Here is a 72089-nt window from a genome sequence, read left to right as displayed (position 1 = left end):
ATTCTAAAAGAATATTGAAAAATATTTTTTTTACCTATTTGGTAAGTATATTCCATTTATACACATTAAATAAAAATATTATTCTTTTATTTATTACTATGAAACAATGTTTTAAAAACTATAACTTTGCATTGTGATTAATCCATAACTAAATTTATTAATCATGCATCTGACACTCTATATTTATTTGTTTATTCATTTATTTATTTAATATAATAATAATAATAATAATAATAATAATAATAATAACAACAACAACAACAATAATAATAGTTTGTTGTTGCAAAAAGAGACAAAGTCAATCGATTTACAAGACATTAATGGGGAGCTGAGATACAATCTAGGCCCCCATCTCTCTAGCTATAGCGAATCCGATCATGTTGAAGAAAGTAGCTGCATGAGCACCAATATCTTGTGTCCTAACGAGCACCTGAACCCGCTTCACCAATGCAACAACATCCTTTTTTAATTCCCCCAAAGAAGAAAAGGAGAAAGGAAGAAAACCATAGCTAATAGACCTGCAACGCGCCCCATACTTGTCTCGGTTTCGCTGATCCGCAACCAACACAACACGACCAGGAACAAAGTCAGACAACCCAAGTTGTGTTAAAGGAAAAGACCTCGTCAAGTCAACACATATATCAATTCCTTTTTCCTAGGATTAAAGCAACACATCTGGTGGTCGAAGAGCCCCGTTATTCCCTCCGGTCAACCCAATGTCAACCTCCTTTCTAGAAGAAATCCCGAACCGAAAACAAATAGCAACATGGGTATCACGTACAACATTATGCCGCTATTTGATACCCACCAGCATAAGACACTGCATAATCCCCATAATAAATATCCCCATCAAAAACCCTTGAGCAAGTAGAATACTGTGTCAAAACGGATAACAAAGGAACACCCAATCGGTAGCAAAGGACACAATGGTAAGTCATACCATTCGTAATCTGACCCAAACCTGATATTGGGACCGCTTGCAACCAGGAAAAAGTGTGATCATCTTGCTGGGACTTCCATAAGGAAACCTAACGTGAAGATAAAGAAAAAGTGGATTCCTCTAATGTAGTAACCTTTGTGAAATATTTATATCTACCAATTTCTTCATGAGTTTAGGGGCAGCAGTCTCACCAAGGTTACTCAAAAGGTGAGTCTCCACAGTCTTGTTAAAAAGACTAAGAACACTATCGAAGGTGGTCCTAGATCTACAATACTAGAATTGTAAAGAAGCGTAGCTTGAAGACTATTAAACTGCAAACGCGACGCAAGGAAAGCATAGTATCGAACATCACCCGCTAAACAAACACACAGTTCACCATAGGCAAAAGGTAATGTGGCAAGTCGCCATTTTCAATCACCAAAATCAGTCCGTGTCAAAGAAGAAGACGCTATCAAATCAACACATACATCCAGTCCTCGATCACCGGAGTAAAGTAACACATCTGCAAGTCTAAGGGCCCTATTGTTCCCTCCAGGCAACCCAATGTCCATCTCCTTTCTAGCTGAAATCCCAGATCTATAGCAAACATCAATAAGGATATCTCGAACAACATTATGTCGATGTTTAATACCCACAATACCACCACACAACACCACGTGATCATAAAAAATATCCCTAGGAAAACCCATGAAGAAGCAGAACATGACGTCGAGACAGAGAACAATGGAACACCCAATCGGTAGCACAACACACATCGGTATGTCTTAGCATTCATCGTCTGACCTAACCATGAAATATGGACCGCCTGAAGCTAATTAGAGGTGTGATCTCCCTGCTATAATTTCCATAATGCAGATTGCCGAGAAGATAAAAAATAAGTAGATTCTGCAGAAGCTGTAAACTTTGTGAAATATTTATCTGCCAATTTCTTCATTGAGTGTAGGGGTAGCGACCTCACTAGGATTACTCAAAATGTCAGACTCCACCGTTCCATTAAACAGACTCAACGCATCTTCAAAGGCTCGTCTAAGACCAACAATGCCAGCATGCCATAAATGTTTTGTCTGCAACAGACTGTCACCAAGAAGCAAGAAAAGTATAATGACGAACATCACCTACGGAATAAACACTAAGCCCTCAAAATGCAAATAGTAAGGTGGCAAGTCGCCGTTGTCAATCGCCAAACCTAGGCTCTGAAGAAGTAACAATACTTTCCAAGGAAGATTGAAAAGCCTCATTGAATGTGCGCTGAGTAGCCTCAAATGTCCTAGAAAGACAAATACGCAGCCACAAAAGTCCTACAAAGACAAGTACGCAATGCAAAGTAGAGTTTAGAAACTCTGGTGCATGCCTTAAGTAATAACAGCACACACTAAGGATCACCAAGCATAGCAAACTTATCCATAAGCGCAATGATCTTGGTCACCCTCCGCATCACAAGCTCACCACTAAAACCGTAATCAGAAATAGCAGGACCACTAAGCTACTTAACACCACGGAAAGGTCGAGCAATATTAGGTGGATAGACACCCAGAATCCTGCTTCGAGAGTTTTCTGTACGCAGAAAACTTCATTTTTCCAGGTTAAGATTTAACCCAAAATGAGGCCTTCCTCCATTATCAACGGCAGAACCTTCCCCACCACCGACGTGTCACCAATAACAATGTCGTCATCCAAATACCAGCCTGAAGACATAAATCAAAAGTGTCTGATTTTATACAATAGGGGTTGTCTGACCAAAACAAAAAGCAGAGCACCAAGAGGAATACCCTGCTGCACCCCCTGAGATGATCATAGGGTGTGGTCCTCATAATATAATCTAACTAGATTAGAATATCAGAATTTAACCCATCGCGAAATTCCAGGACAATGACGATGAATTTTACATAACATAACCGCACGATTAACTAGATTGAAGGCATTTTGAAAATCGACCAACAACATAGAATGACAAGCATCAGAATAACGATCCTCAAACAACCGATTCACATCATGAAGAATTGCCTCACCACCTGAATATACCTCAACACTAAATTGAAGACCATTAAAGTAACTTCTTAAAGACTGGCCAACCATAACAACACCCACCTTTAAAACCAGACGCCGCCAAATAATACCACCACCGGGCTTAACAAATGGTGTTAGGGGAAATTAGCAATATATTCTCCTGGTTCCATAGGACATTTTCCAGCTAGAAAGACATTAACCTCCCTGGAAATAGAGTAAACTAACTCATCTGAGACAACCACAATAGCGTCACTCAAGCAATCCACAAGGTGCCGAGCATGTAAACCATCCCTACCACATGATGTTCCATGTGGAAAACTCTTAATCTGATCCAAAACAATAGAGAAGCAGTAACGAGATGAAAGTGATCAACAGGTATGTCAGGCAAGGATGGTGCTAGAGAAGTAGGGTATTTTGACCGTAAATTCGCGGAGTGGCCTCATTATAAGGAGCAACGCCTAAAGAAGAAAGAACCCGTACTGTAGCGATGTAATGACCATCACAAATCTTCCTACGACACTGCTTGATATTACACTCCTCCAAATAAAGGTCATCATCATCAACCACTGACAAAGTAGGTGAATCTTCTACCAAAGTATCCCTCATAAGATACAAACTACCACTTGGTGCACTCGAAGAACAAATAGCACAAGAAATACTCTCTTCTTGATGTCGACGTTTTACTGAATACCTAAACTCAGATCATAGTTGCTTCAAGGCGAAAGGTTTTAAGGGTGCAAAGAGGTAAATTATTATTATTATTATTATTATTATTATTATTATTATTATTATTATTACTATCATCATCATCATCATCACCATCGAATAATGCAATAAGTTATGTCTTAATCACGTAAATTTTGTGTTATTAAGTGTTAAACATAAACTACGAAAGAAGGAAGAAAATTAATATGCATCTATTAATTTAACAAAGTGAATAAAGTTGATAAAATCTTACCTTCCAACTTTGTTGCAAGATGCAATATATTCTGGCCATTGTAAGGATCCTTTAGATATTTCGTCCAGCTTTTCGTATCTAGCCTTGACAATATATGTTCGGCTACCCGAGATCAATTATATTGTATAGCTAGAAACAAAATACTGTGTTCCGGTGCATGATAATCTAGTACCTCATTAATATTACCTTTCTTATGTAATGATGATAATATATATAAGGCAAGTTCTTCACGTTGATTGCGTATTGCCAAGTGCAAAGGGCTTTCATCTCGTTTATTTTTCTGATACCATGGAAGGTTATCAATTTTTAACTCTCTAAACATAAGTCTATTATTTTCTTTGAAACCTTCTACAAGGAGCCGTACAATTTGGATTGTTGCTGCATGGTTGGTAGTTGTAGCAACATGAAAAAGGTTGTTTTCGTCATTGTACGTAATCCTTAGTTGCATATAGTTTGACAAATGACACTTTCCACTTTCTCTCCAGTATGAACTTAAACAACCATTCTTTGTCACTTTTTATCCAACTATGAATTATTGAGGATCCTTCTTTATCAACTCCTTTGATTAAATTGGGATGTCCTTCAATCAACTGAGCGCAAAATTTTTCTGCTTATAAGAAAACATTGTTAGTTTATTATAAATTGGCCGATAATTTTGTAATAGCAACGGTAAAAATGTAGGCATGATCAGATCATTTGCAAATAATCTGATACATATATTTGAAGGAATTATGTCTTCGATAAGTGCAATTACTAGATATATCAAGGATCACTATTATGGAGATAATAAGTTCATTCTATAGGGTCATCAATATCTAGTGCTAGATATGATAATTGATCTTTGGGTTAGTTAAATAGCCCAAAGCCTTATAGAATGGATCCTATGAGGTCACACAACAAGGGTATTGGGTTAAACAAGTAAGAGGCACATTAATGGGCCTTATGAGATTATGACATACCATGTAGAGTGTTGGGCTAGAGTAGTGTGTTTAGGATAAGGGTTTTGGGCTTTTGACATGGGCTCTTATTTAGAGATATGATCTATAAATAAGATCCATGCCTAGGGTTGCAAAAAAACAGTAACAATCAACATACAGTAGATTGTGAAAGAAGAAACCAAGCCCCAAAACCCTAAACACTCTCCTCTCTCACGGCCCTCCCCTCTCCCCTTCACGTCCGTACGTGCGGTGCCCCTCATGGTGGCTCGTGGTGTTCATCGTGGTGGTTCATGGTTAGCTCGTGTCTCTCTTCTCCGTTGAAGGTTGATTGAAGCGTTCAGTCACGACTAACTAGCATTAGTGGAGGTTTAACTTGTGCCTGTGGACCAAGTAGAGGAATCACGCTTGGGATTCTTTATCTCCCTTTGTTCTTGCTCGATCGCACGTGGAATCACGCTTCAAAGGTATGATTATGTGTTCTTTATGTGTTATGCAATGATCCTTGGATTTGGTACTGTATGAATATGATTCATGTTTATTTCCGCTGCGTAATACCTATAAACTCCTACAGTGGTATCAGTTAGCCTATTGCATTTACGTATATTGCCAATAATTCTTTGATAATCCACAATTTTAATTCAATTAGGAGGGAGAATATTTAATTATGGTTCAATTGTTATATTTAATGGGATTAAACTTTTGGAATAGATTAAATGCGATTTAATTATGCTCAAAATAGCCATGAAGAGGACCGAAAGTTAGCCCTAAAGTGTTCGAAATTTTCGAACCCCCTATCCCTATTTTTCGAATAATTTCGAATTTCTAACCTTAAAATATGATTTTTGTGCTTGATTTTGATTTAATTCGATTTGTTTTATGTTTCATAATTTTAATTGGATTGATTAATGCATAAAAATGTTTTATGTATGATCAAATATTTAATTTTAAAGTTAGAATTAAATTGGGATTAATTTTATTATAAACCCTAATTTTAAAGTTGAATGTGATTTAATTTTAATTTTATGGACTGATTTAATTTAATTACGATAAGTGTTATTTTAATTAAATTAAAAAAAAAAATTAATTTGTGGCCGGCAACCGCGGCTGGGTGGCGCAACCACGGCGGCTGCCGACCAAGTGGTCAGTCCAGAGGGAGGGAGGGAGGGCAGGTGGTCCGAAAGGTGGCTGGACAGCAACGTGCAAGAGTTGCACGGCTGCTGTCACAGCCACGCTAGGCTGCTGCTGCTGCCTCCTTTGCGCGGCAGTGGCTGCTAACCGCAGCCAGCCACCGTGGCTAGCTTTGGCTGGCCATGCACGGTGGCCTGCAGCCCCAGCAGAGGCAGCTGCCACGCTGCTGCCCTTGCGGCAGTGGCTGCTGTCATGGAAGCCAGCCACCGTGGCTAGCTTCGGCTAGCCAATCACGGTGGCCGGCGTTGGTGGCTCACGGTTTTCAAAAAAAAAATGTTTTTTGAAAAATTATTTCAAGATAATTACAAATTATTTTGGGATAAAATCAGTTTTATTTTGGATAAATATTGTTTATTAAAGGATAAAATCAATCTTTCAAAAGTTGTTAAGCTTGATATTATCCATATTTAAAATTGTTATCCATAATTAAAGTGGTTAATTATGGATAAGAATGATTAGGATATTCTGAGCATATTCCAAAAGGATAATAATTGATTTAAATAATGTGATTATCCCATAATTAATTTTGGATATAATTGATTTAAAATTTTGTGATTGGCTAGTAATTAGGATAGAATTTCCTAACTTTGTTAGGATAATCTTTAAGGATAAATATGATTTATCTTTTAAGATTAAAATAAGATTTGATTCTATCTCATGACAAATTTAGAATATATGATATTTTATTGATGATCATGAATAATATATGATATTATCTAATTACGTTAATTAAAATATGAGATATTTAGATGCCATGTTTCCTTAATTATGATCATTCGATGTTATAGTTTAGGAAAGCATGATGAGTGATTTATTATGTGGCAATTTTATAATATATGATGTTGTTTATTGCTATATAATGACTAGTATGGCCCAGTAGATTGCTAAATACGATCTGCGCATCGTGATGTATATTTGTAATCTTAGTACGGTCTACGAACCGATAAAGTATTTTGTAATTTTATTTTATTTTATTTAAGTAGTAGATAGAATAGAGTAGAAATACAGGTTGCAGTTAATCCAAGAATCCCATGAAGTGAAGGCCCAAAGGAGCAAGGTGGATGAGATCCATGAAGATTCAAGTGGGAGCATTTACTTTATTAGTTTTCTTAGGATTAGGGGCCATGCTATGTCTTATTTATGCATTCAGTATTTTATGCATGTTAGATTTTATTGATGTTTTGTGATGATGCGCTAGAGTTCACTATTTAATCACAACATAATAAATCTAGATCCCAGTAATATTGAGGCAGCTTTTCCAATTAAAAACCCGACGAAACCTTCGATCGTTTATGATGGGTCGGCCTCAGCAGAGCGTCATAATATATCTTGGGGAAGTGGGGGTAGATCACTTTCTACACTTTTAATTGGTTATACTCAACAAGGTTACCTAAAGATCAGTTTAGAACCTTGAAGCTAAGGGTAATAATTAAACATGTGATGGTTAATTATTCAACCAAGAGTTACAAGAGTTGTAATCAGTTAGAGTTTACTCACCTTGAAAATGTAATGGTTGATGGCAGGGCCTCAGTCCGGTCAATTATTGCACAAATAAAGGATCTTGGAATCACTTAATTGAAGTTGGGATCACTTAAATTGAATAGAGTGCTTTAAAGTTACAAATTTAATTCACTTTTGGTACTTTAAATTTAATAAACATAATTGAATTTTGCGTTTACTTATAAGTAACATATCGTTCTAATTTTATTATTATATATAATCTCCTAGATTGAAAATAAAGTTGAGAAAAGTTCTCAAAAGGTTAAAAGATAATCCATAAACCTATATTCCAATTTTGCTTAGATGGTTCTAAAAGGCAAGTTTTAGAAATTCATGTCACATGTCTAAGGTTGGTTTTATTCAAAATGTTTGAGTAAAATAACAACACATCTTCATTTTGAAAAATGTTTCAAGGGATATAATGAGATGAGAGGTACAATCCCTCAAAAGACAAGTGTACAAGTCCTATAAAATCTCTTATCTTCAATATGATTGAATATAAGAAAGTGATTGGAAATCTCTATGATCAAAAGTTGATCAAATAACAGTATTCTTCATCTACTTTATATAGAGTTTAATACTTGATTAAACTCAAATATAAATAATGATACAATAGACTTAGCAGAATCATGAAAAGTGCTTAAACAAGTTAAGCAAAGTATCATTTTGAACCTAAGAGAAATGTTCTAAGTGGCTCAAACGGGAAAGGTTTAGGAATATATGAGGATTGCATTAAGAAGTTATAGGCCAAGAAATGCAAACAAGTTGCTACTTCTCAAACCTAGAACTACTTACATGCTAAAAGTTGTTATGAACAACAAATGTTTCAAATTAAATGGACCAATTCCAATTGATTAGATACTACCTCATATAGTTGGAAGGTAAAAGAATGGAAATGTTCCAATTTAAGAATTATATTATAGAAATTGATTTAGCATATTGCTACTTCTTGGACATATGATGTCTTGTTTAGTTCACTCATTGCACATTCTGGTTGAACTAAAGGAAGAATTTAGCTAAAGGAGGAATAAATCTACAAGTTTAGAAGCAAATGTTGCTACTTCACAAGTAGAATCTACAAGTTTGGAAGCAAAAGTTGCAACTTTACAAGTAGAACCAATATTTCACCTTACCTAGTAATTGGCTAGAATTAAATAAATGTTATTCATTCTTGCCATTATCAAAACACCATTCAATGTTAGTAATGACTAAACATCGAAGATTCAAAACGTGGAATAAATGTTATTCTATGCTTCTTTGAGTCATAATGTGTTTTGAATTTCTAAATAGGTTTAAAGTTCTATATGATAGAAATAGTTAAACCATTTCTATGTATATAAGTTGTCTCTAACATGTCAATTAATTCGAATGAAAATGAAAATTGCATGCGAAAGATCCAAAGGGGTGGACTTTCAATATCATTAGATTATGAATCTATTGATATATGTAATTATCATTCTAATTTGAAATTATGACTAAGTCACCATTTAGAGAAATGATGATGTGAACTCGAGGTCGAATACATATTGATGTAAGAAAACCAAAGGTTCAAAGGCTAGAGACGGACAACGAAACTTCATTTGTGATACGATCACTACTTATGCTTAGTTGAAGCATGGAAGTGAAAATTTTGAAAAGTTCAAAATGTTCAGTATGAAGTTCATTATCAACTTGACAAGAAAATGATTACATTACAATATGATTGTATTTGTGAAAATTTAAGTCAAGACATGTACTTGGCAACACATTCAAAGTATTGCGATATGATCGTAATAATGAGAATTTAAACCAAGACATTGATAAACATCCAAGAGTTATAAAATCGTTTTATAACAAACTCCGAAAGAAAACCTTGTGAAGTGTTTATGAAGGAAGCTATCAAATTACCTATCTTCCAACCATTGTTCAAAGGATATACTTTTAAGATAAGCTATAAAACTAAACAAAAATTACATAGGTCAAATCAGAATGTAGCAAAGGCTTCATATGTGATATGGATAAGAATAGTTCTTATTAAGTCTTTCTACAAAGCAAGGAATAAAACATGTATTGAAACGTTTAATGCACATTCGATTCCTACATAGAGCACGGGGTACTACTACAAAAACCATACTTAGCACAAAATGTTTGTTGCTCAAGTAGATGCCCTTATGGAAATTGTTCCAAAAGGTCAAGTGGGAGTAGTATAAATCTCGAAAGAGTTCGGGAAAAGCAACAAACAAACGTGGTTCAAACCATGATTGGTTCACCCTATGCTAAATATGCCTCCTCAAAAGGCAAGTGGAAGTATAAGAATCTTGAAAAGTTCGAGAGCCTTGAAAGAGTTCAAGAAAAGTGATTTCGAAAATCTTGAAAAAAATTCGAGAAGTAATCGAATAAAAGCAACAATATGAGCATGATTCACCTCATGTTACAAATGACAACGCGTGGTCTCATTAAGTGTAATGGGATTAATAACCATGTGTCGAAGGTAGTACATTCCAAGTGCACATCCTCAATTGTCGTTTCTCGTTGAAAACTAAACAAAGTTGTTGTATGAGTTTCAATTGTTGCATAACACCCACAATGATAACTAGCATATGTAAACTTAGCCAAAGAAATATGATTTCATATTGACTAAGAGTTCTAAAACATTTATTTTGGAACATGATGATTATGCAAGTAATAAAGATGATTTGACAAGTTATGACTCCAAGTGGTTTTAAAACCATGAAATCTGAAATAGATTCTAAGTCTGTAAGCAACTGTATGACACTTAAGTAATTTGCCTAAATTGGGTGAAACCCAATATAAGCAAAGCAGACAAGAAAGAAAAATGTTTTCTAACTAAAGCAAAGACTTGTTAAAGGATTTAACAAATTCATAGTATGACTATGACTACGATGAAACCTTTACATTAGTCATGTTGCAAAGATCTATTAAAGATACTTTAGTGATTTCTACCTTATAAGATTTGGTAGATGGATTTCAAAACACTTTCTTGAAATTGTTCATGAAATAAGATTTGTATATGATACAGTCAAAAGTTTGGAGATCCAATAATCCCAGGATGCATAAAAGATCCATAATGGATTGAAGTTAGCATCAGGGAGTTAATGTTCTTAATTTTGTGAGATAATCAAATCGTTTGGTGTTCTTGTAAAATGAAGAAAAGGTCTTGTATGTACAAGATGTTTAGTGGGAGCTATGAAGTCTTCTTGGTCTAGTATAAAGAGCAATTATTCATTGATTGAAGAGTCAAGTGGTGGGTAATGCATTTTGTATGAAAATCTTGAAGAGGATGATGAGCACATTTGGGATTCAAGATCTATAGAGATAGGTCTCGAAGGATGTTTGAGTATTGGTTAAGAAGCTTATATTGATAAGATTCTTATAAGGTTCAACATTATATTGAAAAGAGTTTCAATCCCATGTGACATGGCACGTTGCTTAATGATTCAATACCTTGAGAAAGGTTGATGAAATTAAGACTTTGAGTGATGATCCTTATGCAATTCGCAAAGGATGCATCATGCATGCTATGGACTATACTCGTCTATTTGATTCACGTGTTTTAAAGAACAAGTGATGATAGATTTCAATCGAAATCCAATGTAACGTTGGAATACAAATAAGAAATTCCTAAATTCCTTGCGAAAGGGCGAAGGAAAATTCTTAGTGTATGGAGATGAAAATTATTATAAGATTTAGAAATTGCAAACTTCATGTTTATGAGAATGTCTCATTAACTCTACTTACTGAACCCCTTCCATGACCAAGGTATGAGAGTCATACTAAGGTTTTTGGATTGAAGCAAGTTATGTAATTTTAGTTGTGGATGTTTTGAGAAAGCATATTACAAAAGTAAATACATTATCTTGCAGAATTATGTTTATCAATTGAAACAAAGTTTCAATCTTATTTAATCGTGGTTTCAAGATTAAATAAAATGTCCGAAATAATTATGAATTGATGGGCTCACTAGGTTAATGACCATTTGAATGAAATCCCACAGGTGAACTAAATTCATATATTATTTAAGTTCCTAGTTCGGAATCATTAAACTGGACATAAATGATTTCATTTAATGGACTAGCATGTAAGATTGATTGGATAGCGCAGTTTCATGGGCTATAGGAGCGTAGTGATGCTCGGTCAATCACATGGATATGCATGAATGATGCATGATCGAACTATAGACCTACTTTGAAGTTCAAGTATAAAGCTTCCGGATATATTAGTGGATTCCTTTGACATGAGTGGAACACTGATTCCATTCAATGATTGATTTGACTGTGGTACATTCAAACGTCTTACCGTAACTGGAGATTATAAAGGATGTTTCCCGGTTACTTCATGAGTTGAGTGGGAGCTTTGGTTGCCACAAGATTGGATAAAGTCTACCTATTTAATTAGGAATGTGTCTTGGCCCCTTGAAGAGGGAGAATTCAGAAAATGCATGGCCGTGCTCAAATGGATTACATTGTAACAATTTGTTTTGTAATTCTAACTCAGATTTCAAGAAAGATTTGTAGATTAATATGATCACGACATGAGATGCAATCATATTATCAAATCGACACACATTGACTTAAGGAATTTGAATATTGCGCACTTGTCTCAGCAAGTGGGAGATTGAAGGAATTATGTCTTCAATAAGTGCAATTACTAGATATATCAAGGATCACTATTATGGAGATAATAAGTTCATTCTATAGGGTCGTCAATATCTGGTGCTAGATATGATAATTGATCTTTGGGTTAGTTAAATAGCCCAAAGCCTTATAGAATGGATCCTATGAGGTCACACAACAAGGGTATTGGGTTAAACAAGTAAGAGGCACATTAATGGGCCTTATGAGATTATGACATACCATGTAGAGTGTTGGGCTAGAGTAGTGTGTTTAGGATAAGGGTTTTGGGCTTTTGACATGGGCTCTTATTTAGAGATATGATCTATAAATAAGATCCATGCCTAGGGTTGAAAAAAAGCAGTAACAATCAACATACAGTAGATTGTGAAAGAAGCAACCAAGCCCCAAAACCCTAAACACTCTCCTCTCTCACGGCCCTCCCCTCTCCCCTTCACGTCCGTACGTACGGTGCCCCTCATGGTGGCTCGTGGTGTCCATCGTGGTGGTTCATGGTTAGCTCGTGTCTCTCTTCTCCGTTGAAGGTTGATTGAAGCGTTCAGTCACGACTAACTAGCATTAGTGGAGGTTTAACTTGTGCCCGTGGACCAAGTAGAGGAATCACGCTTGGGGTTCTTTATCTCCCTTTGTTCTTGCTCGATCGCACGTGGAATCACGCTTCAAAGGTATGATTATGTGTTCTTTATGTGTTATGCAATGATCCTTGGATTTGGTACTGTATGAATATGATTCATGTTTATTTCCGCTGCGTAGTACCTATAAACTCCTACAATGTTTCCAAATAATCTGCCCATAAGTCATAACTTATAAAGTAGGTTTTTTTTTTTGTAATAACTTTTTAAGTGGATTTGGTGTAGATTTGTTGGCCATATTTGCAAATAATCAAATACAAATAGGCATACGTACAATTTGATACATTAAATTTTTTTTTTTTGGGCAAATTTTGGATGAAAAAGTTATGATAAAAAAAACCCTATTCACTTCACCTTATTTTTGTTAAACTGAAATTACTTTTACTGAAGTGAAATTATTTATACTGAATATTATTTTTTTAAGATAAAGTGAACAAGGCCTTATCCTAAATTTCGGCCCAACACCCAATTAATATTCATGGATGGTGATCTATTCATGGCCAGCGCGAGTTCTCTATGTATGTTATTCAATTTCATTTTTACTGAGGCTTGCAACTCGAATTCCTATAGTTACTAGATGAAACTCGTGCGATGCACGATTTGTTTGTATTTTTTCAAATTAAAATATTTAACTGAATATATATTTATCTAATAAACTTTGTGATATTCGCTTGCTTACTACTTGAATTTTTTTTATTATAAAATGTTGAACTATTAACTTTGTTTCTCATATTTAGATAAAATTCGTAATATTATAAAAAGATAATGTTTAATTTAACAAAATTTCATATGTGGCTGATCACACCGTATGGTCGAGATTATTTGGTCAGGAGTTACTTGGTTTCTCAAGGATTACTTAATCGATCAGAGGTTACTCGGACGGTTAGGGGTTACTCGGTCAATGTTTGGGTGTGTCTTAGCCAGCCACACGATATGGCCTTTCATTATTGGAGTTGTTGGTAGATCATTGGAGATCTATTTATGGGTTTGTGGGAATGTAGGACAAACACAGAGCCATCTTAACCATTTTAAGGGCCTTGTTCTAAACTTCTAATCTTAAAAACGGTGCCCTAAGAAAAAAATATATTTTTTTTCGTCGACATAATAATTTTAAAAAAATCACATCAATTATCTTTGTATACAATATACATCAAATTAAAAACTCTAACTAGTTTATTTAGATTGTAACAAATTATAAAAAATAAAGAAGTATACCCAAAAAATAAAGGAAAAATTGGCCGCAACAACACCAACTATGACAAAGGTGCGTGTAGCAGCACAACCTTTTAAGGGTGCGGTTTACAGCACAAACTATGTAATTGGGTGCACATATTAGCATAAATGACACTAATGAACTAAGGTTGCATGGAAAAAAGTGGAATCTTTATTATTTTATATAATTGTTTAAACATTATTTAAACATATATGATTTTCCATCATGCGTAACTAAATTAGCCTTACCTTTTTTTTTTTTTTTTTCATTTAAGCATTTCTTGACCTCCACCATTATATTAAGCGGATTCCTTAAAAAAAAAAATTGTGCTATTATTTTCCTTTGTTCGCTTCTCCAATTACTATTTCTAATATTGATCTCACATGATTGACTTAGTTTCCTATCCCTTTCCACCTAGTTAAATACTAAATTGATAAATAAAATAAAAAATAAAAAATAAAATCATTTAAATACCTTTATTCTACAAGATTTCAGGATACATAGGTAACTTTCTAAATACTAATATCAAAACCCACAAAGTGATTTCACAAACTTAATTCAAAAAATAATTTTAGAGTTGGATTTTAGGATATGTCAAATTGATTTTTTTGTTTTTGATGTACAACACTTAAATTGTGGAGGTTAAGAGAGAATTAATTTAAAGGGAAAAAATTAATTATAATGGAAGAGGAAACTAAGTCAATCATCACATGAGATGTAAAAAAAGTAATTGAAGAAACAAACGATAGAAAATAATGGCGAAAACTTTTTGAAATAATTCAATTTAATGGTTATTTAATTACATGTGATGGAAAATGGAAAATTAAGTAGAATGAAATTAATCAAAAATATTTTTAAACAAAAAGGCATTAAAAATATTTAAGATTTCACTTTTAGAAGAAATCTACATTTTGCCAATGTCATTTATGTTGTTATGTGCACCCAAGTGCATAGTTTGTGATGTTGAGTGCACCCTTGAAAGGTTGTGCTGCTACACGCACCTTTGTCATAGTTGGTGTTGTTGTGGCCAATTTTTCCAAAAATAAATAAATAAAACGGAAATTTCACAAACTCCCCTGAGTTATTTTTTTATTCACCATATATCCATGAAAATTTTAAAATTCACCATATACACTCAAGTTTCACAAAATTGTCACAAAATACCCTTAATGACTAACGAAAGTTAATTCCGTTAGTCATTAGCGTTAAGTAAGCCATGTGGAGGCATATTATTGGTTATTTAAAATTATTTTATTAATTATTTTTCAAAAAAAACTTTTAAAATAAATTTCAAAAATAAAAAAATTCACCTCCAGCCACCTTTTACTGGCGCTAAACCACTTCCCCACCACCGCCACCTAGCCAGCCTCCTCAATACTAGTGCCAAGACCCCCTTCCCCTAAGCCTCTCCTCAACCCCCTTAAACTAAACCACCACCACTTAAACCGTAAAAACCTATCCCCGCTTTTCTACCGTCGCCGAAAAGTGGCCACCACCCCTAAACCCCGTTGCCGACAACCTAGATTCCCTCCCCCTACGTCGCTGTTGCTCAATTTGGCCGAAAACACCACCCCGAAATCGTAAATCCCAAAATCGAAACCCTAGATTTTGAATTTTGGGTTTTATTCTTTCGGGTATTGACATTGTAGTTGAGAGGGTGGAGATGGCATGGGGAGGGGTGATTTGGGTTCAACGCGTGCGAGGAGGTGGATGTGGAAGCCGACGGTAGGGAGGGGACGAGTTTTCGAGGGAGAAAATGGGTTTTGAGGTTGAGGGAATCGCCTAGGCTGGGTCGCCAGTTCGGGGTGGCTGGGTTAGGTCGTCGGTGTGAGGTGGCTGGCTGGGTTGTCAGTGTGAGGTGGCTAGCTTGGTCGTTGGCGCGAGTGGTGGTTGGTGGTTGGGCTGGGTCGTCAGCGTAGGTGGTGGTTGGGGCTGGATGTGGTGGGTTAGGTTTTTTTTTATATATAAATTAAATAATTATTTTAAACTTTAATTTATTTAAAATCCAACCAATAAAATTCTGCCACGTGGCATACTTAATGCTCATGACTAACGGAATTAACACCCGTTAGTCATTTAGGCATTTGGTGACATTTTTTGTTAGATTCATGAGTATATGGTGAATTTGAAAAATTTCATGGGTATATTGTGAATAAAAAAATAACTCATGGGCATTTGGTGAAATATCTGTAAATAAAAAGCATATAATAACGCTAACAATTGAAAGTAAAAATATGAACAAAACAGCCTAATAATTCAATTAGCAATTGTTCTAATCAATATCAATATCAATATATATATATATATATATATATATATATATATATATATATATATATATATATATATATATATATATATGCTATTATGCCATGTGTCACAAATTTTTCCATTTGACATATGATGTGACGCCACATCATAACAGTCCATTAATGATTGAAAAACTCCATGCACTAACCTCCATGTATTAATGTTTTGTTTAATTGAATAACTCCTCATATGCATAACACCCTATTTAAATTTTCCTTGAAATGTAACTCCTTAATAATTGTACAATAATAAAATTTGTAAGAAATTAAACATTACTCCATTTTTTTTTTTTTTTTTTTTTTTTGCATTAATTCAAAAAATTTTAATTGTAGAGTAAAATATTGATTTATATATATTACAATATGATTGTAATTACATAGTACTCCGTAATATTTTTTTGTGCATTATGGAGTAGTATATATATTGACATTAAATTTATACAAATTTGATTTATCAAAATTTTTTAACAACGGATTGATTTATCATTTACTTATATTTATTAATGCAAAAAATTATTCTTATTGTCAAACCAGTTCATACAAATAACAACAACAACAACAACAACAACAACAACAACAACAACAACAACAACAACATTAACAACAAAAAGAAAAAAATATACCTTAAGCTATCAATACAAAAATAATAATAATAATAATAATAATAATAATAATAACCCACTATTTAAGCTCTCAGTGACAGATAAGCCAAAATATATATAGCTCGATTAAAGTAATAAATTTATAATGAAATGGGCATTGCCCGAATTAATAACTAATCTAATATATAAATAAAGTAGGCATATTTCGAGAGTTTTCGCCCCGCCACATAAGCAAAGGTATTATTTTGACCAATTAAAAATTAGATTTGTATTTTATTTTAGAATTAAAAAAGTCACTCGCCACCTAAGAAAAAGTGAAGAATGATAAAAAAAATTATATTTTCACCTAGGTAAAAGTAATGAATTATATTAGATATCTAAATGCCACATAGATTAAAAACCATGAAAGAAATTATCTTACAATTTTTTTTTAAAAAAAATAAGAATTTATCTTATAAACTAATGGTAAAAAAAAATGTAAAGATAATTGCACAAATTTATAAGACAAAATTTGATAGCGTTTATTATTAACTTAAAAAATTGTTCCTTAATCATGATTAAACTAAAATTTAATGAAATAGAAAAAATGATAAAATTAGAATTTGTGATACCTACCATTACATATTGGCGCATCATACGACACCAACAAAATTTTGTATCAATACAAATCCACATCTTAGTAATTTTTGTCAGTTTTAGATCATTAATGGCTCGGTAATTCTTAGCTTAATTTTTAAAATTCATGTTTAAATTTACATTTGTAATTCTATATAAATTGTGTTTATTTGGATACGTGCGTAATGATTATACGTTTAGGTTTTGTTTACTGACTTTGTATTCACAGGCACATTCATATATCTAAAATAATTGGAAAATCAACGTACAAGTTTCTATTCTGATTGAACGAGAAGGTATTTTTATAAATTTTATACATAAATTAAATTTTTTCATAGACCTTTATAATTTTTTTTATTAATTTATGTTATGAATAAAAACAAACTTGTGATTTAGATGGCTTAATCAAGTTATTAAATTAACTTATTTCTTTATTTTTAATTACAGAATGATTACATTCATGCCTCATATAAAGCCAACTTTGTTCAACACTTTCGTCCAAAATTAATTCCGTAGGATACTATTCAGTCGTTACAAATAAGAAGCAATATCGCGTTGTCAATGACAACAAATTAAAATAATGCTTCATTTTTTCCAGAATATTGTTGTTCTAGCAATTAGGGACAATTAAAAAAATTCCAATGAATATATTTGATTTTATACAATTACAATTTTATGATCATTTTCGCAATAATTTTTCACCTCCTGGTAAATATATTGACTTATTTTATATAAATGTAGAGATTTATCTTTTTTATCAATTTTATTTTTTTTCTTACAATTTATTTTTATCCACTTTTTTTAGATTAGATGTAGTTGGTTGTAAATGAAGTTGATGATTCTATCAAAATAGAAGATAAATGATATATATGCTTCTAATTATTTTAAAATTATAATACTTCAACCGCATATTTATGTGTAGCTAATAATTTTTGTCATGTGTTTATGTGTATATTTTTTTAATGTTCTTATCAAAATGTTTATTAGGGAAAACAGAGTTCAAATTAAGCTTCGGATTGGAATAATTTTTTTTGTTGATGATAGATTTTATCAATATAATTTGATCTACGAAAAAAAAAATTTATGAATGACATATTTATCCTAATATTTGACAGATGAGATACCATAATATGATTTATTAATTATAAATATAGTTTTCACATAACTAATACCAATGAATAATATAAACTATCCTTTTCTAACAAGCAAATTAATCAAAATATTATATGGTTTAATTAAGAACATTATCTTTTTGTGAAATGAATGATAAAAACTATTCAAAAAAAACTATCATTTTCTAACAAGCAAATGAATCGCAAATTAATCAAAATATTATATGGTTTAATTAAGAATATTATTTTATATGAGATTTAAGTACTCCATAAAAAGTAAATGAATAAATAAAAAATAAAAAAATATGTGCATCGCACGGGCTTTCATCTAGTTCTAATTATTAAAAACCCATCAAAGATTTGTCGCAACTCGCAATATTAACGAAGAACCAATTTCACATACTTCCCAGTCTCCACAATAAATAAATCTTTTATTTAATAATTAGCTAATAGTAAATAAAATAGCCAAAAAACATAAGGACTAGTAGTAACGCACACCTCATACTTATATATCCTACATACGGAGTATTATCCTATTTCAAAAGGAAGCTTTGTTGTAACGCCGATAAGGCATATAACATAGCAACAAGTTTGCTAGTATAGAATGAACTCAGAACTTCCAACACAGATGACTAATTGGTGTACTTAGTTTTTCAATTGAATAAGCCCAAATTCATAACATTGTAGAGATCATAAAACTATTTTCTCTATTTCAATTTGATATAAAAAAAATTGAAATTATTAAGAGGGCCGTCCCAATCTTTTAGGAGGCCATGTGCGAGAATTGACTATAGAAATTGGTACATGAATTTTCTCTACTTGATTTATTTTATACTAGAAAACAAAATCGTTGTTTTTCCCGGCCCTTAATAAAAAAAAATTTATAAATGTTGTAAGGATTTAGTCATTTACTATAATAGAAAACAAAATGCATTAATGTTTGTGGAAATTAAGAGGCGTTGATTACATTATACTAAAAATGTTGAACATTAAAGCTGTTAGTAAAGCCTTAAAAATTAAAAAATTAAAAAATATTAAAAAAAAAAATGGTTGTTAGTGGGAATTGAACCATTGACTTCCCGCAGCATGTTAAGTTTCCTAAACCACTTGGCTAATACACCTTATTGCAGTTTATACTATATATACATTTTTATATTTGAGGCTCAAACCAAATTTGGGCCCTGTGCGGCCACACAGGATAAGGGTCGAGCCTGATTATTAAAATGTAGGGTTTTGTATAATTAAATTTTCAACTGGGGAATATACTATACTTTCAACCACTGTAATTGAGAGAAGAAGGTGGGAACACTGAATTGGAAACTTAAATTTTTTGGTAAAACATAAAAATTAATGATAAATTAAATATGGTGTTAATTAATTTAGAGTATTGGTGACAAACACTACTAGAATCCGGGCATATTACGACAGTTTAATTAAAACAGCCAATAAAATTGTCGCAAAATTTGAAATTTACGACAGTTTTTACTAGTTGTTGTAAATTTACGACAGTTTTACACCCGTCGCTGAATTACGACAGTTTTAGGCTATTTAAACCGTCGCTGGGTATCTAAAGTAAATGTAAAAAAAAAATTAAAATATCTACGACAACTTAAAACTGTTGTAAAAATGTTACAGTACGACGGTATACAATACCGTTGTTAGTAGCGACAGCTTTTAGCTATCGTAGAACACAATTTTTTTAAAAAAAAAAATACTGGTATGTAAACCCTTCCCACTATCCTAATCTAACCCTAAAATGTTGATAGCTGCCCATCCTCTATATTCTCTTTCTCTCTCTTTCTAGATCTCGTACCCTATCTCCTTCTCTTTCTGCTTTCATCTTCTCCTTTCATCTCTCTGTGCTTCAATCCCCTCCTCTCATCTCTCTCTGCTTCAATCTCTTTTACTTTTCCTTTGTTCTTTCTCTAATAAGATGTTTAAGCTATTACATTTTTTTTTCTTTTCATTATCTTTAATTTTTTTTGGTATGTTCAACTTGATTCGACCGTGAATTCAACCTAAGTTACGAACTACACCATATAATCGACCATGGTTTCGAAGCTAAGGGTTTTTAGGTCAAATTCGACCAAGATAATTCCATATCAGGAGTTTTCATGGTCGAATTTGACCATGAAAGCCTATAGAAGATGAAATTTGGTAAAGGTATGTTGATTTTTGTGTAATTTTTGTTTTTGTAGTTGTGGTTTATGTTTATTTTTGTTTCTTTGGAGCATTTTTCTAATTATGTCGATTTATTTTTGTTATATACGATTTTAATCGCTGATTTTGTTGTTATTTTATCGTTTAATTTCGATTTTCTTGTTTGATTATCGTTTATTATCGTTTATTTTGATTTTTTTGAGTTTATTTCGTTTGAATTAACTTAAACATTTTTTTGGGTTTAACACTATTATTGTTTGTGTTTGTTTTCATTTATTTTTGTACAATTTGATGAATATTCAGGTACTTGTATTTTTTATTGCTAGTTTATTGATTTTTTTGGATTAATTTCATATCTTGGTTTATGTAGGGTATTATTTATTTTTCTGGGTTTAATAAGGTGGTTTACGGTGGCGTTGGGTGGTTTGTGATGGAGGTGGATGGTTTGTGATGGTGGTGGGTATTTACGTGTTTTAGGTTTTAATTTGGTGGTTTGTGAAGGCGGTGGGTGGTGGTTTGTGAAGGTGGTGGGTGGTGTTGATGGCTTGCGGTTGGGCTACGTAATTTGGGTGAATGGTTTGAAGTAAGGCTGTTGTGGCTCGGTTGGTGGTTTTTTTTTTCTTTTAATTTTTTTTTTGCGATGACTTTATGCGACGGTCGGCCATCGCTTAAGTTAAATTTTGCGACAATTTCTTTGCTGTCGTAATTTGCGATGGTTTTAAGCTGTCGTAGAATAATTACAACGACAAAATATAAAATTGTTGCTGAAATTAGTAAAAACTGTCGTAATATTTTTTACAAAATTTAAACTGTCGTAAAAATGAAATTTTACGACAATGCTGATTGTGACAGAATAATTACTATGACAGTCGACTGTCGTAACTATTTTTTGCGACAGTTTTGGCTATTTTTGCGACACATTATAAAAATAATTTCCCTGTCACAACATGGCCCACAAACAAGGCTGATTGACGAATTTTAGTAAATCAGCCTGATCAATGGTGGGGCGCCCTTGATGGCATGCCTTATTTTATTCTGATGACACATTTTATTTTCCATAAACTTATGTTGTGGAGCATGATGGCACGTATCATTTGTTGTTACCACACAATTTATCCACCCCGGTGAACTCATGTGGTTCGCATTTGTGAGCACCACAATTTATTGTCAATAAATTTATCTTGTCAATTGTCACAATGTCACGCTTGCATGATGGCACGTTTAAAAAAACGACGTTTTGTGAAAAACTATCTTATATAACACTTTTTTTGCAAGAAACTACCTAATAAAAAATGTTGTAATAAACTACCTTATAAAAGGGTAAATGTTGTAAGATACTATCATTGGCTAGAAAGTCACCGTTGACTTTCATTTTCCGGCGTTGACCACATCATGTGCCAATCTCGTGACTTTTAATTCACCTTTTCCCTCCTTTTTTCTTAATTGGAACGTGACATGATCAACGCCGGAAAATAAAAGTCAATGATGACTTTTTGACCAAGGGTAGTCTCTTACAACATTTATCCTTTTATTAGGTAATTTCTTTTAACATTTTTTTTATTTGGTAGTTTCTCGCAAAAAAAGTGCTTTATAAGATAGCTTTGCACAAAATGTAAATAATTTTCAAGTTTGACCTCAAATTGGGTTGTGTAGGGTCAAAATAGAAATTGTTTTATACACCCGGGTGCACGGTGCATGTAAGAGTATTTTATGCTCATTTCAATGACTATTGCTCATTTTATCATCAAATGAACAAACAAATGCCTTTGGGTGTAGTGTACATCCGAGTGTATATAACAATCTCTCAGGTCAAAAGGAACCCTAAATATCTCTATAAGAAAAAAAAAAAAAAAAACATGTTTTTGGCACAGAAATTGAAGAAAATTTTTAAATTTTTTAAGTTTAATGATTTTCTTGATAGAAGGGTTGTAAAATCCTTTTTTTTTTTTTTTGGTAAAAAACAAGTTTTAAGAGAATTGGTGTTAAACTCCAATTTCATGTTTTTTAGGTGTTAAAACTCCAACTTAAATCACTATTTGGGACCCCATTATTTCTTATAACACTCTATATTTTATAGAGTACTTTAATTTATTTATTTTCCTTGATACGTATATCGAAAAGGTTTTTAGTTTAACGAGGTGTACATAAGAAGAACTTCAATATAGTAAAATAACTCTCTCTATTCCGGAATATTTGTAATACTTTAGTATGCATAATGTAGATTTGAGATAATTTGTGCATAGAACCACCTTAAGACAATGACAAGCTAAGTTATGTCGAGTTTTAATCAGTTTTAGGTTTTAATTGGTCGGGTACTAGTTCGAGATTAGACCATTGTTGGGTCAGTTAACTTAGTTGAAGGTTGTTAATAGTAGTTCTAATCTATCGAATCATGATCTGTAGAGCTAGCCCCAGTATGTCCACATGAGTTACATGGACGTGTCTCTAAATGGCATATTTGTAAATAAGAGGAATTATATGAATTTTATAATTTTTTTGTTACTATTTTTTTTTGTTGTTTCCTTCTTCTTCCTGCCCCATCTTTTGCATTATTCTAATCTTCTTCATGCTTCCTCTTCCATAAAAGTGGGTTGTGAACAACCACTAACACCACCACATTATCGACGGTGAACCGAAAACCCTTACTGTTAATGGAGAAACGAAAGGCAAGGTTAACTCTTACGAGAAAGGGTTAGGTCGTCATCCTCTATTGAAGCCCATTGAAGTTCTTCCACTTCTCCATTAAAGTTATTTTGTTTTTCAGTTGATGTTCTTCGGTGCTCCTTTGAAACGTTCTGTTATAGTTTGAAAATAAGATATTTTTGACAAAAATAACCTAAGTTATTCACGAGAAATGACGAATATGCCCCTTTAAGGTACATATCATGTATCTCATGTTGAGAAACTTGTATTTTCTCTTATCTATGTCAGTTTTTCTCCGGTCAAGTCCATTTTTGACAATTCTAACTATACATATACATTTTTTTTTTACATATGCTTAATAAATAGAATTAAAAATTATAGACTATGGATTAAGTTCGGTAAACTACTCGAAGAAGCCTTCTAGCTTCTATGATACAAACATTATAAATAAAACTACATAACATCTTCCTTGCAAGAAACACCTGGTTTGATAAATCAAGGAATTGCCGTCGAACGTGCTTCATCAAAAGATACCCAAATTTACCATTGTTTGCATGATATCCCATATGCAATTGAACTTGGAGAATGGATGGAAGAGCATAGAACACACAATTATTGGCTAACAAAACCACGTATTCAAAATGACACCAAAAGTCCTGAACGTTAGGCAACCGGGGTAGGGAAAATAGATGACCTAGGCTTGACAACACACTATGAGTCACTTTTAAAAATGACTCGGTACCCTTAACTTTGGGTACTTTTGACCTTTTCTCAAAGGAAACAACCATTAACATACTAAAAACTTATTCCCAAAAGAACCTTAAGGGAGCCCCCATATTGGAGAGAAGGGTTATGATAAAAGGTTTTACAAAGCAATGGGTTGACAATCCATTGCTAAACTGAAATAAAGGTCACCAAGAGATAACCTTCCAATAATGTTTTGATCGGAGAAATAAAAAAAAACTGTATCAAGCACACACAAGCCAAGATCAATTCCAAGAACCTGAACATAACATAATAAAGGACCATCCTCAAATATACCTGAACCCGAATACCACACCCTCTTAGCTCACCTAAAATCGTGTAAAACCACACAAAGGTACACGACCAAACCCAAAAAGAACAAAAACTAGAGCACCAACAAGCATGAAACTTATCAAGCATTCGACACAGAACCAAAAAAAAGCAAGGAAAGCACAAAGCATACGAGACCACAAACCTAACTCCACCAAATTGAAAACAAACCTACATACTACAAACAAAGGAGCACAACATGGGCAAAGGTAAACTACAAGAAAGACTAAAAAACCCAAACAAGAAATCCTAACAAGGTCTTTACCTGTACCATTTAATTTCGGTCGATCAGAAACCGCACACAGCGGTGACGAAGTTAGCTTCGATATTAAAGCCCAAAAGCCTAGTCCTACCAAATCCTAGCCCAAAAAAGAAACCCTTACCCTAACCCTAACCTTAACCTTTACCAGAGAGTTATCAATGGCGGTGGTTAGGAAAGCTTTGAAAGAGGACCCCTAAGGTAGGTGCAGTGAATCCCACGAACCTCCCTTGTGTTGATAAAAACCGACGAGTAGCAGTTGACTTAGCGCCGCGGTGGAGAGGAAACTTCTTTCTCCTCACTAGAAAAAGCAAAAAACTACAAGATACTAACCTTGAAAATAGATATGATTCTAATCTTTATTAGAAGACCAAAGAAATCTTCCCCAAAATTGAAAACCTTACCCCAACTTTACTTCAGATTACACAAAAGCATTGGATATAGCTTTGGGAAAGTGCTTTACGAGACTAGACCGTCAAGCGCAACCTTTAAATGATGCTCGCCGGCGACCTTATTAAATGAGCAGCGGTGCTTTGGCCGCTAGAGGCAAGGGAAACAGGGAACGCTGGAGTTTTTTCTTAGAGAGAAGGAGCGTTTTTTATACTAGTTAAAAAAAAGTTGGCGCAAATTGCCATACATATACATTATTGCACACAATAATCTATAATAACTATACTTATATAATAAAATGTGCTTCTAAAAATGTTTAAGTGCCACGTAAATCCTCTTTCTTGCACTAGCATTGCTTAAATGACATCCCCACATTTAACCTCATGGACATAAGATAACACTTCTTACTATTTTAGCCAACAATAGTAACTTATGTTTTTTTTTTTCTTTGAAAATTTAAGGTCATTATTATATACATATAAATAAATACTTCCTCCATTTTTAATTAATTACACATTTGTCATTTCAAGCTTGTCGAAGCAATACGTAATTTAGCCATTAATATATTTAAGGAAAATTCTACAAGTTGGCCTCAAGAATTTTATTTTTCTACATGGAAGATGAACTTTTTTCCAACTCTCTTAAGTGGCACCAAGGTTTTGAAAAATTATACATAATGCCCTTTTTTTTTTACCAAGTTAACCATAAGTAATTAAACAAATAATAATTGTTTTTTTTTCAAAAAAAGAAAAAAAAACCACTAGCCAGCCACCCATGGCGGTAAGCACTTGCTGAACCACTGTCCTCGACGCCTAGAGGTGTTCAGTTGGGTAGCCGGGTACCCGGATTTTCCGATAGTTGATAAGTTGTCCTGTGTCCTGCCTCGGATGATTCGGGTACCCAGATTATCCGGGACGGCCACACGGGTACCCAAGATTTTTTTTATATTTTTTTAATCAGTTTTTTTTTTAACTTAAAATCTGGTGATGTTGGTTGTTTTCATTTGTAAAAACCTGCTGAATATTTTTTTTTACTGAAAATTTGCTGTGCTTATTTTAAAAAAAAATTCAAAAAATAACCTACTATATTTCTTAAAAAAATAACCTGTTGTTTTTTTTTTAAAAAAAAAAAAACTGCTGTTTTTTTAAAAAAAAAAATAAACTGCTGTTTTTTTTTAAAAAAAATAACCTACTGTATTTTTTTAAAAAAACCTGCTGTATTTATATCATGCAATACTTGCAATACCTGCAATAACTTAAAGCTATAAACTACGAATCAAAGTAAAAAAAAAAAAAAATCCAATCTAGACTTTAAGGACTGGAATACAAAGTTTTTGAGTCTTTAGTTACATAACTTCAAAACATATAAAGTACAAATAATGAAACAAAGCTACTCAACAAATAAAATGAGAGGACTTCAATTCATTCACTTGTGAGATCCGATATTTCAATTGTCTCATCAATAACAATCGTAGGTTGTTCCAAACCAAGTCTTTCATTCCTACAAAACACAAATAATGCAATAAAATAATTTCGTATCACATATATTATATATAGTAAAGTACAGAGTAGTAAAATAAAGTAATATATAAAGTTACAAAATCACCTTCGTCTTCCATATTTTGTAACTCAAGAAAGCTTTCCTCTATATTAATATGGACATTGAAACTACCTATCCAATCTTGACCACAAATAAGAGCTTCTACCATTTTTGTGCTCAAAGAAGTGCGAAAGGAATCTAGAACACGTCCTCCTGTGCTAAAAGCGGACTCCGAAGCAACGGAAGAAACCGGAATAGCAAGACTATCACGAGCCATTGTCATAAGTATTGGATATGTTTTTCCTTGTGCACTCCACCATGCCAAAATATCAAAACCCTCATCACTTGGCTCTAGTTTATCCCCTAAATATTTTTCTAATTCGATCATTCCTTTGGAAGATGAATCATTCCCCATCTCCCTTACAAAACTATCCCTCAATCAAGATACATTGTTAGGACCTTTTTTTGTTCTTTCCCACCCTTTTCACTTTGACTTGTAAAGGCAATATTTGTAGAAGATGACCCTACTTTTTGTGCATAGCACTCATATAATGAATTTAATGTATCTTGAATACATTGACACAAATTGTAGGAATTGCTAGCATCATAAGAACTATGCACAATATGCTCCGTATACTTCATCTTATTCCTTGGATCAAGAACCAATGCATGCAATGAACATCAAAATATTAATATTATGAACATTTTCCCAATACTTGTTAAATTTCAATTTCATTTGTGTTGTCATATTCTTAACATCATCATTCGGGTCACTAGCATAGTCATAAATGGTGTACCCAATATCATAAATCTCTTCCACAAAAGTATTTCCCGTAACATAACAGGATCCGGACAACTTCAAAGTAGCATTATAAAAAAATTCAAGAAAAGGCAAGAAACTTTGAATTTTATTCCAATCCTCGTCATCGGGAGCACCCCCCACCGGTTGGTTCATAAGCTCTTTAGTGTAAGGAGACAACTTTATTTTCATATTCTTAAAAGCTTTCCTAAACACTAAAGCAGTCTTAAGCATTAAATATGAAGAATTCCATCTTGTTTCAACATCTAAACAAACAAGACCTTTACAAGTGATGTTCTCTCCTTCAACACAAGATTTAAACTTTTGAAGCCTAAAAGGAGAAGACCCCACATGTTTCACAAGAGCTCGAACTTTTAAAATAGAAACATTCACATCTTTCAAGACATCTTTAACAACAAAATTCAAAATGTGTGCGGCACATCTCATATGCAAAAACTCATAATTCAACACACACCAATCCCAAAGATTAAAGAATTTTTTTCAAGTATTTAATAGCCAAATCATTTGAGCTAGCATTGTCAACTGTTACAGTCAAAACCCTTTTCAAATTCCATTCTAAAAAACATTTTTCAACAGATTTCCCAATAAGCTCCCAAGAATGACCAGCAACAGGACAAAAATTAATAATTCTTTTATGCAATCCAATCATCATCGATGAAATGAGCAGTAAGACACATATATGACAAGTTTTGACCTGAAGTCCATGTAACTATGGTAAGACATACTCTAGAAGACATATTATTGAAAAAATCCTTTAACTTCTTCCTTTTTTCAATAAAATGACCATAACAATCCCTTGTAATGGTAGCATGTGAGGGAGGAACAAATTCAGCAACAACAACTTTACAAAACTGACGAAAACCTTCACGTTCAACAAAAGCAAAAGGAAACTCATCTACAATCAACATCTTAGCAAGTGTTTTTCTAATCTCATCATGATTAAATCTCTTCAATTTAGGAACATTACCAGTTTGAACACTCCTATCAATATTAATCTTTGTCCTAGACTCAAAATCTAAGATAGTTTGACATTTATCTTTATAAAATGAGATTGTTTACACCTTTTTCATAATGTCGATTCACACTACTAGAAAACAGGAAAATACTGATGGACTGGTTCCGACGGACACAAAAATCCGTCGGAAAAGTCAAAATTTCCGACAGATTTTTTTTCCGTTGGAAATTTATATGTACTTTCCGACGGATTTTTCCGTCAGAAATTATCTTTTTCCAACGGATAAATATTCCGTCGAAAATTTCCGACTGATTTTTCCGTCGGAATATAATTTAAAAAAAACAAAAAAAATTGAAACCCTAACCCTATACTTATTTCCGCCACTTCTATCTATTTCCCCTTCTCTATCTCTATGACTTTCCTTTTCTCTTTCCTCTCCTCTTTCCTCTTCTGTGTTCTTCTTCTCTTCCTCTCCTCTTTCATCTTCTATTTCCTCTCCTTCTCTCTCCTCTTCGTTCTCCTTCTCCTCTTCCTCTCTTCTCTTTCTCTCCTCTTCTTTCCCCTCTTTCAACCACCTCATTATCTCCCACCACCGCCGCCAACATCGGCATCAACAACTACACCAACAGTCCAACACAGGTATCAACAACAATTTTGATCTAGAGTTTCGCCCTTTCTCTCTTTTCTCATGATGAAAACAAAGGTTTTCAGGTCAAATTCGACCATGAAAAGTCTAGATTTAGAGTTTTCATGTTCGAATTTGGCCTCCTAAACCCAATTTCAAGGTTTTGTGTGGTCGAATTGAGGTATGTTTCTTTCTTTTTTTTATCGGTTTTTTTTTTAAAAAAATATGGTTGTGTTAGGTGGTGGCTAATGGAGTTAATAATTTTTGTTTTGTGTGGTCGACGGTTTTTTTTAATAATTTTTTTCTTTATTTTTTTTTGTTATTTTATGGCTTGTGATTGGTTGTTTCGTTGGCGGCGGTGGTGGTTTTTTGTGGGTGGTGGGGTGGTTTGTTTAGAATGGGTGGTAAGGCTGAATTTGTTAGGGTAAGGGGTGGATCTGGTTCGGTTTGATAGGTAGGGGTTCTGGTGGAGGTTTTGATGGTTGGGTAGTGGGTGGTAGTACGGGTTAGGGGGGCTGGTGGTGGCTGGTGGTGTGGGCTAGTGGTTGGGGTGGTGAATCAGCTTTTTTTTTGTTTTTTTAACAATTTTCCGACAGAATTTCTATCGAAATTTTTCGGCGGATTGCAATCCGTCGGAAAGTTCCAAAGGATTTTCCTGGCCAAAAAATCGCTGCCGACGGATTGAATTCCGTCGGAATAGTGTTTTCGACGGAAATTCCATCGAAAAAAGGCTGTTTTCCTACAACATGTTTTGCGACAACCAGTTCCAACAAATTTCCGTCGGAAATAGGGTTTTCGACGGAAAACAGGGTGTTTCCGACGGAAAAATTCCGTCGTTATTTTCCTGTTTTCTAGTAGTGGCCATTAGTTCCATTCTTTAGAGCACAACCAATTATTGTCCCACAATAAAGACATTAATCATGATTTGGGTCCATTTTAAGTAGGGGTGGCAATTTAGGCCAGTAGGTCGGGTTCAGGTCAAATTTCGGGATATGCTTAGAAATAATAAACAAAAAATTAGTGTAAAACTTAATATTATTACGAAATATGAAATTTTGGTCAAATCGGGTCGAATTCAGGTTATTCGGGTTCGGGTTCAGGTCGAGTCGAGTCGGGTTTCTCTAAATAACTTCAGGTTGGGTTTGGATCGGATCAGGGATTGCCAGCCCTAGTTTTAAGAACTTGAAAGTGTTCCCAAGCATTATTAGAGGTATTTATTTTCGTTTTACCTCCGTTTTTAGCTTTCGGTTTCTTACCTGCTCTTTTCTTCTTAGGCCATGTTTTTGGAGCCTCCTCCAAGACCTCTGCCTCATCAGAATCTTCTGCTTGTGCCCAACTGCTTGACTTGAATTTGTCTCCATCAAGTCATCAGAATCATCATCATCAAATGTTGACATTTTTTGGTTAAAATACGAATTAGATAATAAATTGCCACATAATCACATAATACAAACTTTTTAAAAAAATCAAATCAACAGAATAATAAAATTGATAACAGAATTCCACATACAAAAACAGAATGATAAAAATAGAATAATAAAAATAAAAACTGAAAATATAAATGAGAACAGAATGATAAAATAGAATAATAAAAATAAAAACAGAAAATTTAAATGAAAAAGAATGATAAAACAAAAAGGAAACAAAAAAAAAACAAAAAAAGAAAAACAGAATAATAAACTGGAAAAAATGAAGTTAAAAAAATCATAAGAAATTAAATTAGCTAGAATTACATAAAGTAAAAAAAAAAATCAATAACCCATGCTTATTCCACATTAGGACGAAAAACAGTAATGTAAGAAAATCAAACCAACACAAAATAAACTCAAATTAGTTTCATACTCCAATCAACAACCTATTCACAATCAATATTCAATAACCCGTGCATAATTGGAAATACCCATCCACAATAAACAACAAAACAAATTATAATGAACAAAAATTACAACAAACTAACCTGAGGGTGGTGACAAGAATGATTAAACTGATGAAAATGAGTATGACCAGCACGAAATGTTTAGATCTAGCAATTGATGTAAAATAAAATAATTAGATTATAAAAACTAGAGTAAATACCATGAAAAAAACTACAAAAATACCATAAAAATAGTACAAATAAAACTCGCCTAAGATCGACTGAAGTTTGCAGATGAATCGAGTCGAATTTTGATTGAGATGATTTTTTAAGGGAGGAGATGAGCCGCAAGAATGGAAGAGGAAAGAGAGAGGGAAGAAATCTAACTGTGGTGGCTTTTTTTTTGGAGTGAGAAAAATGAATCCCTATGTCTAAGTGGGCTGGGCTGGTTCAGGGAGTAACAAAATTAATTTTTTTTTAACGAGTATCCAGGTACCGTAGAATAGCAAAGCTTGCACCATGTCCTAGCCCACAAAACTGTTATTTTAGCAGGATGGGTACCCGACCCGATAAAAATAGAAAAAATTGCTAATTTTCCATCGGGTTTTTTGCTGGTCATCGGATAATCGGGATGGGACAACCGGGTAGGGTTTTTTTAACACCCTTACCAACGCCGGCGCGCTAAGACCCCCCCTACCCCAACGCCGACGCGCCCAGACCCCCCTCTCTTGGCGCTGCCGCCACCCCAACCTTTTTTCCTTCCCCTTGCCTAACTACTGTAACCCTAGCCCTCACCAATCGAAAACCCCTAAAAGTTGCCTGAAAAGTTCGGTTGTCCTTCACCACGCATTGGAAGCCCTAGCACCAGCCTTTTCCAGGTGTGAGGGAGGGGCAACCGGACTTTTCCGGCGATTTTTTGAGGTTTTCGAAAAGTGGAGGTAGGGTTATGGGATTTGTTAGGGTCAAGTTACGAGGGTGGGGTTACGGTGGTTAGGGAAAGGGAAGGGAGGGATATTAGGGTGGCGTCGGGGAGGGGATCAAGGAGTACCGGTGCTGCCGATGGGCAGTGGTAGGGTTTGGCTGGTGGCAAGGTGGGTGGCTGAGTGGTGGTTTTAATTTTTTTTATTTTAAAAAAAAATTTGGTTAACCAAAAAATATAAAAGTTAGCCATAACCTAAAAAAGGGAACTATGGTTAAATTTTTAAAACTTGGTTGCCACTTAATAGAATTGGAAAAAAGTTCGTCTTCCACGTAGAAAAATTTAATCCTTGAAGCCACCATGTACTATTTCCCTATATTTAATTATATTTAAGTAAAAATTATAAAAATTTGATATTTAAAAAGTACACGTCGAGATGAATTTAATGAGATCCCTCATGACTATTTTTTTTCTTACGGATAAATCACAAAATATGGTTAAAGGAGGTTGTGTGAATAGTGTAAAATCACAAATGATGCATTTAAAAAAAACAGAGGAAGTATATATTTAAGTAAAGCACAAAAAAAAAAAGGATTATTAGAAAAAAGGAAATTTCTAGATTTGCTACCACTAAAATGACCATCTTCTTTAACTTTTGTTTCCTGTTTAAATTTTTGTTTAATTTTACTACCACCCAAATCCAAAAAAATATAAATATTGGTACATGTGGCCTTTTGCCATTTTCGTTTTCGTTAGTGGGGTCCACTCTAACGGCTATTTCTTATTTCTCCCCATTCAAATACGTTTCTTCAGCTTTGCTCTGAACCTTTGTTTGCTCTACATAATCTTTCTAATAAAAATTAAAACAAACAAAAACACAATTTCATTCCTACAATCTTCTGCGAATTTGTTGAAAAACGTTGTTGGAATTGGGAGGGTTTGATTTGCGAAGGAATATCCAGTGGAAAAAAGGTAATTACTTTGATAAAAACGACTATTTAGCAAATTAGTCTTCAATTAACGTTTTAATTTGTCTCAATTTGTGTTTAGGAATGATTTATTCTCTATAAGAGAATTTGTATTGGAGTAATTTGTATTTAATTGCAGTAATATAATTTAGGGTTTGTTGTGTAATATGAAATTAAGGCTTCTTTGTTGGTTATGAGATTCATGAAATTGATGTTGTAGGTTGGTAATATAATTAATGTATTTGTTAGTGTCTTTGTTCATTGATTTGGCCCAATTTCAAGGAATTAAGTCTTTGTTTAGGTCTTCACCCTCCAAACACAAAAATTGTGACTGTGGAATTCCCATGGATAGGCTGACCTCATGGACAAGAAAGAGCCCTAAAAGAAATTTCAAATCACCGCAGTGAGAAGTAGAAGACCTAAGTGGCCAAAGAAGGTGCTTGTTAACTCAGAATGACAATGTTAAACTGAAGTGCAAACCTCTAAATTAATGCTGACATGAAAATACTTTAGGGAAGGGCAACAGATCACTGTTGGGGTTGGGTTTGTTGTTGTGGTTGTGGTTATATGTTGTGTTTTGATGATGGTAAGAATGTTAGTTTTTCTTAAATAAGTTTAGGGTAGTACGTAGTTGTAAGTGTTATGTAAGTCTGCTTAAATAAAGTTGGCAACTTAAACTTGTAAGACCTTCAATTATGAATATTTTTATGAGTTAACAAACATGATTTCATACATTGCAATGTTAAGTAGTGCACTACTTACAAAAACTTGCTTAAATCAAGTACTTAGTCTTTATTACAGACATATGGTGAAGCTAAAAATTCATAATTCACTAAAACACATGCTTAAAAGTTTACAAAATGGTGGAACTAAATCATTATAGACAACTTAATCTCTTTTCTTTTCGCCTTATGCTTGCTTCTTTAATTTGAGGAATTGTTGTTGTTGTTGTAGATGCTTGAGATTGTTAGGGGCAGGCATTAGGTTGGGAAGTTTGAAGGTGTTGGTGCTGCTGTTGTTCTTCTGGGAATGACCTATTTGCTATACTCCATGGTCCAACACCTTATGCAATTTGTTGAAATAAAAAAACCTTGAGCATCAAACACATTTATAAAGTGACAGAACAACAAAGCAATGAACATGTAGATATATTTGTGGCATCCCTTTCTTCCTTCCTTCTCCTCTGTTCCGGAAACCAAGAAGTTTGCAGCATAGGCTTACTTGATCTTTATAGCTTAGAAGTTGTTGGTGCTTCCCTAGTTGCATTACCACTAAGTCTTGTCATAATGACCAAGTTGACCACAATTCTCGCACCTTTTCTGAGACGTACTTCTGGGCCGTATGTTGGGTCTCTTTGATGTCCGGTGCTCCCTCTCCCTTTTCCATCTTCCACTTCTTTAATTTTTGCCTTTCTTGCATAACCCTAGCTTGAGGTGGGAGTGGTTGTCCTAGATTTTATTCTCCCAATGCTTTGGGCCTGGCATAGGCATTCTAACATCCTCATAGGCTAGAATAAATGTTTCCTTATTGTAATAAGCATCCACATAGTTATCTTGTCCACCCTCTTGTCCAAAACATATTCAAATCCATGCACATGGAATCCTAGTTAGTTGCCAATGATGAAAAGAGCAAGTCCTAAGGCCTAGGTCAACTTGCACTTGATCCCACTGAACCTCATAAAAATCCCCCCTTGACACTCGGACTATACAATGTCTCACAACTTTTTCCATTCTTCCATTCTTTAAAGACCTTAGTCACATAAGGCATACTCCTCCCATCCATTTTCTGAACTGCTTCCAATTTCTCACTATTTCATTCTCTTCATCATATACTACCTCAACCATTCCATTTGAGTGAAATGGGTTTATCTCTTGCATCCTTGATAACCTACAGCATAGAATGTTTCACATAGGTTGCTTGAAAGCATGTCGGACTTGCAACTATCTAAAAAGGCATGTATGGATCAGTGTCTTGGTGGGATATTTGCTAAACACTCATAAGAATCCTTTGACAAGAATTTTATGGACTCCATTGCAACCTCAAAATCAAACTACCATATAAACTAAGACAAGAAATAAACAAGCTAATTTAACATCTTTGCAGACATAACAAACCATGACAAATAAAAGCAACACAAACAAGCAAACTATAAATCTTTGCAAACATAAGAAAAAAAAAACACAAACCAACTAAACAAAACACAACTAACCAAACATAACAAGTGAATTTTCAACACTTACCAAAGTAGTGGCCTAGCTACATTCCAAAATAGGTCCTTGAAAGTTGAACCGTTGAACTGGAGCTCAAAATTAGCCCATATATGCCTCACACAATGTCTTTTCTAAGCTAATTGCACTACTTGCTCGAAAGCTTCTAGCAACCCCTACAAATATTTTTAAAAAATAACAAATTAAACACACATTATATGAAACAAGTGAAATATGTTCAACTTAAGTTTTAAACAATCACCTTTTGTCTATCAAACATGAAAATAAGACCTAAATCGTTATTAACATCAGCAAGAGCCTTCTTCAAATACTCTAAGAACAAACCCTAAGTTTCTTTGTTTTCCACCTCAATTATGGCCCATGCAAATGGAAATATTTAATTATTTCCATCCTTGCCAACAACAGCCAATATTTGATCGAGATAGGCTTCCTTTAGATGATATCCATTAAAACCTATAAGAAGCCTACACCCTATGTTAAAACCAATCTTTATAGCAGCAAAACAGATGTACATCCTCATGAAGAGAGGAGGTTCTGCTTTATCAACTCCATCGACAACTACACAAACCCCACTGCTAGGGTTACACTTAATCACTGCCTTGCCATAATCCCAAACCCTGGCACATTGCTCTGAAGCTTAACCATATATCATCAACTTAGCCTTGACTCTTACTAATCAAGCTTTAAAATACCAGTATAGGGTAGCTCCCATTGAGCTGACCAGCGCTCCTAGCATGGCTTGTGAGGTGTGCCCTTATCCCAACACAGTCCGAAGTCACGGATAATACCTTAGAGGCCCAGCTTCACAGTTGACCCCAGTGGGCTCCAGCCCGTTGCATAAGGAATTGTAAAACCATTAATAGCAAGTCAAGTACAACGGAAAAGAGGTTAGACAATCACGTTATATTATTCACTTTTCCATCTAAAACCATAATAACTTAAGCTTCAGAGGGGGGTTCCTCGAAACCACCCCCAAGGGCAGTAATTCTCATTCCCTATGCAGGTGCTCCCAGCCAAGGACCAGATCCAAGCCAAGTGCTAGTCTAGCTCCGAAACTACACCTGAAACAATTGGCACTAGAAGAAGAGGGTAGTTCTGACACCTTAGCTCAATCTTTAAGCTTACCTTAGTTGGGAAAACTGCCATGACCGGGGGGGAATCCAATCTAAAAACCCAAACACCCACAATCAAAAATACCCAAACACCATAAAACAAACCCAATACCATTAAATCTGTTGGAAATTCTACATTAACCAATATCCATAATCCAACTCTCGTCGGAGCTTCTTTGGGTGTCACCAGAAATATTGTGGGAGCTTAGAACCCGGTAGGATCACCTCAAACATTCTGATTCAAAATGCCATCTACAAACCAAAATAACAAACTAATTACCCAAACACCACCCAGAAAGTTCACGGTAGTAAAATACCAGATATGCTGCAGAATCTGTCTTAATGAAGTAAGCATCAGCTGGCTGCTATGGCGACCATGCAGAACTCGTTTAGGAAAGGTTCTAGCTCCACCCAAAAGCCTACACTTGCTAGCTATCCTGTTACCAAGTTTCCTTCACTTAATCTGATCCATAGCATAAAGCATTGGCTGCCTTGCGCAAAAGGGTGAAGGAGAAATCTGAATAGAGAATGGAGCACAAAGGAGACCATGGAGGATTCAGCCAGAAACACTCATAGCAAGTCTCCAACCCACAATCGATCCTTGAGACTAGAACATTCAAAGAAGGTAAAACTCTTAGTGATCTTTGAGGACTCACCGTTCTGTAGAGAGATTCTGGAAGAACCGATGTAGAAAATTAAAATGCCCTCGTGTAAGTAAATTAGCACTACCACAACCCCAAAAAAGCACTTGTCTGCCTTCGAAAACCATATGGTTATGTATTCTTGAACTGATTTAGTCTAGTGTAATGCCTTTCCTCCCACTCTGGAGAGGTTGGTAGTTGAATGGACCGCTCGTTGGAAACGATTAGTTTACTCTTTCAGTAGCCTAATAAGGCTATTCATGGACCACTTTGTCACGATGGTGGATCGCACCAAGATGATGACAGAGCTGATGTCGTTGGAACAAGGAGAAACAGTGTCTCTTAGGGACTTTACCACTACGATCAACTCAGAGGCGACCTCAATTCCTAACATGAGCCAAGAAGTGGCCTTGTTGGTATAGAGAAACTTATTACGGAGCTCAGCATTAAGAGAGTACATGAGAAGGAATAATTTGAATACTCGGATGTAGCCTAGGGTAAGGCTCATGAGTTCATTAAGGGAGACGAGACGGATAGAACAATGCTAACAGAAAATCAATCTATTCTAGAACAAGACAAAAGCCAGAGTTGAGTCGTGTAGAGGTTGTGGTAAAAGCATACTTGAAAATTCATTTGCTAGCTTTCCACGTAGTCACTTGTTTTTTGAAAAAGTCAATCACCAACATAGTCACTTGCTTTCTAAAAAATCCTTGAAAATTACACAGCCACGTCAAAGAATTAGCCATTTCTATGGAAAACTTGGGCGGATTTCCTAGAGCATCCACTAGATCTAAGGTGAATATGCTTGGCTATAAATTAAAAGAGCATACCCTTTGCGGATTTCAAGTAAATTTTGGAGAAAGGTATGTGATCTAGGGGTCTTGAATTAAATCTTGGAGTTTCAAGGTTAGTCAACTCCTTAATCAAGAGTCTAAGGGTTTCAAGGTTTGTCCACCCTTATGCATGTAATTCATTGCCTCATTTCACTAAGCGCTAGATTTCAAATTACATATGTAATATCTAAGTGTTATGTACTAATCTCCTCTTATGCCCAATTAGTTGCTTCTAATTATTTTTTGTCCTTTTTTCTCTTCCTTTTGTGGGGGATTGTTGTGTGCAAGGAAGGAAGACAAAGATTATATTCCTAAACTTCAAGAAGAAGAAGTATTTTTGTGAAGATCCTACGAACATGCCTCGCTGCCAGGAAAAGCCCGTCATGTAAGGCGGAAGAGGGCTAAAAGAAGATTTCAAGAAAATGGGAAATACCAATTGTCAGGCAGACCGGGCAAGCTCGCCTGGTCGGGCGCGAGCAACAGCTTCTGGCTAGGCACGTGGGATTCCGTGCTTTTTAGTGTCTCTTGGCCTTCTTCTTAAATTCCTTTCTTGTTCTCTTATTGATTCCTTATAACCCCCACATTTCAGAAGATGATTAAGGTAATAAAATCTTCATCTTTATTTTTATTTACACACCCCTCATTGATGCTTGAAATTCTTCTATGATCTTCCATGTTCCTCCGTCCTTCTCTATAAATCGAAGAATCATTTTTTGATTTTGATACATTTAAAGCATACATCAGACACAATAGCTTAAACACACTCTTTATTAGGCATAAGTTACTAGACTCCAACCTTCCGCCCAAAAGTACCTTTAATTTGTGTGGAAGTGGTGTGTTAACCTTAGGGAACATTCCGGCGAATACAATTGATCACCTTGGTTGCGCCGGAATTTTGTTTTCAAGTAAGTGATTTGCATCATGACACACCGATCATGTTCTATTGTTTTTTTTTTTTTTTTTTTTTGACAACAACAAAGCAAAAAACTACACTAAACAATAAAGTTAGTCAAGTTAACTCTACAACTATTAGCAATAACATGAGCCATAGCCACATGTTCTCTTCCTACTTTCCAAATCAGACATGTAGCAAACCTTGCTCCTATACGTAGGAGTTCTCGAATCGTCCACATTAGCCTCATTTCTCGCCTTTTTGGTTGCTGCAGCAAATTGACTAGAGCCAAGGAGTCGGTGTACAAAATTATATGTTGATACCCTTTCGCCTCTGCCCACATTAGTGCATCTACACATGCCATTACCTCCGCATGTAAAGAGGAGTGCGCTTTGCCATAATTGCCACCCCCTTGCACAAAGATTAACTGGTCTTCCGAGAACGCCCATCCTGTTCCCGCATTCCTAGTCCGCTTTTGCCAAGAGCCATCAACCACAATAGTCACCTCCAATCTAAAATCTATTGGGTGAGTAATGTTTTCTTGTCCCCTCCCAATGTTAATTCTTTCAAAGCCTGGAGGCGCCCCATTGTTACCCCTCTCCATTAAATTGTCATTCTCCCATTCACCCCTCTTCCTCCAAACTGACAGATTGTGCATTGCCTCCTCATAGTTTCGAAACAAATCTGCGAGATATCCTCCCTGGTTATTAAAGACCCTCTTATTTCTAGTCACCCAAAGACTCCACAGGACCCCTATAAACACTCCTATACGTTCACCATTCTTTCCATCCTCGCTATGAAAAAGCAGGATATAATTCTGAATCCAGTGTCCTAACGGAGTAGATTCATCCATTTCAGACACTATATGCAAAGAACAGGCATTCCATGCATACCGTGCAAAAGAGCACATTCTAAAAACATGTTGTAGGTCCTCTGCTTCCATCCCACAAGAGTAACAAAAATCCTCAATATCTATCCCTCTATTAACTAGGTTTGACTTTACAGCCAAACCATTCATCACCAGTTTCCATAGAAACAGGCTCCATTTCGGTGGGATATTAAGCTTCCAGATTACCCTAAAAAAGGTCGTCTTATGTGTTACCTCCTGCGGCAAAGAAAGATTTCTCATTTGGAAAGCATATCCAGTTTTCACAGTGTAATTCCCCGAGGGATGGCCACCCCAATAAAACACATCATCCTCCTCCATCATAGGCAACTCCATTTCTAAAATTGCCCTTGCAGTACTCCACTCAAACCTCTCCCTAATAATAGTCACATTCCAAAACCGTTTGTCCGTGGAAATCAAGTCTTTCACTTTCCCCGAGCCAACCCCTCTTAACAACTGATCTGACTTAAAAACCGGTGGTGAGCCCTGTACCCATCTCATATTTGCGACCTTCACACGTTCACCATTACCAATCTTCCAATGGTATCCTTTACCCATCTTATTCCCCACATTGAATAAACCCCTCCTTCCCCAAGAAGCATTACCACGAAGACTAGAACGTACCCCTCCTATGCATAGGGGGCATTCATGAATCGGGTCCATCGAACGTGCCACTAACAACTGGGGATTACAGTGTACCCGATTCACCTGTTTAAACAGGAGAGCATCATTGAGGCATTCCATCGATCTTATACCAAGACCACCCATTCCCTTCGGCTTCTGAATTATTCCCCTTTTTACCCAATGCATGCCCTTCTCCCCACACGAACCCCACCAAAACCTAGCAATCAAGGAATCAATCCTATTAGTAATTGATGCTGGCAACTTGAAGCACTTCATCACATGTGAAGAAATACTTATTAGAACGGTATTTATTAAGATAAGTTTCACGGATTGTGACAACTTTAGGGTGGCCCAAGAGAGAATCCTTGCCGCAACCTTATCCACTAAATACTTAAAAGCATCGACCTTCCGAGATGTGAAGTCAATTGGTGCACCTAAGTGCCTATCCAGGACTTGCACCCTTCCTATATTCAGAATCGCCTTCAGGTCCTCCACCTCTTCCTCTTGTGCTAGTTTACCAAATTTTACAAAAGATTTGTTAAAATTTAGTTGCTGTCCCGAGATCTCCCAAAATCTTTTAAAAATGTCCCCCACTACCTTGCAGGATTCCCTGTTCGCATGAAAAACCACCATTGCATCATCTGCAAAAAATAAATGTGAAATCGAAGGTGATCGTCGTGTCACCCGAAGGCCTTTGAACAAGTTGATATCTTCTGCCATCGAAAGCATACACGAAAGAACATCCATACAGAATAAGAACAGATATGGGGACAAGGGGTCCCCCTGTCTCAGTCCACAATCAGGCTTAAACATCCCCGAAACCTGGCCATTAATGAGAGTCTTATAGGAAACCGTCGAAATGCATTCTGAACCCATTGTACCCAAATATCTGGAAAACCATATGCCCTAAGGACTCTTAAGAGGAAATTCCAATTTACTCGATCGTAAGCCTTAGACATATCCAACTTAATCACTGCTTTAGTTGACTTCCCATTGCTAGTATTGATCAAGTGCAGCAATTCATGACTCAGCATTACATTATCCTCAATATATCTCCCCGTCACAAAAGCATGTTGGTACTCCGAAATCATATCAGGCAAAAGGGTCTTCATTCTGTTAACCATGCATTTAGCAATGCACTTGTAAATGGTGTTGCATAAGCTAATTGGTCGAAACTGTGAAGCCATCTCCAGGTAGTCCACCTTTGGAATCATAACAAGAAGCGAAGCATTAAACTCTTTCAGCAGATAACCCGTGGAGAAAAAGGTTTGGACCGACTCCACTTCCGATTGTCTCACCTCTTCCCAGTGTTGATGGAAGAATTCTGCTATATAGCCATCCAGACGCGGCGCCTTTAAGTTATGAATAGAAAACATCGCTTTCCGTATTTCTTGATATGTAAACGGTCGAACCAAAGAAGAAGCATCCTCCGGTGCCAAATTAGGTAATTCTAGTTCCCGAAGCACTAAATCCATCTTATCATTCATAATATCCCTCGACTCCATTTGAGGATTATAGACCTCCCTCAAGGTATCTCTAATCAAAATTTCCATGTTTTCCTGCCCGTGGACCCAATTTTCCTCATCTATCCTTAAGGTGACGATCTCCCTCCGTTGTCTTCGTTGCTTCACTCTACCATACATCATTTTAGTCGGAACATCTCCCTCTTTGATCCACCTATCCTTCATGCGTTGCTGCCAATATTTAAACTCCAAACTACTCTTAGTGATAGTGTCATTAATTGCAGTAACATAAACATTACCCTCCTCCAAAGTAGTAATACTCCCTCCGTGATCAAGTAGCTCATTAGAATATTGTTTCCAATTAATTCCCCACATTCTTTTATTATCCAAACACCACTTTTTGATCTTGTTTCGTAACCATTTCGAACACTGTTGAAACTTGTACATAACCGACCACGTACACTGAATTTCCCATACTTCCTTAATGAAAGTTTTTATTTCCGGAAAAGCCAAGCACCATGCCTCAATTTGGTACGGTCTATTAGACTTTGAAACCTTAGGATCCGCATCATAAATAATCGCCGCATGGTCCGAAACTAAAATGGGTTCATGAATCACTCTTCCATCCGGGAAATCATCAAACCACTGGGACAAAGAGTAAGCCCTATCCAATCTCTCCATAATTAATTCCTCACCCAACCTTTTATTTGACCAAGTGAATCTTGGTCCCGTAAAAGGAACCTCTAAGAGATTAGTTTGAAATCTCCAATCCAAAAACACATCCAAACCTCTTATCAAAGATGATCCCTCTAATTTGTCCCCATAATACTCTAATTGGTTAATATCACCCATAATCAACACATTAGGAGTAGTCAAAAGAAGTGAAGTAATTTCCTCCCACACCTTAGGCCTATCTTCCACTCTCGACGCTCCGTACAAAAACAAAAGGTGCCTACTACTTCCATTAATGTCCACAACATTACAAAAGATATAGTTTGGGGAAGAAGCAATACAAAAAACTTTCCCCATATACCAACTAAACAAAGCCAAGCCCCCCTACTACCAACCGAATCTACTCCATAAGAAAAACTTGGAGTAAACTTAGAAACTAAACTACTAACATCACTAAACAACATTTTAGTCTCAGAGATAAAAATAAAAGTAGGCAACTTAGATGCTAATAACCATACTAAATAAGGATGAGTAGGGGATAGAGTGTTGTTTAATCCCCTACAATTCCAAGTAATAACTCTCATTGATCCCTTGGGGGCTGTTCCGGTGCAGCCACCTCACCAACATCTTCATCAAACATCTCAGCATTCCCACTGTCCTCATTGTCCATGTCCACCTCCATGTCACTATCAAAAGGTTGGAAATTAGAATTGACCTCCTCACTTCTCTGTTTTTTGGTTGGACACGAATCTGCCGAAGTAGAAACCTACTGTCTCTCCTTCCCCAAATTACCAAAGAGTGACTTCTTGATGCGCACCTCCCACTGCCGTGCCATGTCAACATCACTGATCGCCTTCGATTTAAATTCAAACTTTCCATTCTTATCACGCTGCCAGACATTGAAACCACCCTTATCCGCCCAACGATTAAGAGTTTTCAATCGTTTCCTCTCCACCCAGCCCATATCATATGTGCACCTCGCACCGAGTCATCATCGCATGACTTCGATGGTGTTCTCTCAGTGGCGCGCACTCTTTTGTGAGAAACCCTCTCTTCAGCCTCCCTTATCACCAAGGGCTGTTCAGCTTGTTGAATTGGAGCAATTGGCGAATTCGGAGGCTGTTATAGTAGTTATAAAATCAACTTTTCGATCTTATTGTTTACTTCTTATAGTAGCCTTGAAATACTTCTTATATTACAACTATATTTTGACAAAATTTACACTTTTACATCATTTATTATGAAGAATTGACAATGCTTATGAAGATTACAACAAATAGAAATCAATAATACGAATCATTATTTCTTAAAAAAAAAAAAAAAATTTGAATCATTATTAACAAGGAAATTCAAAAATTATGTACCTAAATTTGCATGTATAAACAAGTATAAAATTTGCATGAATTAACAACAAACTACACCGTTTTTTTTTTAACAAATATCTTCTATTAGTACACTTTAGATGGGCAAGTTACAATGTGGCGGTAGTAAATGTTTTTCAATCACAATATTTATATAAAAAATAATGTTCAAATCTTTCCAATAAGTTAGGAGAAATTCATATGTTAGAATTAGTAATACGGAGTATTAAAAGTAAATCTAACTATTATCATGTAAGTTGTTTTACTAACTTTTTATTAGGAAAGTAGTTAACTATTTCCTTTAAAAATCTCTTTATATGTAAACCTAAAATATTTCTATAAATATTCATTCTATTTAATTCATTCACAACAACTTTACCTCAAACTCCAGATCCAACCACAGTTTCTCATACCCATTCTTTTTCTATAATCTCTATCATTTTATCAAGGTGAAAATCATATTATTACAAAAATATAAACCTCTAACTCTTTAATTTTTTTTTATACTTTTTTAACCTTAATTGATCATTTTTCTAACCATTATTATATTTTAGTTTCTAAACTTTTTAGTGATACGGATGTATACGACTAACATTGTCCCAAATCAGGATTAAATAAATACCAAATATAACATTCCAACACTATTGGTATGTATTTGCAAGGAGTTGCATGTTCTATCAATATGTTTCATTAAGTTTATTTTTTTTCATAATAAGCAGTTTTTTTTTACGTTGAGCTTAATTTTAGTTACATTATTGTATATTTATTTATAACTTGTGGATTATTTCTCGGTGATAAGACTCTCCCAATGTTTTATTTATATGAATGTAACAATGTATATAATCATTAGTGGAAGCAACATACTATGTTCAAAGGTTTTTGTCTCTAGGCCGGGAATAGCAACAGTATGGTAGAAAGAGAGTCAATACTTTTTTATTGTTACAACAACGAGATAGAAATTAGATAAAAATTACTAATCAATTAATGACAAGAAAAATATTAAAGTGAGGATAGCTTAAGTGGTTAAAGCTCGCCTTTAGGTTTCAGGTTATCTTGGGACCAAAATTTTAGGTATATAATACATTTTTTGTTGGATGTTTTGGAATAAAATTTGGTTCCAAGTGTTGCCATTTAATTTGGAGAAATGTCTTATACAAGTACGGTATATGTTGAGAGCTAATATCTATAAATCATTGTGCAAAAAAAAAAAAAAAAATTGGTGTAAGTCACTTATATATATATTTTTTTTTTCTTTTCCAGATTTTCGAACGATAAAGTTGCATGACAAACAACAACTAACGATATCATCGCCTCTCTTCACTAGTGGAACACAACATATTCCAAATCTAGTGGTATGTATTTGTAACAAATTACATTTGCTATCATTTTTAGAAGATTGTTTTACATTGAGATCTAAAAATATATATATTACTGAAAATTAAACATTTTTTTGTTACATGATTGTAGGAAATGACGGATTCAAGTGCAACATATAGTGTGGATGATGCACTAGTAAAATTAGGGTTCGGAAAATATCAATATTTTGTACTTGGGTATGCTGGAATGGGGTGGGTTGCAGAAGCAATGGAGATGATGATATTGTCATTCGTTGGACCAGCCGTTAAAGTCGAATGGAAGCTTAGTGCTGCTCAGGAAAGTCTCATTACGACCGTTGTGTTTGCAGGTATGCTCGTCGGAGCATATTCTTGGGGTCTTGTTTCTGATAAATATGGAAGAAGGTATACTTGATGCTCGTCATTTTTCGGGTTGTATCCCTGATTACTATTACTATGACTATTATTATTGCTATCGTTATTGTCACAAAGTATTACTATTACCATTATTATTACAATAATTATTATATATATGATCAATTTTCTTATTGTTATTGTTATTATTATTATTACGGAGCATATAATTATTACTATAAGTATTATGAACAACTATATGTGTAGGGGCAAGTGACAATTGGTCATCATGTGTCCCTTTTAAAACAATTTCCAAATGCATAAAATTATACAAAGTATTAACTTAGCTAATATTTTTTTAACTAATATTTTTTTAAAAAAATGAATAATTTTTTTTTCTAAAAATTAATTTCCTATAAACTAAATTATTTTGAGTTAATAATAGCTTGTAGAGTTTATGTCTTTATCTCAATTTCTATGATCAAATAATTTCTCTTTTCAAATGAGCATATACAAAATGTTATAACTTATTCGAAATTTTAGTGTACCTAGAACCGATGAATGATAGGTGACGGACTCCCTATTTGGAAGTGCTATTTATTTTCTTTGGGTTGGTAAGCATTTTAATTAGATTTGTTTGTAGAATTGATATTTTTTAAAGGCTTAATTCATTATCTTTGACAGTAGTATTAATATGTAATATAACTTACAATATTCATTAGGAAAAATGGAAAAGAAAAATCCAACCTTTGTATTTTTTTCCTCCCAAAAATCCAACCTTCATTTTATTCCTCAAAAATCCAACCTTTACACCCCACCTTCTCCGACCGATGTTTGCAAGTTATATGGCACGTGTCAGCCATTAATTGGTCAATAATTTTTTTAATTATTAAAAAACAAAAATAATTAAAAGAAAAAAAAAAAAACAAATTCTGGAAACCCCGCCCCACCCTCCTTCCCTGACCACCCTATCCCCACCGGCCACCAGAACCTAGCAACCCCATTCCCCTCTACACCGCCCAGCCACCAACTCCAAACCACCCAGCCACCAACAAACACGCGCCCAGCCAACAACTCCAAACCCAAACCCCGCAAACCGCCCAGCCACCAACTCCAAACCACCCAGCGAACAACAATCACGCCCAGCCACCGGCCCCTACCCCGGCTCAACTCTTTCTCCACCTCGACCACCGCCTAAAACTCGCATCCCCTATCCCGCCTGAAACCCGTAACCCATCTCCAACTCCTTTGGCTGAAACCCGAGAATCAATTAATCAAATTCAATCGAAAAATCACAAAATCGTCGCCGAAAAACGTCGAAAAATCACGAATTTGAAGCGGTAGATTGTAGAGGAGAGAGAAAATCACTAGGGGTGTATTTTTTGGGTCGGGGTTGGATATTGGAGCGGCAGGAGGGTGGCGCTGGGGTTTCGGGGCGGCATGTGGGTGGGTCTTGGGGAGGCAGGGAGGCGAGCAGTGGTTGCGTTTTATGATGTGGTGGGTTGTTGTGGTTGTTTCCATTTTGTGGTGGAGGAATTGGTGGGTGGGTGGGTTGGTTGTTTCCGTTTTTGAGGAGAGAGGAGAGAGGAGAGAGAAAGAGGAGGAGTGAGAAGGGAAATTGGTAGAATTAAATAAAAAAAAATTACCTGTTAAACAAGTTAAAGGTCAAATGGATCTGTTGGAGAAGGTGGGGTATAAAGGTTGGATTTTTGAGGAATAAAGTAAAGGTTGGATTTTTGGGACGAAAAAGTGCAAAAGTTGGATTTTTCTTTTCCATTTTTCCTATTCATTATTATCAAAATCAACCTAAATGAATATATTTTTAATTCAAACAATTTATATGTATGAATCATTAAAAATTTAACATGAATACTTGATCATCACTATGTTGGATAAGAAAAATTATTAAATCAAATTTAGAGATTTTCATACATTGATTTTAATAAATTTATATTTTTATATGTTAAAATTCTAAATTTTTATTTCAATCATATATCTTCTATGTAACTCAATATTTTCCACTACTATCCACTGATCCAAAATTATGAATCTCATATAATACCAACTAATTTGTATCAGGAAAGGATATATGTTCTCAGCAGTATTAACTGCTGCAGCTGGATGCGTAAGTGCAGGTTCTCCAAATTACGCAGTCTTGCTAATATCACGTTGCATTGTAGGCAATGGCCTCGGCGCTGGTCCTGTACTACTAACCTGGTTTTTAGAATTTGTACCTGCACCTAGTCGCGGTACATGGTTAGTCCTTTTCCAAGCTTTTTGGACCGTTGGTTCTATTGTCGAGTCTGCCTTAGCCTGGGTATGTTCATATATACTAAGCTAGCACTTTCTTTCCTTACCAGAAAACTTTTATGAATTCATAATAACTTTTAAAAGGTCTGAGAATACTCTTATCAATAGTGTGTGGACATTTAAACTCCTAAAAATGTTTGTTTACTTATTTATCTTCATTAATGTTAACGATTTTTTTTTACAACTCTAAAAATGTTTGTTTATTTGTTCACTTATTTATTTTGTACGTATTTTTTCTCATTAATACTTCAAAGTGCCAACAGCTAAATTTGTGACATAAAACCAAATCAAAAGAACTCAAATTTCTTCAAATTTGATAGGTTGTAATGCCAAGGTTAGGATGGAGATGGTTGCTGGGTCTATCAGTTTTGCCTTCATTTGTTTTGCTCATATTCTACCTAATTACACCCGAGTCACCAAGGTACTTATGTTTGAAAGGCAGAAAAGCCGAGGCCTTTCAAGTTTTGGCAAAAATGGCCAAAGTGAATGGCAAAGAACTACCTCCAGGGAATCTCGCAACTGATATGGAACTAGAAGAGCAAAATTTTGTAGAAGATGATGGTGCTGTTTCGAAAAATTGGAAGGATACAGAAATGACTGTACAACGATCAATTATGATACTCCTTTCACCAAAATTGATCCGTACAACAATACTTCTTTGGGTCGTGTTCTTTGGAAATTCCTTAGCTTACTATGGTCTCGTGTTACTCACAACTCAGTTAAACAATGACAATGTATGTGGTCCTAACAAGAACAACGTCGAGGATAATAGTCCTGGTGCTGGTATCAATTATAAGGAAGTCTTCATCACTAGTATTGCAGGTATGTTTTTAATTTGTTAGTTATGGATAGAGTATAAAACATATTCACGTGATTCAACCATCAGCTTAATTTTTTGGTTAAATTGGTCTACTAACATAATAGAATATAAAACATATTGTTGGGCTTCAGCCATCAGCCAGGACTATGTTTTATACTCTATCAGTTAACTTCCTTTTACAATGTAACTTTGATAAAATGAACAAACTTTTGACATGTTTTGTTTTGTTAATTCTTGTAGAATTCCCCGGCCTTGTCATTGTTGGACTCCTAATTGATCGAATTGGTCGTAAGAATTCAATGGCACTTATGTTAGCTGCATGTTGCGCGTTCTTGATGCCTTTGGTAGCCCGTCAATCTGAAACATTAACAACCGTTCTTATGTTTGGTTCTCGAGCATGTATTATGGGAACATTTACTACTGCTTTCATTTTTGCTCCTGAGGTATATCAACAACCTTGTACTTTCACTCATTTTTTTCAATAATCTTTTCAATATGACTTTTAAAATTGTTCTGTTTTTCACTCATTTTTTCGATAATCTTTTCAATATGACTTTGAAATTTTGTTCTGTTTATATTGTACAATGTAGATATATCCAACATCAGTAAGAAATACCGGGTTTGGAACTGCAAGCTCTATGGCAAGAATTGGCGGTATGGTCAGCCCTGTCGTGGCTGTTGTCTTAGTACAAGGATGTCATCAAAAGGAAGCTGTCCTGTTTTTCGCCGGTGTAGTCTTGGCTACAGCCGTTGCTGTCTTACTCATTCCATATGAAACTAAAGGTCGCGAATTGACTGATAGTGTTGGCAGTACTAAGCATGATAGAAAGAAAGTTGCCAAAGAAGAGATAGATGTGCAAAGACCTCCTACTTTGAATAATGCATAGGACTCTTAGCAATCAAAATGAGAACTAAGAAACTTCTTAGTTTTTCAAACGTCTGATCCTTTTATTCAGAAGTTTGTATGTTTTAGGTATTTTTTATCATATAGTATGTTTTAATGTCTGAGTTTAGTTGCCACTAATTAGTGAACTTTGTTTGAGAAAAAGGGCTCTCCTAAGAACACTAAGAAGATAGGTTAGCATCTTTGATTATGTAATGTTTCAAGTATAGGTTTGTACCTGTACTAAATTTTGAGAATTTAGAGATCAATTAATGGATGGTATATCATAATTTTTCTGCACCTTTATGTTAATTTTTGTATATGAGCAATTTTAGTAATATGAATCATGATTATGTATATTGCATTCAATTACAAAATCCATCATCAATACCAATTCTTAACTTTGAACTAAAGCAGAGTTTAGCACGTGTCAATTTTAGGTGCAAATTTTTCTCATTAAAGAAGGATTTTTTTTTTTTTTTTTTAAAACTCCCTTTCTTTATCTTAATTCATTTCTAAATTAATTAAATAGAAAACCTGCTACATTATATGCATGATCACACAGTCACTTTTTGATGCCAATTAGTTTAAGCATCTACATGATCCTCCAATAATCCCTTAATACACATTCACATTCACTTTTTGATACGTTGATATGATAATTAACAATTGAAAAGAGTTTATATCTACACAATAATCTATATACTATACTAAAGTAATCCCCGCGTGCTGGTCTGTTGAAGAGGCGGAGGCTGCTGCTGTTTTCTTTGGGTGCAAGGTTGTGAGAATGATGGGGCACTTGAAGGTCTGGCTGGAAAGTGATGCAGTGAATGTAGCTTGCAAAATTGATAAAGAAGAGCATGGTTTTTCAATTCCCCATTATGCCTGATTTATGATGATATTCGGTCCCTAGTTAGTTCATTTCATGTTTTTAATATTTCTCATGTATGTAGAGTAGGAAACATGGCTACCCATCTTGTTGCTAAATGGGACACTCGTAATTGTTTGGACCTTATTTGTATCGACTCTATTGTACAAGACCTTCAAATCTTGGAGGAACTTGATTTGAAATAAAATTTCTGCTAACATTTTCCCTCAAAAAAATACTAAAGTAATCCCTAGAAATTTTCCCACCTAAAACTTTTTTTTTTGGGTAAGTCTTGTATATGGCTAGCCACACGGTGTAGCCACATTGATTTATAAGGGCAATCTTTATTTATATGTATAAGTAACCTCATTTTTTCATAAGAGTAATCCCATGTAATCCATAAAAGTAACTCAAATTCATTATACGAGTGAAATCAAGTAATTTAGAAATACGTAACCTCATTTGTTCATTAGAGTAACCCCTATTATTTTGTTTAAAAAAATGAAAGAATAATTCCACATTTTTAGAAAGTAACCCCTGTTTCTCATTTAAGTAACTTACATACATTAAAGTACTCTCATTTATTCATCAGCGTAACTCCCTTTTACTTAATTAATTGTATTACATATGTGAAGTGGTGACATCATGTGGCTAGCCACATACGAAGGGTAAGACAGAAGTTAGTTTTATACGGAAAAAGATAAGATAAAACTTAACATTCATAATTCTACATTCAATTTTGACTTTGTTAATAAAAAACAAATCATCTAACAAATAATTTTGACTTTATCTTAATTCTATTGGGCTTGCTGATTTATAATTGGGCTTTGACAAGTCTGAGAATGAAGCAGGTTGTTTATGAGTCAAGTCGAACATATATACTTGAGCTCACAATCGACTAGCTCGATTAATCGCCCTAGTCTCAACTAATCTTTGATCGAGTACCGAGTTAAGCCTAGCTCACCTTTAGGAGTTTCAAGATCAAATCAAGCTCAATTTTCCAAGCTCGATGAGCTTAGAGCTCATTAACACGCTTGGTCTCTGCTCGGCTCATTAACATGCTTAATTTTAATCAATCTTTTTTATATGATAGTCTTTTAGTTACTGTATTATGAAATGGATATAATATGAAAAAAAAGTCCAACTTAAAAGGGAAATCACAGTCGATTTTGTATTCAAAGAGTATCCTCACTAATTGCTAATGCCAAACTAATTTAAAAATTGATAATGCCAAAATAAATGACAACACAAAGGTTGACCTAAGAAGTAGGACAATGGAGAAGAGTGAAATTCGGGAGCACAACGTGCATGAAGAGAAAAAAAAGGATCTCATGATTAGTAAATCAAATCTATTTTATTAAGGAAAAATGGAAATAAATAATCCCACCATTGGGGAATCTGACAATAATAATCCCACTTTTTGATTATTATAAGGCAAACCCACCTTGGTATTCCATCTTCTTTTAACGAACCTTAACTTGTTGGTGACCAATTTTTGTAGGTCATATGCCATGTGTCACATTTTAATAGGTTCATTTAACTTTTTTTTAATAATAAATAAAAAGCAAAAAAAAACAAAATTACAGAAAAACAAAAAAAAATAATAAAAATAAAAAATAAACAACCACCAACCTCCCCATTGTGAAACCCTACCCCATATCCCAGCCACCACCAAAACCCGGTCAACCACCCTCCTTAACCCATGAAAGCGGCCGCCGGCACCCACCCAACAAGGAAACAGTGGAGTTTTCGCTGTTGGGGTCGAGTTTTTATGGTGTTTAAGGGGGGTTTTCAGGCTGATCGAGATGGGAATTTTCTGTTAGAGTGGTTAGGTGGGGTTTTTTGGGGCTAAGATGGAAGTTTCGAGGATATTTGGGGGTTAAAGGTGGTTTTTGGCGGCTGGGGTAGCGTTTTCAGGGTGGTTAATGTGGTGGTTGAGGTGGTTTCGGGATTTGGGTAAGGGGTGATTTCGGGGGTGGCTTTTGGTCGGCGAAGTGGTTTTTGGTATTGGGGGAGTTCCGGCCGGCGATTTCAGGGGTTAAGGGTGGCAGCCGACCGGATTTTGCTGGGGCGAGGGTAAAGGTTAGGGTTTACGGGGGTGGGGGTGGGTGGTGGAAAGTGGGTTTTTTTTTTTAAAACCTCTTTTTGTTTTTATTTTTAACTTTTTTTATTTTGACCAATTATTTCACGAGACATGGCTTTAAAAAAATAAAATAAAAAACATTTTTATCTGTTTAACAGGTTGTAGGTAAAAAGGTCTATTAAAAAAATATGACATACAAAGGTGGGTTTGTTTCGTAATAATTAAAAGGTGGGATTGTTATTATCAGATCAATTAAAAGTGGGATTATTTATTTCCATTTTTCCTTTTATTAATCTGTAATCCTTCTTGTATTAAAATTATGTTAAATTATTGTTAGATTGGTAAAATTAAAATTTTGCCGTCAGTGTACTTAGTAATGTTGAATATTTTGTCCTAGTGTTGAATATTCCACATTAACAACTTGATACAATTTGAGATGCAAGTTGAACGTCAGTGTACTTTGTAATTGGTATGTAGTCCTACCAACTTGGACCGTTATCGGAAATCGGGCTGAACCTAAATGTCTTCCGTCTTAAATTTTCAAATAACTGGCTTGATTTGGTTTGATTTCAACTTTTATCGAAATCAGACTAACTCTACGATTTAAGATTAGAAACGATTATTTTCAAACATGTGTATTTGTAAGGTATTTTGTCTGTATTTTATTACTTGCTTCATTTCACCATTTTCGAAGTTTTAAAAGAATGGTACATAGTAGAAAAAAAAAATAAGAAAATAAAAGAAGTAAGATTGGTGGAAGAATAAACTACAATATTGTTGGGAGGAGAGACAATCTAAAAATATTAAAGTATAGTCATATATCATTAATTTTATGTAGTGCTCCTTCATGAAAGTTGTTAGACTGTTGACCGTTGAATACTTCGTATGAAGTAGTAGAAACTTTTTCATGCATTCTTTTACATACATCATTGTCTTGTTAAACAATTTTTCTAAAAGGGTCTTCTCGTTGTTTACTCCTTCTGTCCACAAAAGATTGTTCCATTAAAAAGTCATCTTGGCCATATAGCATGATTTCACATTATTTTCAATTACAATTTATGAAATAACTCCAACATTTTCCAAACGAGCCAGATATTGGATATGGCCCATATGGGGGCGAGAGTACTAATTAATGACTTTGCAATGCATCAAAGTTAACTCATAGCTAAATAGCCTCTACTAGTTTTTCTTTGTAAGGACTTAAAGTCAATCAAACAAGAGGTAAAAAATTACGGAGCTCTAGTAATCCATAACTTAATATATACTACTATACTAGCATGTGTCCCAAACGTTGCTCCGGATATAGATTTTAGAGTGTTTATTTATTTATGGACATGTTTTGTACTCCCTCCGTTTCTCAATACTTGCTCTATTTTTCCGTGCGCGTAGTTTTAGGAGAAATTGGATAAAATAATAAAATATAGAGTAGGCCTTGTTCCCTACTTCACCTTAACAAAATAATATTAAGTAAAAATAATTTCAGTTCAGTAAAACTAAGATCAGTTCAGTAACATTAATTTCAATTCAGCAAAAATAATTTTAGTTCAGTAAAATAAGTTCAATTCAAAAAATTCAGTTTTCTTAAAGAAAAATTATAATAGTTTATCAGTAAAAATAATTTCAGTTCAGCAAAAATAATTTAAGTTCAGTAAAATCAATTTAAGTTCAATAAGAATAATTTGAGTTCAGCAAATATAATTTTGTTTCAGTAAAAATAATTTCAATTCAGCAAAAATAAGGTGAAGTGAACGGGGCTGTAGTGGGTAGGTGGGAGAATAAAAAAATTGTAAAAAGCAAAAGTAGTGGAGAGAATTGGAGGAGAGAGAATATGAAATTAATAAAATATGATTTATGTTGGGTCTACTAGTTGAGATAAATGGATTAAATATTGTAAAAACTTTCCAAATAAGAAAGTGAAGCAAATATTTAAAAACGGCAAAAAAAGTAAAATGGAGCAAGTATTTAAAAATGGAGGGAGTACTATTAAAATTAATGATATATGTGTGTCAAAAAAATTAATGATATATGACCATATTTATAATTATTATTACGTGGTTATACGTATAGGAGTAAAATTGTGTTGTTAATTGAATATTCGTATTGATAATAATATGTGGTGTGTTGCAATAAGTAATATTATTAAAACATAAAAAAATTTCAAAAAAATTATAAAGTATTTTATGTATACTTTTTCATCCTAAAGATATTTATCCAATCTAATCTAACGTGACAAGTCATCTAATCACAATAATATCTATTTGTCTCCTAGGTGGCTCGATTGTTTGTTTTGACTTTTTTATTGTAAAAAAATGTAAAAAATAAAAATAAAAATCCAAAATCCAGTTTTGTGCTTGGGCAATGCCTAAATTGTTTATAAAATTGCAATATAAACTTTTTTATTTGAATGGTAAATACGGTCTTACAATCCTTTTGATAATGTAGGATATTTAGACATACGATGTCATATAGCTTTTTCGAATTCGAGGATCAATTCTGGGTGGTTAGGTTCCAATCACCTCCCAATTATTGTTGCGGAGGATCGAACACGAGTCCTCTCTACCAAGTAGGGTCTCAATCACCATTGCACCAACAACCAATTGGTGTCATATCGCTTATTTAATTAAATAAGAGGGTACTTTTTGTAGTTTAGTTTGTGAATACTTATGTTACTATTGACTTGAAAATATTTTTATAGAACTTAAGTTATTTTTTAACTAATTATCTATTATTTTTTTTTGAACAAATTAAATATATTATAAATGGATCTTATTTTAAAAAAATTTTAAAAATGAATTTTATTACGGAGATAGAACCGATTTATATAAAGTATTAGAATTATATTGATAATAAAACTCTATACAACATTTTTATCTTAAAAAAAAATATCCAAAATTCACATACTTAGTGTCATATGTGTCACAATAATATCTATTTTTTTCCTATGTGGCGCGAGACTTGGCGAAAAACTAGAATGTCAAGTGTCGATATCTCGTAACCTGCCTGCGAGACCGTCTTTATATATTATTGATATGATATGATATAAAACATTTTTCTCATAAATAAATAAAAAAATATACAATTTTGAGATGATATTTTTAGCAAATTGAGCATTATATAGGCCAAAAGGCTATTTTAGATTGATCCAAGTACATGATCCAAATAGACGAAATAGTCCAATATATATCATACGTATGCGTGATTCTTAGTGCTGTCAAATTTCAAACCGAAACCGTTTAACTGCCCGAAACCGACCGACCCAAATGAGAACCGAACCGATTAAAAACCGATTTTTTTGAAACCGAAAACCGACCCGAACCGTATTTTAGTAAACCCGAAACCGAATCGACCCGAATAATGTTAAACTGTATAAGAACCGAACCCGTTAACAAACCAAACCGAATATAAACCGAACTGAAAGAAAACCGAACCGAAAAAGAACTAAACTGTATCTAACCCGAAACCGATTCCAACCCGAAACCGTTTAAACTGGCAAAAAAACCGCTTACACCGAACCGTTAGCAAACTGCTACCCGTTTGCACCAAACCATTTAAAAACCAAACTAATCAATATTACCTTGTTAATCAGTCATTAGTGTTTTCTTTCATTATACAAATCAAAGCACTTTGTAATATCTTCATAATTTCATGAAAATATATAATGATAAACGAGTCATAATTATCAGTCTTGTTGACTAATCAAGTATCGAATTACCAAATTGCAAATTTCCATTTCACAAGAACTCATCAAATCATGATTATGATACTATGCATAGTATATAAATTATTAAGCAAATAATAACCTAATTGTAAAACAATAATACATTAATAGTTTAATACACTAACTCTTATAATCTACTTCGTAATAAACTAGTAAGATCAGTATGACTAAACTTGAAACAGAACATAATATGTATTTATAAAATCAATGAGGATTTGTTTATAATATGATGCCTAAATATGAAATGATTCGCGACTTTATATAAAACTTGTGAACGCAAAAGGTTAGCAAGTACTATCAAATTTCAAACCAAAACCATTTAACTGCCTGAATCCAAACAACTCGATAAACAATTTGTTTTTTGAAACCGAAAACCGACCCGAACCGTAATTTAGTAAACTTGAAATGGAACCGATATGAATAACGTTAAAGTGGTTAAACAATCGAAGAACCGAACCAGTTATAAATTGAACCGAAAAAGAACCGAACCAGTTAAAAACTGAACCGAAAAAGAACCGGACCAGTTATAAACTGAACAAAAAAAGAACTGAACTGTTTCTAACCCGAAACCGTTTCCAACCCAAACTGTTTGAACCGGGATAAAAACCGTTTACACCGCACCGTTAACAAACCGCAACCCGTCTGCACCGAACCGTTTACTACCCGGACTGTTTACAACCCGAACCGAATTAAAACCGCTTAAGAATAAACCGAAACCGAATCGAATCGAAAACTATTTAAACCGAACCAAAACCGACCCGTGAGACAATTAAACCGATTCCAAACCGACCCGATTAAATACCGAACCGATTTCAAACCGAACCGAAACCGAACTGTCAAATCGTTTTGACAGTGCTAGTGATTCTACATTCAAGTTTGTTGAGAGATTAGATATGGTCAATAAAGCAACTGATACTCGTATTGTTTTTTTTTTTTTTTTGAAAGAAAAGCAACTGATACTCGTATTATTGTACGTTTATTCTTTTTCTTTTTTCTCTTTTTTTTTTTTTTTTTTTTTTTTTTTTTTTTTTGACATTGGCTAAGAATCACATGGTTTTCCTTAGGATACCCACCCAGTTTTATTAGAACTTAGCTCTAACTACATTTGGATTCGACTAGGTGACAGACTTGGCTTATGGTGGGTGAGTCTCTCAACAAGAGTTTTTGCATACGGTGAAACTCGAACCTGAGATCCCCCTTAAGCGACATCAGGTTACTTACCACTTAAGCCAACTCTTGTTGGTTAAGAGTCACATGATTGATACTTGCAACAACACATTTTGGTTAAACTGAAGCCAAGTGGTTATTACTCGTTTTTTTTTAAAAAAAATTAATGACTACTTTAATTAATGTCTATAACTTCGATCTTTAATTTTTTAGCATTAATACATTGATTTAAACTTGTTTTTACTATGAATTTCTTGCACTATTTTAAAATTTGTAGTTAATACTTATATTAGGGCTGTATATAGCATTATCCTAACAAGTTAGGAGAAACACGCACATTATGTGTGCAATATAAGAAATCTAGTAATATGGCTCGATTCCCTCCTTTTTTTTTTACTGAAATATTATCTACCTTATTTATAAAACAAAAATAATAATAAAAAATTGAGGGTTTAAAAATTGGTGAAATGATTATGAATTCCCTAAAAAAAAAAAATAAATAAGATGGTATTTTTTTTTAAAAAGATGGTAGATATAAGAGCGATTTCCATAAAAATAGTTCAAAGATGCAAAAATTCCCAAATTACATTCCTCTTACAAAAAATTCCCCCCATACCGTCCAACTCAGCATTTAAATTGATTTTTTTTTCTACTATTTACTAGTAAACCACTAATTGAATTAGCGGTTTATATACGTATAAACCGCTAATTCAATTAGCGGTTTAGTTGTTAGGTGAAATAATCTCCACAATTGTATGCACAAATTCTTATAAAACCGCTAATTGAGTTAGCGGTTTTATCCTTTATGAAACCGCTAATTCAATTAGCAGTTTTGTATTGATTGAATTTTTTTTAAAAAAAAAAAAAAAAACACAACAAACTTGCTTATGTGGACGGTATGAAGGGAATTTTTTGTAAAAAGGGTGTAATTTGGGAATTTTAGTCTTTTTTAGCATTATCTATGGAAAACACCCTAGATATAATTTTAAAAAAAGGATGGTAGTTATTTTTTTATAAGAAAATAAAAGATAAGAGGGTATTTGGGGAAAGTAAAATATATCACCCAAAATCCCTTTTCACTTTATATTTTACTTATAGATTAATATATATATATATATATATATATATATATATATATATATATATATATATATATATATATATATATATATATATATATATATATATATATATATATATATATATATTTTAAATAGAGTTCGTACATGTAGTCAACTCTTAACTGTATAAATTTGATAATGTGAACAACAATGTCGCTCGCAGCCTGCATATTCTTGTACGAGTTGTACCAGCACTCATTGGGTCGTTGCTTAATATAATTATGAGCTTTGATTCTTAGTCATCATCTAACCTTTTTTCTATTATTAGTTGTTCTTCAATCATTGTCAACAAACAGAAAAAACAAAACTATTCACAACAATACTTAAATAAAAGTACTAATGACTTTTCTCGTGAGAAAATATGCTTATATAATTAAAGAAATATATTGAAAAGTCTAACTTTCTTACTTAATTGACCAATAATCCTTTTTTCCCTATAATAAAATCAAAATTAATTGAATGTATAGAGCTAGCCGTTCATGGTACATAATTTCGTTTGTGTCATCATAATAACTTAAAACCTTGTATGTAAATCAATAAATTAAAATAAGAAACAAAGTAGGAGTCGTCTAATAATAAAAATTTGTCATTTTCTCAAAATATCATAATCATCATTTTACCCGTTATGAATTATGATATTATCATTTAATTAATAAATAAACCTGTTTGTAAGGATATAGTCAATTTGGTTTTAATATTTTAATCAATTATTCAAAGTAAAGTTTTTAATGTACTTGTGTTTGAATGTTTAATAATATCCTAATCATTTTGAATAAAAAAAGTAGCATAATTGTATATAGAAAGTTCAAAGGTAATATACTTCGTACTAAACTAAAGCCTTTATTTTTATTTAGATTTTGATTTATCCAACATATATCTACACCAAGGAAGCCATGCTTGTAAGAAAAAACAATTAACATATATATAATAAATATAAAAAATAAAAAAATATTATTAAAAAAAGTAAGCCATCTATAAAAAAACATATGGAAAACGTCCTCTATCGTTTAGGAATAGTTGAAAATCACAAGTAATGAGAATAATGGCAATGCATAAACAAAGACGAAAGACAACATTCTCATACATCACATGATCATCGTCTACACGTAATTAAATTGCAACCAAGAAATAATTATACTAGTAATAGAGTCATTTCACCTTTCAATCTTTGTTTACACTTTCTTTAATATTTTGGTTAGCGTGACAAAAATAAAGTACGTAGTACAAATATCGTCCTTTGAAGCTAACTAATTATGAAAAGTTTAACAATTCTAGTTCTTTTACCTATCAGAAAAGAAACACGAGTTGAAAATTTAACTTCCATGCATTGATCTATGGCAACATTATTTAGTCACTAACCTACAACATGTCATGTTTCGGATCGAATTTAATCAATAGGAATAATTTGTACATACCAGTAAATGGTACGACCATTCGTATGTATGTACTACCTTCGTCTCAATAACTTTTTAGGATAGAATATGTACATTTGAAATTTTCCTTCGCCTTGCCAATCATGACATACACTACTTTTGCAATAAAGAATTAAGGGAAATTATCAATGGTACACCCAAGGTTCAGGCGTTTATCAATGACACACCTACTTAGCTTTGGTTTATCAGCGGTACACCCATAGTTTCACACACTCATCTACAATAACCCTACCATTAAATAAACGTTAATCCTAGGTTACTTTTAGAGTTTAATTAAATTAAAATGGAATGATTAAATTGCCCCCCTACTCCACACACATTGAATCTCTCCCTCAAACTCCAACTACCTAAATTAAAAAGACCCTAATTCAAAAGATTGTTCATCTTCTTCTTCCTTCTCACTCTCTCCCCTGTTTATGCTTCTGTGATGTGCCCAAATTGATGCACGTTTGGAACAAAATTTCTAGGAATTCTGCACTTCATAGTTGAGAGTTAAAGGTAAGTGTTGACTGAGCCTTTAAATTTCTAAATTTCGCTTAAAATTGTTTGGGTTTTTGGTAGTATATGAATTTTTGTCTAAATGGTTGAAATATGATTTTCATGTACAATTGTTAGCTGATTATGGTTTAAATTATGCACATTATGCCTATGATATGATTTGTTGCTTTATTTTGTATTTTTTGCATACATAATTCGATTTGGGTGTGTTTGAGTTGATATTTCTAAGTTTGTTAGTGATAGGTAACCCTAGGTCTAATTATTTGTTATGTAGTGTTGCATGCTATGTTAAATTGAAGCTGTAGACACCTGATTGTGTCTCCCCAAAAATCAAACCCAGTGATGAGTACCTTTCGCGTCATTGAATATCGAACGAGGTGAAATGTGAAAGAGTCTCTTGAATCCCCCTGTTTTTAATAAAAATAATTCTTTCAGTTTTCGAAAAATATTTCTTTTCATATCCTGTTTATGAAAAACGTCCAATCCAGTTTAGTTTGGTCCATAATATGGGTCCAATAATTGTGTAGTTGGATGGGGCTTGAAAAGTGTTTTCCAATAATATATTATAAGACCAATTCTGAGTTATTACGAGGAAGTTATGGCCAAAATACTAAACTGGACCAAAACTAGATTTTATGTACGGCCTGATGATCAAGTGGAGGGTCCATTAATTATTATTCCTAAAGTCATTAGGATTTACTTTAATCTGTAGAATAATCTAGAATGTTCTTTTAAGTTCTAAAAAGATTAGAAATAATAGTTATATTTTTTTATTTGATATTGAAAAGATATTTAAATTTTATTTGGAATAAAACAAGTATTTTAAGGATTAAATTTGATTTAATAAAAGATAATTACGGACTCCTCTTAACTCAATTTAATTGGAAAAAGGAAATCCATACACGTGTTAATCGTACAGCTGCTGTCGCGCCGTGATAAAGTCTGTCGCGTGGCAACAACGACAGATTCAGTTGTACTCCAAGTCGAATTCTGACTCTTTTCTATCGTTTAAGGACAATTTTTCTCTATAAAAAGGGTCGATATTCCCCGTTTTCAAAGAATCAACAATCATTTATTTCCTTCTCTCTCTAAGCTAGAAGCTTATTCTTTCTCTTGCTTTCTAAGCCTAACCTTTTCAAAATACATCATTCCTCATTTACGAGATTTAGACACATCTAGCCAAGCTCGAATTTGCCTTATATCTCGACGTGAAAGGAAGAGGTACGGGGCTTCAAAGTGAGTAATTTAATTGTTCTATTTCTTTAGAAATCATGCTTAGATTATTTTATTAATTCCTAGTACCATGTTAAGATACTTTTATTGATTTCTAGTATCATATTAGGGATAAAGCTTTGGTCTTTTTTGTTTAGTGACATGCTAGGATTTGTTATTAATCATGTTAGTATCATGTCTAGGATCTTGCTAATATTATGCTTTGATAATTATATATAATTTAGCGTAATTTGTTAATTAACAACTTATTTCACGTTATTTGTTAATTAATGAATTGTTTCACGTTATTTGTTAATTAACGAATTGTTTCACATCTATACTAATATTTAATAATAGGAACTTTTACAAACAATATACGCTGTCACGTGTCCCATTTTTGTTGGTACACTTTTATTATTATTTTTTTCTTTTAATTTTTTATTCCTTCATTTATTGTATGCCACTTCACTAAAGAGTCACTTTTATTTTGTAATTATCTTCTACGACTAATGAAGTTAGTTTATTTTAAAAACAATTGTTCACTCGCATCTCTTGATTGGTTCTATCAACTTCTTATATGGAGTAGGAGATAGTTAATTCTTATTATATATCTCTTCATGTATCTTTTTTACGTGAAAAATGTAAAATTGAAAATATGAAACAACATCATTATTTTTACTACTATATACCACTTATGTATTCATAAACATTTTAGTTTAATTCCAAATGAAGAGCATTCTCAATGTACAATTGATCCCGTACTAATAAACATTTTAGCAAAAAATTTAACCCGTGCATATCACAGGCTATATACTAGTTATTTGTTAATTAGCGAATTGTTTTACATTATTTGTTAATTTACGAATAATTTTCATGTATTTTGTCAATATTATTATTATATGTTGCTTGATATATATCATTGTTATTGCTTGATCACGCCCTTCTCTTGCAGGTTTAAAAAAAAATTTGTACTTGAAATCACGCTTAATAAGATAATTAATAATTTGAATTAGGATAATGTGATTTTAATTCAAGTAATCACCAATAATAGATTTGTTTGTGCATTAATTATCAACCTACATAGATAAAAAAGGTTTAGGATTAACCTAATGATTGTATGTTAGTCAGAAAGCGCACATAAATATGAGAAGAATAAAGTAAAGGCCTATTTAGGGCAAGTTCAATCTCTTTTAGGTTGGATTTGTACCTTCATCCCCGAATATCCAGTCATGGTTCAGGACCCCTATGGAGTTAGCGATCTCTGTGATCGTGAAGGGGTGTAACCTTCACCTCGTGAACGGTTTACAAGTTCCTAAAATTTGTTGGCGACTCTTTTACTCTAGCTTTCTTCCCTTTGGACGCCACCATGATTAAGTGTATGATCACAGTGGGGCTCAAGTATGAGATGCTTGAAATATTCCCTACAAAAACTGGGATTGAATTGTGGTTTGTTGACCTAATTTTGCAGAATGGATGACAAGATTGTGATTAAATTTAAGTATAAGGTTCATAATGTTGATGTTGAGGTGGATCCCGATCTTTGCAATATCATGAATTTAATGATTGAGTATGAAGATAGGTGTAGGCGTCGTTCGAAGTGCGCCTACGTTAAAGCATGAGTGAATATGCTTGGCACTCATAGGAAGTGGGAATTGACATATACAATTAGGTAAAAGGAAAGTAGGGAGTCGCCAACAAGTTTTTAAGGAACTTGTAAACCGTTCACGGATCATAAAAGGCAACCACGATTAAGGGACAACCAAAGGCAACAACGATTGACCCGTGAAGGTTACACCCCATTCATAATCCATGAGATTACTAACTTCATATGGTTCGGAACCACGAAAAGAGGATCGAGGATGATGGTACGAAGTGAGTCATGGAGTCACATTCGCCCGTATTGGCCTCTACTCGATTTTTATTGTGAAAAGTGATTCCTGCGATCTCAATGGCATGCAAACAAAATATTCAATTTGCTCCAAACTATTGTTATGCTAAATTAGTTGAATATTAATGTAACATATAATTCTAAATTATTGTGATCACTTGATTTAATAACAAGATTAAAAAGGAACCTAAACCGGTCGTCCAAATTATCTTATTAGGCGTGATTTTCAATTACATATTCCCTTTAAACATGCAATATTGTGATCAATAAATATAATGGAATCAACATTAATATTGGAAGCAATTTAACATAATAACGTTAGTCAAATCAAATAATAACAAACCCTAATCATGATACTAGCAATATAAAAATAAGTAATTAAATTAATTAATTACTCACATTAAGCGCGTTCCTTAAAATTGCTACATCATGAATAAATTGTAGTAACTTTAATAAAAATATAAATCAAATTGAAATCAAATTAAATCAAAAGTAGAATTGATTTGATCCAAACCTTCAGTTAATTATACCTTTCATGCCTTTGTTTAAGGACGGAACCTCGGGTTAAGTATGGACTCTTTGGAGTGCTTAAGGAAGGAATGATGTAATTAGAAATATAGGTTTAAGGTTTAGGGAAATGAGCTAAGAAATGGATTGGTTTATGAAATGTATTGAATGGAAACATGGATTTAAGCACTCCAAAGGTTAAATACTCAACCCGACCAATAATGGCGGTGAAAGGTTGTTCATCATCGAGTTTGGTTTTGGGGAGACATTTTTAGGTGTCTACAATAGGTTATAGAAAAAAGGTGTAGTTATATTGAACCCTATCTTTGCTTATGCATATAGAGGGAAACACTGGCCTATTGATGATGATGGTGGTATGTTTAGGATGTTTAGAATCTTCCCTGATGCTAACTTTTATGAGATTTTGGTTGACACTACCTTAGACTCAACTTATATGAATGACTTAGTTTCTGAGTTTAGGAGGAACAAAATAGCTGCTCAACAAACTAATCAAGCACCTCCTCTAAATGAACCAGAAACACCTCCACCTCTAAATGAACAACCTCTTAATGAACCACATCCTCACCAGCCTTCAAATGAACCATTGACCAAACTCAAACTTAGGAGGAGATTGAGATTGAAATATGAGTCCACCAATGATGTTAATGCTACTGACCCATCATTTGATGATATTGTTACTGACCCCTCTATAGATGAGATGTTCCCTAGAGAGTTTAATTATGATGTAACTGTTACTACTGCTGTTATGCAAGAGGAGCTTGGGGATGTTGGTGTTGACATGTCTAGTAAGGAATACAATAAGGGTAGGAAGGCATTTGAGAAGGCATGTGCAAAAAGTGCAACATCTAAGGGAAAGGGAAAGGGCAGGGGTAAAGGTGATACTTCTGCTACACCCAAGGGTAATGGAAAGGGCAAAAGGAAGGGTGAGACTTCAGCTGCAGGTAAGGTCAAGGGTAAGGGAAGGGGTAAGGGTAAGGGTAAGGTTAAGGGCAAGGGTGAGAATTCTAGTGCAGCTGTTAGTAATGCTCTTGGTCAAAAAATTCCATCCTCTCCAGAATCACCACACACCATATTCAAAATTCTAACTATGAGAAGGAGTCCCGGATTCATAGTCCCAAAGTCTAACCCAACCATTTCTTTACCTCAAACCACCTTATTTGATAGGAATATGCCTAAGACCACAACTTTGAGGAAGGGTATTTGGGAAAATCCTACAAAAAAAGGGCAGCTTGAGGAGGGTAGGAGTGTAAGTGCTGTGAGGAAAAAATTGATCTTTGATGATTCCAGTGAGGGTTCTGATAGGACTAGTGATGAGGGTTCTGGTTATGGAGGGTCTGAAAATGAAGATTCTGACAATGAAATCATCATTTCTAATGACATTCAATCTGATGAAATGGAAGAACTAAAGGGGTTCCACATGTTGAAGAAAATTGGGAGCCTGAAAATTGGCATGGCTTTATTGATTCTGATGATGAAGACAATTACTTCAACAAGCTATACAAAAATGGAAAATGTATGAAGAAAAAGATTTGGGGAAAATTCAGTTCAAACCTTGGATGCTTTTCATTGATAAGGGTCATTTGAGAGAAACATTGAAGGACTATGTTGTTGAAGAAGGGTTTGCCTTGAATGTTGTGTTTGCAAACAATAGGAGGTACACAGTCACCTGCTATGCTGAACGCTGTGACTGGAGATTACATGAAAGCAAGCTCCCAAATGACAGAACATGGGCTACAAAGAAGATATGGCATGATGTGCACACATGTAGGGGTTTGGAGACATACAACCCAATGTGCACTGTCAAGTGGGCTGCATATAGAGTGATGGAGGACATCACGGCTAATCCAGATATCCCTGGGAAACCTTTGAATGAGCTGCTATTTCAAAGGTATGGCATATACATGAAGCAAGCTTCTCTCTACAGATTGAAGAGGTATGTGAAAGATGTCCTGTTTGAAGGGAATGATGAGTCTTACACTCACTTACCTACATATGCAGAGGTGATCAAGAGTACTAACCCAGAATCAGCAGCATTTGTAGCATGGCATGAGAGTGAGAGCATCCCAAGGGTGAACTTGTTTGGTAGCATCTTCATCTCTTTTGCTGGGCAGTGGAAGGGTCTCCTAAGTAGCTGTAGGCCACTAATTAGTGTTGATGGGGCACATTTGAAAGGCAACTATGGGGGTATCTTGTTGTCTGCTATTGCAATTGATGGAAACAATGAAATTTTCCTAGTGGCATATGCAATAGTGAGTGCTAAAGACAAGGAAAGCTGGTCATACTTCTTTTGGCATCTGCACAACCTTGTTAAAGAGTCAAACAGGACATATTAGACTATAATATCTGATAAACAAAAGGTACTTTTTCTTCTTCTTTCTATTAAACAGTTGCAAACATACTTGGATTATGAATAACAAATTTGAACTTGTTCTTGTAGGGTGTTGACATAGCTTTGAAGCAAGTTTGGCCTGCAACTAGGAGAAGGTATTGCTGCAGACACCTTAGCAGAAATTTCAAAAAGCTCTTCCCAAGTCCATTGATGTATATCACTACTAAAATTCGGTTAAATTGCGACCGTTTTTCTACAACCGTAAAAAAACGGTCGCAAAAATTGAAAATTGCGACCAATTTTTACACGGCCGCAATATTGCGACCGTTTTGATAGCGGTCGCAGAATTGCGACCGTTTTACGACTGTTTTGGCTATTTAAACGATCGCAATGATGTTTCACATAATAAAATTAATTCAAAATTAAAATAATTCTTTTGCGACCGCAAACAACGGTCGTAATTTTGAGACCGCTTTTACCGGTCGCAAAAGGGTTTTTTTTTAATAAAAAAATATGGTATAAATAGAGACTCTAAACTCCCAAAACCCTATCTCACTCATGCCGCTCACGGCTCATCCCTCTTTCTTTTCTCTCTCCTTTCTCTTTCTACTCTTTCCTTTCTCATGTTCCTCCATCACCTTTTCTTTCCTTTCTCCTTCTTTCCTCTTTTCTTCCTCTTTACTTCCTCATTCTTCTCTTTCCTTTTTCTTTCTTCTCACGTCTCTATTCGCATCATCTCACGCCCCTCCATTTTCAATCTCTTTTTTTTTCATTCTTTCTAGATCTAGAGTTTTGGTGTTCAGATTTTCTTCAACAAATAAATCATGATGTTCGGATTTTCATCAACAAATGACTTATGGTTTCATGGTCAAATTCGACCATAAAAATTCCAGATCTAGAGTTTTTATGGTCGAATTTGACCATATAAACCCAAAGAGGAAGAAATATTGGGAAAGGTATGTTGTTTATTCTAAAATTTTTGTTTGTTTTTGTTTAATTTCTATTTTTGTGGTTTTGTTTCGTTTTTAATTCGATTTTTGTTATTTTTGTTTGAGTTTTTATTCGAATTTCGTTGATATGGGTTTGATTTTGATTTTTTTTTTGTTAATTTTGTTCGAATTTTCGTGAATTTTGTTCATATTTTGTTTGAAGTTCGTGGAATTTGGGTTTCGTTTTGGTTGATTTAGGTTAATTTTTGTGGTTTGCTTTGGTCTGTTTTTTGGGCTTGATTTGATGTTTGTTTTTTGGGTTGTTTTGATTTTGGTTGTTTTTTGGTTTGATTTTTGTGGTTTGTTGGATTCCAATGTTGATTTTTTTTGTTTAATTTTTGTTAGTGTGGATTTTATTTTCGTGGTGGCTAGGTGATTTATGGGAGTGAAGGTGGCGCATATGAGGTGAATGGTGGTGTATTCGGGGTGCCTAGTGGAGTTTTAGGGTGGGTAAAGGTGGTTTGAGTAGGTAGTGGTGGTAGGGCTGGCTTTAAAATGCAGGAAGTGGGTGCTTTTTTTAAAAAAAAACTTTTAACGACCGCTTATGGGCGGTCGCTAATTTCCAAATTTGCAACCGCCACTAAAACCGGTCGCAATTATAAATATTTGCGACCGCTTACCATACAATCGTTGAAAATAATAAAAAAAAAGGTCGCAAAAAATCTGCGACCGCCAAACAATCATAATAATTTTTTTTGTGACCAAGTGAATTACGACCACAACGTTACGACCGTTGACGGTCGCAATAATTTTCAGCGACCGTTTTTGCTATTTTCAACGACCGTCAAAGGTGCTCGCAATTTGGCCAAATTTTAGTAATGTATCTTATTCTTGAGGGTCTGTAATGCAACCAGCAAATTCAGTTTTAGAAAGGCCATGGAGAAGCTTCAAAAGGGGGGAAGTGAAGAGGTGATACAGTGGTTTGCTAACATTGGTGATCAGTCTAGATGGAGCAAACACAAGTTTGATCCAAATGTTTGTAATGAATCTAACACATCAAACTTTGTGGAGAGTTTTAACTCAACCCTTGGGGTTGATAGGTGCAGACCTGTCTTAAATCTGCTTGAAGGTATAATCTAAAACCTTTGATTCATTTTTTGTCTTATAAATGCTAATATATGCTAAATTGATCTTAAATGTTTTCATAGAAATTAGAAGGGTATGTATGGTCAGGATGGCAACTAGGCATGAGAAATCAAAGTCTTGGAATAATGATGATGTGTGTCCTAAGATAGCTAAGAAGGTGAAGGACATCAGCAAGGCAACCACCACTTGCAAAGCGTACCCATCCAGTCCAGGAGAGCATGAGATACATAAGGGAAAAATCTCAGTTCCCATTGAGCTCGGATAGCAAGATATGTTCTTGTGGTGCTTGGCAGCTGTCTAGGATACCTTGCAGGCATGCCATCAGGGCAATGGTCCATGCAAAGGTTGATCCATACAATTACATCAATTCTTGGTATTTTGTGAAAACATACAAGCAACTCTACAACCACTACATAAATCCAGTGCCTGATATGAGTCAGTGGCCAAGCATGGATACATTCCCTCACATTGACCCTCCAAAAATGAAAAGAGGGATTGGTAGGCCCAGCAGGAATAGAAGAAGGGAAGAAGGGGAGGAAAAATCTGGGAAAAGATCAAGGACAGTCAAGTGTGGACTGTGTGGATCTTTTGGTCATAATTCTAGGACATGTAAGGGAGGTCCCACTAACAAAGAGGCTGCATAACATATGGCAATAGTGCTTGATGCTTCACAAATGCAGAGTCAGCCCCCTCCCAGCCAGTCACAGTCCCAAACTTAGATGCTTCACGGTGCTTGATGCTTAGAATTGCTCAGATTTTTGTGTATTGATACTTTGGGTTGGTTTTTGTCTGTAGTAGCTTTTAACAATCAGTTTTAATTTCAACTTTTTGAATTATGCTTTGACAATGAATTTGGCATTGTAAGCTTTGGACATATGCAATGAATGGCAAATGCAGATTATTTTAGTCAGTATCTATGAGCATCATTATGCATTTGGATTTGCTCTAAATTTGTCCTTTAATTAAGTTTAGCAATATTGAAAATAAAAGTTAGCAAATTACAATGTGTTTCAGAGCTTTTATTGTAATTAAGTTCAGTAATATTGAAATTAAAAGTCTGTAATGACTTAGCTTTTATTGATATCATATAGCAAATTACAGCAGCATTACATTATTTCAGAGCTATCACTAATAACACCAAATACATAACAATGGCAACTTTGACCACCAAATGAACAAAGTCAGCAAATTCATTTGTTTTGTGCATGAACTCATTGAATTCTCTCCTTAAAAGTTGAACACATGTAGCTTCAGTTGTATTAGCAATAGGGGTGAGCAAAAATTCCGGGTACCCGAAATTGGAATTGGAACCGATAAGAAACCGGCGGGTCCGAAATTGAAATTGGAACTGGTGGTTCCAATTCCGGGTAATAATTTAAGGATCCAGTTGCAACTGGTTCCAATTCCAATTCCCAATTTTTTGGAACTAGAACTGGTTGGGTACTCGGTTACCCATCATATATCGAACTAAATATATTTAAAAAGACAAAAATATGTTGAATGTAGCTAATTAGTAAAATAAAAAAATAAATTAAATATTGAACATAAATAAAATATCTTAATGCATATAAAAATATAAGTATTAAACGCTAAAAGTGAAAATAAACCAAAAAATATTATGATTTGTATTATATTTTAACACTTATGTATATAAGTAGGTACCCGAAACCGGAACCAGTACCCGATGGAACCAATTCCAAATCCTAAATTTTAAGACCCGGTTGCATTGTACTGGTCCCAACCAATTCCGGTTCCAAATTTTAGGACCCGGTCCCAACCAATTCCGGGTCCGAATCCTAAAATTTTGACTGGGTACCGGGTTTGCTCACCCTTAATTACCAACCCTACTTACTATGTTAGTCACAATTTGGTCCTCCTTGACCCACATGAAGAATTCACACAGCCTGCACTTGTAGTAGAGTCTTCCTAGGTTTGAAACAGAGTTTAAGAATCTGATATTAGCATATCTTGAGGGGTCACAATTGCAATTCACTAATTTGAACCACAAACCCCTATCATTTCTGTTGCTAGAAGACCCCATGCCAGAAGAAGCCATTCATATTTAAAAAAAAAAATAACAAAAAAAAAGTAAAGAGGGAAATTCGAGTGAAAAAGGAGAAGAGGGAAGAGGGAAAAAAAAGGAGGGAGAGAAACAATATATACAGTTAAAGGGGGTGGGTGGGTTAGTTTAAATAAAGGAGGGAAAGTGAAGAGGAAAAAAAAGGAGGTAGTTTTTTAAGTTAAAAAAAATCGAAAAAAGCTAAAATTAACCTAGGATTAACGTTTATTTAACGTTAGAGTTACTATAGATGAGTGTGTGAAACTATGGGTGTACCGCTAATAAACCAAAGCTAAGTAGGTGTACCATTGATAAACACCCGAACCTTGGGAGTACCATTGATAATTTCCCAAGAATTAATAACACCAACAATTTTAATGGGAAAAAGGTAATTTCTTATTAGAGACAAAATCATATCTATACTATACTATATAGTAAAATGTGTTTCTAAAGAAGTTTAGGTGTCACGTGGAACCTTCCTCAATCAATCGAGTCTTTCATTCACGTGCTTAATAATATGGCTGGTACAAAATTTGAACCCACGACCTTAAGTTTTAAAATTATAGTGTTAGCTACTAAGCTATTATCGAATTAAATATTATTTCACTTCAAAAAAATGTCCATATAGAAACGGAATTAAAAAAATCCGTCTCTAAATTAATTTAGTGATGGAATTGAAAAAATCCGTCTCTAAATTAGCAACAGAATTGAAAATCCATCTCTAAATTAGAAACAGATTTTTTTCCGTTGCTAAATTAGAAACAGATTTTTTTTCCGTTGCTGAATCTAGCAACGGATTTATTTTCCGTTGCTGAATTTAGAGACGGATTTTTTTCCGTTGCTAAGTTAGAGACAGATTTTTTTTTTCCGTTGCTAAATTAGAGACAGATTTTTTTTTCCGTTGCTAATATGAGCGAAGGGTTTTTAATTCCGTCTCTAAATAATTTTTGAAACGAATTATGTAAAATATTACATTAGAGACGAATTATGTAAGTTAAATCCGTCTCTAAACTAGAAACGGAATTTTAAATCCGTCTCTAAACTAGAGACAGATTTGAAAATCCATTTCTAAGTTAGAGACGGATTTTAAATTCTGTCTCTAATATTTCTTTCACTTACTATCAGTTATGTGTGTAGAAGTAAACAAATAATATTTGGTATAGGTGGTAAGAGTTTCACTATGTGACTTTGAGGTCACGGGTTCGACTCCTACCAATCGCAATTCTTGCGATTGGGGATTGAAGGAGTCTTACATGCAAAGCCGAGTCGGGTTGACCCGAGTGAGATTGAACCCAAATAGACTCTCCTTTTAAAGTCAAAATATTTTTTCCCGTTGCTGATATGAGCGACGGATTTTATTTTCCGTTGCTGAATCTAGCAACAGATATTTTTATCTATTGCTAAAGCTAGCGACAGATTTATTTTTTCCGTTGCTAAATCCAGCGACAGATTTATTTTTTCCGTTGCTAAATCTAGCGACGATTTTTTTTTCTGTTGCTAAATCCAGCGACGGATTTTTTTTTTTCCGTCTCTAAATCCATTTAGCAACAAGGTTTTTACCAACGGAGTGATTCTGTCGATATATCCGTAGCTAGCTATGTCCAACGACGGATTTTTAGAAATAAGCAACGGATTTCACTTGTCGCTAAAAGGCCAAATTTTTGTAGTGTTTTATAAAAATTAAATATAAATACGAATTTCAACCATGAAATTAATGTAGTAACTCGGGGTATCGTCCAGGCCGATAAACTAGTTATATATATAAAAGCAATCCTTTGTACTTTGAGTTTTTACTTTTTTTTTTTTATAAATTTAAAATAAATTAATATATTAACTATAAATTAA

General features: G+C 34.2%; 2 protein-coding genes across 2 annotated transcripts; both read left to right on the top strand.

The window, feature by feature from the left end:
* Positions 1-20408: 20408 nt before the first annotated feature.
* Positions 20409-49390, top strand: LOC145574786 (organic cation/carnitine transporter 7-like). Its single transcript, XM_081632644.1, has 7 exons — positions 20409-20808; positions 44825-44916; positions 45032-45303; positions 47332-47569; positions 47883-48384; positions 48623-48825; positions 48973-49390. The coding sequence occupies exons 1-7, from the start codon at positions 20793-20795 to the stop codon at positions 49267-49269; spliced, it is 1620 nt and encodes a 539-aa protein (XP_081488770.1). The 5' UTR covers positions 20409-20792; the 3' UTR covers positions 49270-49390.
* Positions 49391-65337: 15947 nt separating this feature from the next.
* On the top strand, positions 65338-66114 carry LOC145575545 (uncharacterized). The gene has a single exon (XM_081633402.1). It carries the CDS (start codon positions 65338-65340, stop codon positions 66112-66114), a length of 777 nt encoding a protein of 258 aa, XP_081489528.1.
* Positions 66115-72089: the final 5975 nt, after the last annotated feature.

This window comes from Chenopodium album, chromosome 13, assembly GCF_948465745.1.
Source record: "Chenopodium album chromosome 13, dcCheAlbu1.1, whole genome shotgun sequence".
Classification (NCBI taxonomy): Eukaryota; Viridiplantae; Streptophyta; class Magnoliopsida; order Caryophyllales; family Amaranthaceae; genus Chenopodium; species Chenopodium album.
The sequence above is the reverse complement of the archived record's forward strand: the minus strand, read 5'-3'. Positions and strand labels throughout refer to the sequence as shown.

Coding starts and splice junctions, on each gene's coding strand:
- LOC145574786 (XM_081632644.1), top strand. Junction 44,917..45,031: donor AACATATTCCAAATCTAGTG/GTATGTATTTGT, acceptor ACATGATTGTAG/GAAATGACGGATTCAAGTGC. Junction 47,570..47,882: donor TCGAGTCTGCCTTAGCCTGG/GTATGTTCATAT, acceptor CAAATTTGATAG/GTTGTAATGCCAAGGTTAGG.
- LOC145575545 (XM_081633402.1), top strand. CDS start 65,338: ATGCTTTTCATTGATAAGGGTCATTTGAGAGAAACATTGAAGGACTAT.